We start from the raw sequence: 72,089 nt of genomic DNA, 5'->3' as shown, positions 1-72,089 counted from the left end.
ATAGACACTGCCTTGGGACTGTTAAACTATGGTGGTTAGTTCCTTTTTTAAAAAGGAATGTGATATTGTGTTCCAATCACAGTCCTCAATCTCCCTGAAAAAGTATATTTAAGGGGAACTGACATGGAGAATTTATCGAATAAATGATTCCAGAACAGTAATATAGTTTCCTCCTAGCTGGCTGTGAAATTGAGGGAACAGATATTTGCCCTTGCTCAGATATTTGATGCGTTTATTAATTATGTCTTCATACATTACTGTATGTTATCTATGTTATAGGACTGCAAAAGCTTATAACAATGAATCCTGCACTGGAAGACGGTAAAAGATTGTGGGGTTCTGTGTCTGCTGCTATGAGTCATTTCTGAATACCATATACTTTTCAGTTTGAGTATAAAATTCTACCAAGGGTACATTTCATCTTCTCTCTTTATTTAGAATTTTATGGTTAGGATGTCAAGGTACAGGCAAGGCTTGGAGAATATCCAAGCCTTAGGTTACTTTGGTAACCAAAGTGTTACACATCATGTTTCATTCTTGGCCCCTTCAGAATGGATTAGTATATGTTTATGCATGGTGCAGTTGACATTAAAATTACAAGTGCACAATCTGTCATCCATATTTGCAATATTCAAAAAGTTCCAAAGACTTTTTTTTTTGATGTTCGCAATGTGACATTTTACCAATGATGCCAAATGATGTGAAAATTTTCTTAGTGTCAATCCCAGGTAAGTCAATCACAGCAATGGGTCACATGTAGGCTGTGTGCATTTTCATACTTATACCTGCAGGGTCTACCCCACCAGTCCAAAACTCTTGAGTCATGCCATTCTGATATCAGAAACCTTCAAATTTCAAAACACATCCTGCTCATGGACTACAGAAACGAAATCTAGAACATATAACACCTGCAAATCTGAGATTATGGCCATCTCCCAGAATAGAGTGACTTGGCCCCTTATCATCAGATCTCCCAGGTTAAGAAATTTATGTACCTTAGGGTGTAGGTACATTTATTCTTCAGACTGATGAATGAACTGGTGCATTTTACTGATATTACAGCAGACTATGATGTTGAGGAGACAAAGTTGTCATTATAATAGTCAATCCATATCTAAATCCTCATCTATGGTCTCAACCTCTGGTTATTGTTACATGAATACGAATACAAGTAGAAATGACAAATTGGAAGTTCTTGCTCAGGTTTACTGGGCTCATTCCCTTCTAACAGGTTGTGGAACTCACCATTACCTGTAAAACCTCAAAATACAATCCCAATTTCTCTTAATCAGAAACAGCTGAGGTGGTTTTGGTATGAATTCACAATGTCTTCCAGGCACCTGCCACAGTGGGGTTCCAGCTCACCATCTTGCCATGGACACTCCTACCAGAAAAAGTGGATACAAAATGTAGTGTCTGAATTTTTTAGCTTATGTGTTAAAGTAGGTTGCCTTCTGTCCTGCACCTAGCTTTTGCGGTATATCCTTAGGCCCACAGCCAAACTGAATTGATTGAGCGTGGCAATGATATTATATGCTATATAAGTATAACAAACTTCTTTAATAGCTTATTAGGAGTTTCAGCAAAGTGAGCACCCTAGTCTGACTCAAACCAGGACCAAGCTATGTCAGGAGGCAAAAATATTAATGCCACCATGGTATAATCTCTTCAAAGGTAAGTTATTATTAATATCTAAGTTAGTTCTTTATTTATAATAGAAAAAAATGCTTGAAGTAAAAAAGAATAATGACTTTTTGCAGCTCCACTTTAGATAACATAAAGAGATCCAGCAAAGGCGTTCATTACTGCTACTTTGTGTCTGCAAGTCATTGGTGTCACCTTTTCAACTACTGGGCTTTCTATTGGAAAACTGCTAAAAGTCACAACTTCACTAAAGCTAGATATTCCTCACTTTCTATTTAATTTGCATCTCTTTGGTGTTTATTGGAATCAGCATACTTTGCAATCTATAGTCTTGTTGAATGTTTAATATGCTGAAAGTAGTACATACAAACAATAATAACACTGGACACAACTTGGAGAGTAGGGGTTTAAGAGCTGTGTGACAAAGCCTGTTTCAATCAATATTTTTTGTCATTTCCCCTTGTTCTTTTGAGTAGGGCTCTATTGCCATTCTTAATGGTCTTAGGGTAGATTTTGTCTGGTGTACCAGTCAAATAAATGCAGTCTCCTTTGACATCATGGCTATTAAAAGCAAACTCTTCCTCATGCCCACAGTGTATTAGATGTCTTTGAAAGTATGAGAACTTGTTAATCAGCTGAGTGCACTGTGCCCAGACAAATAGATTTGTCAACAGAGAAGAGCATGGCTATAAAAGTCAAGGAAAATAGGAGATCCTATAGGGGCCTGATTATCTGTATACTAATTCAGTGGGGGCCATAGGGAACTGCAAGCTAATTAATTACACATTGGCTTCAGGGATTTTTTTTTTCTAAATGCCAGTCAGGTCCCTGTGAGATGACACAGTCGACACTTTTCTGTCTCTCTTTGCCACTGAGTCTCTCTCTCTCTCTCTGCAGGTGATTTTAAAGGCAGCCTCTTCTGTGGGAGTGCATTAGCACAGGTGGCAGGGCAGCAGCTCGTGGGTTGTGATGGCTGTGAGCTTGTGGATGGCTGACTCACTTGAACTCTGACTCATGTTATTTACACACCTCGTTATGTGGAGCCAGAATCATTCATGACTTTCCTGAAATCCCTTTGAATTCTCTATAAATTTCTCTGTCTGAATTTATTTCATTAGTGCCTGTTTCAACTTCCTCCTTCTGAAGTTTGTACTTAGTGCAGTCCCACAGGCGGCCAAATACCCTTCCACAACAGAGAAGATGGTCTGTGGGAAACCGCAGCTTTTTAGTTTCCAATTATACAGTAAATGCAGCACTGAAGGAACTGGGTCAAAATCACTAGGTAGACTTCAGGTCAATAAAAGAGAGATGCTTTTGCAGAACATTTGTGCAGTTAAACCAAATTAAGTGTAGGCTCTGAGGTAATGCAAGAATATGAATATATGAAATTTGTTTTGTTCTTTATAACGTGTGGGGAGAAATTGCACAGTTTATGATAAATCTGATGTAACTGGTTGATCTTCCTTAATTTTTCTTCTGCTGAAATAATTGCAATACATGCTTATAGCATGTGTGTGCTTTTTTTCTCTTTCTGCCTGTAATAGGCACCTGCTTCCTGTCTTGTGGTAAAGTCATGGTTTCTTGTTGGGAGACTGGCACAGCCACATGCTCTCCACAGAATTAATTTTGCTCCTTGATGACACTAGATGCATTACAGTCAGTAGTGGGAAATGCTTAAAATCATGAGTATTTAAGGCCTCTGGACTACCTCCTGGACAACAAATCAAATGAGAAAGAAAATAAACCAAAAGTGACAACTATAAAGTTCTCTTTTCAAATACCATGTTAGCATGGCTGACCAAACAAACAGCAGCATCTGTCATCACCCTCACCTTTCATAATTCAATTGTATACTTCTTTGATTAAACTTAGGTGATCAAAGAATTTAAGTTCATATTACTTTTTAAATATTTTTAAATATTGCAGAAATGTTTAAATTTGACATGATTGAAGATACAGTATGTATGAACTAAAGGTGTTTTTAAATGGGATAGTCGAGATTCTACCACAACATTTATTTGTAAAACATACTTTAATGGAAAAAATGTATCTCAAAGAGCTCTACAAAAAGTAAAATAAAAAATTACAATTACAGATAAACAAAATAAACCACAAATATATATGAATAGAAAGTTCAAATGAGCAAACAATAATAATAATAATAATAATAATAATAATAATAATAATGCAATTACATGCACTTTCTCCAGTAAGTGCACCATGTTTCTAACACTCATCTCCCACGATTTTGCTAAATCTGTAGACCTTCTTATCTAAGTTGGCAACTCATCACACTCCTTTGCCATTTCTTTATTTCCATGGTGTTAATGTGCAACAGGCCGATGACTTTGTTCATTGCAACTCTTAGTCCCTCTCATAGCACGTCGCGAATCAGACATGGGGCCTGCAAGCAAGTGCTTCTGTGCCGCTGTGAAGCCCCCTCCACTTCAAAGATACAACACACCTCCTTTTCTGTCAAGGTAAGTGTGCCACTTCCCTAAATGCTATTTAAACATTAAATGGGCAATACACAGCTTTAACTTTGAGAGGCTTCTGATTCTTAGTACATGGGCACACCTCACCACACATCCCATCCCACAAAATTACAGGTCATGCTGTCGAGAAAAAGTATTCAGCCACCTGACTTTTATCCCCACAACATGTGACCTGGAAAATACAGTAAGAACAGGGAGGCCTAACATACGCCCCCTTCGTTAACTCCCTGTCCTGTATCCAGATCATTCTCTATTACAGTTTCAAACAAGGCTGTGCCGATAAAAAATTACAGGCTGCTCTCCAAATGTCCTTCCATCAAACAAAAGGCAGCAAGGACTCTGTAAGGACAAAAAAGAACAGGAAAACAGGAGAAAAGGAAAACACAAACACATAATACAGTATATACAAATATATAGTATACAGTATACCCGTCTATATATATCTACTCTCTATATATAAAGTCCTAAGCCTAAAAGTGCAACGATTTTATGTGATGTTTTTATGTCATGTTTTTTGTCATGCTTTAAATCAGGCTTATTTTAAAACCTAAGTATATATATGTTTGGTATCATTCTTTTCAGAATTTATTAAACTGTAATAATATGTTGTTAGATTTTCAGATTCTTATTCCATTTTTAAATTATAAACTAAAAAATATCAAGAACTCACGTCCCGCGAGATGAGACTTTGTGCCAAGAGATTTAACCATGCCCATAGTTGGAAATAAAAGACAAAGAGTAGGACAGCTGCTGTACAGGCTTTTAAATGTTCAAAGCACTTCCAGCAGCTGATCGAGCAAAGAGGAGGTTAAAAAATGTATTTGTTTTCCATTGTATCAGCGTTTAAGAGGGGGTTTCGGAGGTGCGACCGCGTATCCTTGGGGTGCGTTCAGCCCCCCTCTTCACAATGTGAGCAGCAGAAACGCAAAATGGCTGGCTCATAGCACAGGCCCTGGGGGGTTGGTGAGTGAAACCAGCAGGGGAAAAACCCCCTATTGTATATAATATATATATATATATATATATGCATGTCGCGCTGTGTGATGTTCATTTAAAAGCCTATACAGCAGCTGCTGCTACCGAGCTGCGTGTTCTGCTGTGCTTTTGTCTCACTTCCTTGTCTCCCAGGACATTAAAGTGTCTCCGAGAAACTGTTTGTAAGTAGGGCGTGACGTGCAAGTAGTCTTGCGGGACTTCAAAGTGTCTCCTCAAGATGATCACGTCACGATGTATATATAGAGAAAAGCCAAGCAAAATGACACCTTTTATTGACTAACTAAAAAGATTAATAGCTAACATGGTGTAACACCCTAGTACTATGTACAGTGGAACCTTGGGTCATGAATGTCTCGGACCACCTACAAATTGGGTTACGACCAAAAAGTTTGCCAAACTTTGTATCTGTTCACGACCACACACTCGGGTGCCGAACAAGCCGATGATTTCCTCACATGTTCAGTCTCTCCCTGTGCATTCCCTGTGCAGCAAGCGAGAGAGACAGAGAGCAAGTGAGTGAGAGAGAGAGCGAGAGAGAGAGAGAGCATGAGTGAGCGAGAGAGAGAGCGAGCGAGAGTGAGAGCGCAAGAAGGCAGTTAAAGAATGCACCAAGCTTGTTTTTAAAGAGACTGCAAGGTTAATTTTCTCTTTTCAAAGTTTTCTCAGTGTTATTCAATGTTTTTACATTTAGTTTACTATTACACTGTGCATTCTATGGTATAATTAACTATTTTTGTGCTTAAAGATCTTAAAAAATATATATATTTACATACAGCTCGTATGGTCCAGAATGGAGTAATTGTATTTACATACAATCCTATGGGGGAAATTACTTCAGGTCATGACCAAATCGGGTTGCAAAAAGAGTTTTGGAAGAATTACGGTCATGACCCGAGGTTCTACTGTATATATTTGTAAATGTCAATTTATTTATATAGCACATTTAAAACAACATAGTAATGCTGCAGCCAAAGTGCTTTACAATAATAGAATAAAAGAAAAAACAAAAACAATAAACAATAAAACATAAATAGTAATAAAATATATGAACATAAAATAAGATAGATAATAAATAGAAATAATGTTATATGATCACAAAGAGGAAATCATCAGTATTACTGAAGGTCACTGAATGCAAGTGAAATGAATTGAGTTTTTAATCTCGTTTTGAACAGTTCAATTGTAAACGACTCCTTTATATAATGAGGTAAAGAGTTCCATAGGCGAGGGGCAGCAGCTGCAAAGGCCCTGTCCCCCTTGGTTTTATATTTAGTACGAGGGACAACAAGAGACAACTGACCAGAAGATCTAAGCACTCTGGATGGCTGGTGTAAAACACACAGTTCAGATAAATAGGCAGGAGCAAGTCCATGTAAAGATTTAAAAACTAGCAGCAAGATTTTAAAATCAATTCAAAAAGTGACAGGCAGCCAGTGTAAAGAAGCTAAAATAGGAGAAACAGAGTCATACTTCCTTGCCCGAACCAGAAAGCAAGCAGCAGCATTTTGGACCATCTGTAATCTGTGTATCAGAGATTTGTTAATCCCAGAATACAGCGAATTGCAATAATGGAGGTGAGAAAAAATAAAAGCATGAGTAGCTTTCTCAAGATCTTTAGAAGATAAAAAAGGCTTGATCTTACCTAATAGACGAAGTTGGAAAAAACAGCTCTTGACTACAGAATTTACTTGTTTCTCAAAAGAGAGGTTACTGTCAAAGAAAACACCTAGATTACGGACTTGAGGTTTGGAAAAGACAGAGAAAGAGCCGTGAAGTCCAAGACCAATTTGGGCTTTAGCTGATGGACCCACTATAAGCACCTCTGTTTTATTTTGATTCAGCATCTTCCTCCTCTGGGACTTAAGAAACGTGCCTTGGCCCTCTCCCTTCTGGTTTAGGGATGCATCTTCACACCCTCTGAACTGATTAACGGCTGTAGCTAGGGTCTCTGTTCATAGCCTGGCACGTATCTGTTTTCTTCACACAGAACACCCAGCCCTAATAGTGCTGCCATTGGCTTTCTACTGACTATACCCACAGGTAGTCCTCTACTCTGTCCTCCAATTTCCAAGCTCACTCTGGCCCAAGGATAGGTGACCTCATTAACCTGAGTGCCCAGCACCTCCCCACTTGGCCCTGCCTCATCCTCCCAAGAACCCTGGTCAACCTCTTTACCACCAGATGTTTTGTTCTTGGTGATGCAATGTACTCTATACTGTCTCCTTTCCACTGTTAGTACCCCAGCTGCTTAAGCACTCCTGTGTTCAGTTGTCTCCATTCCAGGTAATAGGTCAGACTCAGAGCATGTCCTTGCCTCTTTTTGCCTAGTGGGACAAAACCTCTTTTTGTGGCCTTCCTAGTAACATACCCATCAATTATTTGATTCACTCACTTTCCCATAATCAGGGGACCTATCTACTTGGTTAAATCCACAATCCACCAACACCTGAGATGTACCCTTGAGGCATACCCGTCAATCCGGGCTTCTCACTGACTTTAATTATTTGTCTTTGCAGCGTCCTCCTCCACTGATCCCTCACAAACCTCTCTATCAGGTCCACTGCTTCCTAGGCTGATGCTGGTCGATACACCTCCAACCACTGCCAGAGCTTGCTGTTAAAACTCTGAAAAAACTATAAAATGAGAATTCTGATTTACTTCTTTGTTTTTTTCCATTTTTCACCCAGGTCTTGTAACTTTGTCAAAAACTGCTTGGGAAACTGTCCCTTGCTCCTCCTGGCTGCTAGGAACTCCAGCCTGCTGTCTTTGGTGCCATCCTCTACCTGCATTTGAACCATCTCCAGGGCCACTCCTGAACCTCCAGGCCTGCTTGTAGGTTCAACAGGGATTGGAGTCTCTGTCTGTTTCACCCTGTTTACTTCTCCTTCCAGCTGGTCAAACTATCGCTGCAGACCCTTCATATGTTGCTCTAGCTGCAGTTGCTTTGTGTCTTGTCTAGCAATGCACTGCTTCATCAGCTCCTCCAGTGCACACACACCCCCCTTGTGCTGATTTTTTCTTATGAGTGTTTGTCTCCCGGGTACACTCTATCAGACGACATGGATGCCTCTGTCCCAGGCTGTTTGTTGTAAGCCATTTTGCATACAAACACAAAAAATGTCTTAAACTATGCTTCCCTTGTCAAACAAAGTCTGTCTCTCACCATCAATGGAGCCCACTGCTGCTGACGTGTGAAGAGAGGCCCATGATGCAGTGCAGTTTTTAATGAATAATTCCATTAAAAATGAGGTTATAAATCACAGTCAGGAAACAATTCTTTAAAAACATACAAGCCCTGGTGCATCCCGCTTAAAACCAACATCTCCTTTGATAACCCCAATGGGATCCTACAGCCAGAGGAGATGGCAGGCACAACCAACCATTTGAGAGGCTCAGGCCTCTGATGCCTTCACAAGCTCCCGGTAGGGCACCGCACCTAGCCTCACTCTTCTGACTCCTGTTGCCATTCTTTCGCCTTGTGAGGGAGCCCTCCTGAAGCAGTTAGTCACTTCTGCTTCCCAAATTACTCAGCAGGAATGCCCTTCAGACACCTCCTGAGTGGCAGCCATATGTTCCTCTGCTGAAAGTTTTCCTGGTTGCCTGCCACTGGTTCTATCTTCCTGACCCTGCCTTCTTTCTCACCTCTTTAATCTCCACATCTTTCTTTTCTATCCTATTTTTGTATGGCCTGATTTTGTGATATGATGCTGCCTGTGAAATGTGTGAATAAGGCACCTGACTGATCCGCTCACCTTTGCACGTGAATGTGTGATCAGCCAAGCAGCCCAATCATTCTCAGAGTAAGCACACCTGCACTCCCTGAGGCACGATTTTTATTTAAAAGCTCCACTGCCCCACTAACTCATCATTGTTAATATGGCCCTTGTGTAATTTTTAATAACAACTCTCTTTCCCTCCTGTTTTCTCTACCGTTTCGTCCTCCTTTAGAGCACTTGTATTCAACTACCTCCCAAGTCCAAGCTACCTGGGGCTTTTAAGACCTGGCTCATTACAGCTACCAGATGAAAAAAATGACTAGTCCTGGGACTAAATCAATTAGAAAGATAATAGCCTTAAGAACAGTTTTGTTTAGAATTTTGGGCTTTTGTTTGATAATATGTTGGTTTCCTGGTAATAAATGTCTTCCTGATTTTCTATCAGTTTTGCCTAGCCAAAGAATAATTAAATCTCTTATTTCCAGGTTATAACATCTCCTAGTAGGAGGGCTAGCAATTTCCATCTTGGTAACGACAGGGTGCGCCAATCAAGTTGGTGTTTAGTGGTCTTTATTTTTTTTTATATATATTACATTAAAACACAATTAGAATATTACCAATATGCCTGTAAAAACACTGATTGAACCTGTAATCATTTATATTATTGTCTGCATTCTAATTTGAAGCCTATTGCTCTTGGCAGCAATTTAAAATAGGATTTTTTATTACATATCCACAGCAAAATTGTGAGCTCTACTGTAAGATTCAACAATGTCCAGCAAGACACTGATCAGAATCTATGGTTTCTAACAGAATGCCAAGGAGTAATTAAAAGATATAATGAACAGCTTTTCTCCTGTCTGATTACTGATTTGTCCTGTTAGCTGTTGATTTCTACCACAGTGTGTGTGCTCACTCTGTGATGGACTGGCATCCTGTCCAGTTATTGGCCATGCCTTGTGCCCAGCCCGTTCTGGGATAAGGTTCGGCTTCCCTGTGAGCCTACTCAGGATAAAGGAGGTTTAGTTGAATAGAAACAGTATATATATGAAAGCACATAATTTGAAAGAGCTGAGAAAAACGTGTATAACATGCAAAACATGTATACATGTGTGCTGACAAACATACCTGAAACTTTTTTTTTATCTTATTGAATTAATTAAAAACAAGTAACAATCCTTTGTCAAGTTAATCTTGAAAAAACAAAATTCAATTCAACCCCCACCCATGAGAAAGAGAGGAAGGCCAACAGCCAGAGTAAAACTCTTAAAGAGTAGAAAAAAGGGGTGAGAATCCTTTTTCCCAATATAAATGCTTATTCTAAAATGTTATTGATTAGATCCTGCAAGGTTTAAAAAAAACTGTTGAACAGATCCTCTAAGTGAGAATTTGATTTTGTCCAGTTTCAAATACTATACAATATCAGTCACGCACTGACTTAAAAGAGGTGGGTTACGATTCTTTGAGCACGATAAGTCTACGTGATAATACTGAAGTAAAGTCAATTACAGTGTGTTTGTCCTTTTCCACTATAAGCCCATCTGGAAGTACCCTAAATACAGCTGTTAGTGGATTAGAAGGGATTGTGACACCAAGGCTGCCTGAAAGGCATTTAAAGATTTTGGTCAAGAATGATGTTAATTTGGTGCAAGCCCAAAACATGTGGCCCAGTGAGGCTGGAGCTCGACTGCAATATTCGCAGGTTATATTTCGCCCTGGAAACATTTTGGACAATTTTAAACGCTATGGATGGGCTCAATAAAACGCGCCTGTATCACCATGTGTTTTAATTTTAGGTATTTTTTTCATGAAGGCCTTTTTAACTGTATGTTTTTACTGGCTTTACTTTAAGCTTTTGGTATGCATTTGTCCTATATGCATTTGAAAATAGTAAAAGTGTACAGTGAAACCTCAGGAGATTTGTTTGCAAGCATGACTACAACTCCAAGCATAAAGCCAAAGCAATACTGGAATGGCTTTAAAACATCAAATTTAAAGTCCAGATCTCAATCCAACATAGAATTTGTGGCTGGACTTGAGAAAAGCTGTTCATTCATGATACCCATGATCCCATTCTATCCTCCTTAGACTTGGCTGCATCTGCTCAAAATTTGCTATACCAAAGTTAAATCTAACATTTTTAGGTCTTTGCATCTGTAATTTTCCAAAACACTGCAAATTATATTATAGTCACTGGACCCTAATGGTTCAGTCACCTTTTCACACTCAATTAGATCCTGAGTATTAAAAAATACTAAATGTAGGCAGGCTTCACCCTGTTGGTGCTTTCACATACTGTGTTAAAAAAGTCACTTATTACTTCTAAAAACTGCTCTGCTATTTGCAAGGTTATCCCAACTAATATTCTGGTAGTTAAAGTCCACCATGACTATAATATCCCTCTGTATATTTGTCTTTTTAACATTACTGAAAAGATGTGCATGGAATTTATTGCCTGCATTGGGCAGTCTATAACACACTCCTAAAATAAGGCTTATTTTCATAATCCTCACTAAGAGGGGTTTGTCGTCCAACTGAAGAGGACCTGCATTTAAATTCTGTTTGACATAAACAGCAACCCCACCTACATTCCTTTTCTTTCTATTATTCTTAAAATGTCAATCCCTCTACATTATACTCATCCTCATTATTTAGCCAGGTTCCTTTTATTGTTATAATTATCATAATTATGCTCTGCTACATATAAAACTCCAACTCACTTATTTTTGATATTTCTAGCACTGAGGTAAGCTATTTTTAATGTGTTAACAAAATACTGTTAAACCTACCCCATTGCTCCATAACAGTCTCCATACTTGTGTTGCCTAATTTATTTGACATTACATTTTCCCTTTTTAGGCTAATAATTTTCAAATTACCTTTCAATTTGTTTGATATTACTGGCTTATGCTATCTTCCAGGAAGCTTTTAACCTAACCTATCATAAACTCCCTGCTTCCTCTTTCCTTGTTTGACCAGTCCTCAGTATGTTATATGTCTTCCAAAATATTAGTGCCCTTCCAGTTTAAATGTAACCTATCCTGTAAATTCAGTTCTCACATCTTCTAAAAGGAGCTCCACTGTTCCATACACATTTATCCAAAACTAAAATCTATATATATAATTCACTAAGGCAAGACACCCATGGAAAGCACGCCGGAAGGGGTGTGGATTCACTAAGCCGCTGACAAGTAAGACACCTATGGCGCACGTAGGAAGGAGCCACGGCCACCAACTCCAAGACCATTGAATACGATGACAACTCGCAGAGCCACGCCCACCAACTCGGACGCGATGACACAGAAAAAACAGCATCATTTATATTCGTCTGTCGTAGAGGCCACATGCACCTCCGAGCCACGTTGACTGTTCATAGAGGCATTTTTCTCGCGGAGGTGAATCGTCATATGCAGCGTGTAAAACGGTTTGCGAGGGCTATCCCATGGGATCATTAAAACAATCCTTTACAACTGAAGTTAAAACACAATGAAGTAAGCAGTCTTTTAAAAACAAGTTTTATAGTAAACCAGCCAAAACCGCATAGAGCAATGAAAAGTCTACATGAGTCACAGGTGCATCTGGACTGTGCAAAGACGACAACGACTCAAGTGACGAGTTGGAGGTGGGCACATGAGCAGGCAGTGCATACTGAATGAGAAATCAGCAGACTAGCATGAAGGAGGGAGCTGTCGTAGGCGGCTGGGGGTGGAGCCCAGCCGGGACACCCGAGGGGACCGGAGGAGGGCTGGCGCCTCCTCCCAACCACGAGGGGGCAACCGCACTGGTTTTGTTGGTGGCCTCGGGTAGGGGGCTTGGAAGCCCAACCCTGTAGGGGCCTGTGGCCACCTCCAGGCGGCGCCCCGGTGCCTGAAGAACGTGGGACCTCAGCACTTCCGCCACACCAGGAACTGCTGGAGGGAAGAAGAATGGAGACACCTGGAGGGCTTTCGGGTGCACAGCCGACACTTCCGCCACACGGGGGCATGTCCAAGGAGGAGTGCTGGGAAGCAGCTGGAGCCCATCCTGGGTGGTATAAAAGGGGGTGCCTCCCTGCATTCGAGAGCGGAAGTCGGATGGAAGAGGACGGAGCTGGAGAGAGGACTGGAGGCAGCCAGAAGAAGGGCAAGAAAGACTGTGAGAGGCCCGGACTTTGGGGGAATTGGTGCTGGAGGCCCTGGGACATGCACTGAACTTTTTGTAAATATTGTATATAGTTGGGTGAATAAATGGGTGTGCTGGGTGATAAACCGTTGTCCATCTGTCTGTGTCCGGGTCCCGTTCCGGGAATGGATGTCCTTCTCCTCTCCTCCCGGTCCACCCTCCGCGCCTGAGCGCCGTCCACCCCATCCCTCCGTCTGGGAGGAGAAGGCGCGATGGTGGTCCGCCAGTTTTCAGTCACGGACGATTGTGTGTTGGTTCTTTCTGTACATTGTTACAATGTTGCTTTTCTTGCTGATTTATTACATTTCCGATTTTTCAAATGTTAATTTTCTCCCTGTGCTTAAAAATCATTAAAAAACCGGCCTGATTATGCGGCGTTTGGTACCCTGCGGGTTGGCTAGTACAAAATATTGTGCATGTGTTAAACCATCTGACCTCCACAATCTTATTTTGACAATTGTGTGGCATTATAGAACTTTAAAGCTCACTTTGCCAGATTTCTTGTTCTTCAGCTTAGTACTCAGCTCTCTGAATCGTCTTCCATAAATAGTAGCCTACCATTCTCACTAGTGTATAATAATAATTTTATTAATCTCAGCTCTTTTATAAGATGAGAGTTGGAAAAAGGAAAAACTTATGCTATCAATTACAGAAACATAATTTAAATAAATTACTTTAAATGCCCTGTTTGGGGAATTCACCAGAATCCCAATACACTTTAAAGGAAAACAAAAACTAATACATGGAGAGGTTGTAATAAAACTTTGTCATAACTTCATTTGAAAATGACATATTCAGAGAAGGTAGGAGAAAAAGGCAACAAAAGAGACCTTGGTTCTTTAGCAATTAGACTGGGACTTAAGGAGGCCTTAAATATGAACCTACACAGGAACACACATGCATGATTAGGGAGCCCTGAACCCACTAGGCTCTAGTTATAAAACAGATGGTATATAAACACAATACAGAACATTTAGACAAAAGATAAAAAACATTAACAGTTATATACAAATGCAATAGTTACAAAAAATATTATATTATTAACATTTAATGCAATCAAAATGAAACACCCTAAAATAATCAATACAAAACAGGCACAATAACAATCAATATAAATTTAACCAAATGGAAAGGACAAAGTTCCATTAAAGTCTTGACAATTTCTGACTAAGGGTCTATCCACATGCCCACCTCTACCTTAGGAAGGCAACAAACAAACTGTACAAGACTCCCTGCTACTGAACTACTTCTTCTAAGAACATTAATAAATTAGTCCCTTAAATTATTGCTAGTTTCCTTTTGGTTCAGGTTTATTTACAGGTACCCTATTGAGGCTTTTTCCAGAGGTGGTATTAATGGTAAATTAACCATTGAAGAACTTTGCTCACATGTTGTTATGCGAGTTTCCATTTCTTTCGAGAAAAAAAAGAATGTCAACTATAAATATAATTGCCTAATATGCCTCAAAAGATGTAATTTACTAATGACTGAAAGACAACTGGCATGTTTGCCAGTCCAGAAGGCATTACTCTATGTTCATAATTTCCATTAGCAGTATCAAAAGCAGTTTTCTACTTATTTTCCTTTATAATGCAAATGAAATTGTATGCATGGCACAAGTCTAATTTAGAAAACACCATTGATCCTGTTACTTGATTCAATAATGAAGAGATTAGTAATTATTCTTTATCGTAATTTTATTTAACTCTCTGTAGCCTATACAAAGACTTCATCCTCTGTCATTTGTGAGAAAATTAATTAGAGGTAACAATAGTTAAATGTTTTGTTATGCAGTGTACATTAAAATATGTAAGAATTGGTTTTGGAAAACTACTGAGGTGGTCAAGTGAACCAGAGATATACCAGAAGAAAGTTGATATAACACACAAAATGTACCAAGAAATAAGTAAGAGATCAGCAGATGTCCAGTAAATAAGAAGAATGGACAGTTGTTATTTACGCAAAAATGTCAATGGTGATGGCTAAATCCAAACGATAGGAGAAGAATAAAAATATAATACAATAGACTTTTATTTTTAATAAGTTATTTGGGTGTAAACCAATGAACCAACCAGAGTAAAAATATACACTAATTGCCACTGTATGTAAATTCAATTGTTTATAAGATGGACTTCTACCCTTTGTGTCTTTGATCGTTATGCAACAGACTGCTTTGTTCTCTGTTCAGTTTTTACTGAAGAATAAATGACGCCATGGACAAGCTTTTCTCCAGCCTGATTATTGACTGAAAAAGGTTTCATCAGACTTGTCCTAGTAGTGAATAGGCTTCTTTCTTTAATTAATATGATTGATTTCTACCACAATAGAAACTGCTAGAAGGCCTAATAAAACCATTACCACTATTATAGGAGAGGTAATGTGTGTGAGAGAAGCACCTATTTGCTTTCCATCAACTTAAAGTACTTTGGATTTAAATTTTAATGGTATCTTAGGTAAGCTTAAACTTCTCTGCAGCTCCTGAATCAACTATTGTTGACAATACAATGTCATTAGTTAGTGTGGGAACTAGCAGTACGTTTTTAAAAAGATTTTGAGTACTAAGACCCATCCCACCAATTCTAACATAAAATTAATTCTGCAGTTTTCAAACTTTTTAGAGCAATTCAGCACAATATGCTCAGTGTCACAATAACAGACATAAAATTCTTCACATCTTCAATGATGTTTTTTGTTTAAAACTAGCAAAGTATTTTATTTCTTCTTATTATCCAGAATAATTTGATTCTCCCTTATAATAAAGGTTTTTATTTTAACTACATACTCTAATTCTCTCCTTTACTACTTTATTATCATAAAGGACTGAAACAAGTTCAACCATTTGTTTACAGAGACTGAATATCTCACCCTTCAACTTGCAAATGTCATCTCTGGATTAATCACTTTTGAAAATTTGAGTTTCTGTTCTGACATTGAGAAATGGATGTATAATTTTTAAACACAGGACCAGAAGAAGTAAACCAAAGAAACAAGCAGAGATTCATAATCAGGGGGCCAATAAAACACTATCATCAAGCCAAAATCACCTTAGTCAAAAATAACCATAAAAAAATCAATAACCATAGTCAAAAATACATAGAACAGAGGCTGTGTAGCAGGAGCATTAACTAAATAAACACGCACAATACATTTTTTAAAATTTGTTTTTTACAAATTTGAATAGATAGGAAGTGCTTTTTGTGACCTTTAACCCACAAGCATGTGATGAATCCCTAACAATATTGCAACAATCATTCCACAAAATGTTGGCGCTTGTGATAAACAAAATAGTGTCAGTATTACACTAACACTTTCTAGAAGAAAACTAAAATCAGATCCAGGATCCTTCTGTTTATAAACCCCTAAGTGTAAATATTTTAGAAAACACTTTGCAGTTGCAAACAATGTAAAAGAAAAATGGTAATTGAGACAAACGTAAATAGGAATCTCATTTAAAATTGTCTAAAATGTACAGAGGAGAAGATACAAGCTGCAAGTGTTGCCATCCAGCTCCAGCATCACTAGGTCATATGTTCCAGGAATGCACTAAATTAACATTATTTTGCACATAAATCTTTACACACTTGCTCAGGTAGTTTTGGCATTCCAGTCATTCCTAATCCATGAACAGTGGTATTTGTTGTAGTCCCAGATGGCTTTAAACTGTGTAAGGATTAACTAAGTGTAATAGCCTATACTACACTACTATCATGCAGATCTATCTTGCTTAAATCCCAGCTCATTTTATGCAACTTATTGGGTAGGGGACAATCTATATTATCTCAAATTAGAAAAAAAATTTAATGCTATCTTAGACGATATGCACAAATCATTTTAAAAACATGGCAAGAATGAATTAATATTATTTTAGAATAAGGATGCTGGACCTGTGATTGATTATCTAATAATATTAATTGCTCTGTTATAATTGAAATGTTAGATTTTTTTTTGCTCATGTCTCTCTTCTTTTAATCTTTTGCTTGTGTTGGGGTTGAATCTTGTTTTATTTATTTATTTGTTTGTTTTGAAGCAAATTACTGTATCTGTTATACTATTATTATTTGTTTGATCAAGTACTGTAGCATTCCATTGTAATGTTCTGGGTTTTAAAAATAAAGCAAACATACTAAAAAAATGTAAATTATTATGCATAGTATTTGTTTTTCTGATTTTCATTTTGTTTTTGGTAATTGGTTTTTAGAGTTTGTTTAAGTATATGATTTTGGAATTGTGGACTGGTTTTCTCTGGCTTTTAGGCATAACTTCTTCTTTTTGATATTATTTAGATTTTTTTCTTGTCTATTGACTTTTTTAATGAAAAATAAACCTGTCAATTATTAAATAACTTTGTTTTGTAATGTGTACAAGAGGTTTTTAGCACAGTTACCTATTTGAATAAGTTTGGTTCCAGGTTGTAGGCAGGCCAGAATGCCTGCTTTTAAAATTTTGAAGGTGAAGCCTTCTTTGAGTTTTGTGAGAGCTAGAAAGATAATGTAACACTTCTCTGGATAGACAATAACATTTTATAAGTGGGGTGAGCATGTGGGGAGAATGAGTCCTCACTGAATGCCTTCTGCAGGAAATATTCAAGGCACTGAACACTCTGAAGACAGCCTAGGATTTGATCTAAAACATGCTGAAGTGATTGTAGGTCTTGGATGCACTTGCAGTGTCGGAGATTTTCCCAGAAGGAGTTCTGGTCTGCCATTCAGGACAAAGTGACCTTCTCCATCCAGATCAGCTTGCCCATACCAGAAAGAAAAACATTAAACAAAGTGAAGTTAATCAGTCATGCACAGCACAGTCAAATAAACAATTAACCTTTTCCTTCTCCTTCAACACCTCCAAGGCAATCCCTGAAAGAGATTTTTGTCAGGAAACTGCATGGACAAAGCACCTACAGGTCAGACAGAAGTTTTACAAAATTAGGGATTAGCCATGCCCTTCAGGTCCCTCTCTCATCACCCACAGAAGCCTACAGTTGGCCACAGATCCCATCATGCTTTGCAGGTGTGTGTAGGGGTACATTGGTCCTGGAATGCTGCCACCTAGTGTATCAGGGTAGCATAAAATCTTAGAAGGTTGTCTCCCCATGTCCAACCAATACTATGGCCTCCCTGTCAGGTGAAGGAATGGCGGTAAGATTTTTTTATGGACTTTTTAATATTGTTTGCTTTTCTCCTCATCATAGACTCCTGTTATATCAGAAATACTTTTATCTTTGTTCTCCATGAAAACAGGACATTAAAGATTTTCCTTGGCCATCACTACAAACTACATATGGTGAGTAACATTTTAAAAATGTAGAATTTTTGGGTGGAATAGTCCTTTAAACTTGTCAAATCAATTTATTTTGTTCATTTCAGATTCGTGTTCTAGGTCACCCCATTCTACAAAAGATCATGGCATGGCCAACAACAATAATTATCACAGAGTATTATCAATGTCTGACAATGAGTCCATCATATGTAATAACATATCCACTGAAAGGTACATTAAGTGCTACTACAGGATGCCAAGGGTTAAAAGAAAATAGGAAAAACTTAATAATTGCATAACAAAAACAAATGCAAAATTTTAAAAAAGCAATATGGGTTGTATTTTTGTTAGCTATTGTGTATTGTTTAACACTAGAATTACCAGAGCATACGAAAAAACTCAAAAATCCGTCCCACCTCTCGTCAGCGTCCTTTGTCCTGTAAATGTGTGGATAAGCACCAAACAGCAAGCAACATGCTATCACATCCCCCCACCCCACACAGTTTTCTCAACTCAAGTCTATTTACCTGCATGTCAGTTGCTTAGAGTTGTATAGAGTGAGAAGTCAAGCAAAATGACACCTTTTATAAATACTATATTGTTATTTGGAACACATGCATTTCGAGTGTGTTTCGTGTCTACAGCAATTTATGTAAACACATCTTTAAAACAGTTTTTCATGTTTAAGTAATAATTGACAAAATGTAGGCATAAAGTGTATAATGTGTGAAGGCTGAAGTCCAAATATCAAAGAAACTCTTTCACAAAAAGTATAAATATAACAGAACAAGTGCGCTTTTATTAAAAAATATAACTGCTGAAAAAAAAGCCGCGTTAGCATGTGACATTGACACGCATTTACTACAGCTGCCTCTGTGGTGCAATGTTATCAGCTGTTGACTGGTAATCAAAAGGTCATGAGTTTGATCCTGCACAACTCTGTTTTGAGAATAAAAACATAAATTTGATTTCAGTCTGTAACAGCCGGTGTAATTTATGATACTTGTAAAGGTTAGCTTTTTTTTTTTATTCAGTTTCATTCTCTGCTGTTTTCACATAAAGACGCGCTATAGCTCTGCAGTGTACTTGTGACTGCATTCTCGTACCAATGCTTGCGAACTAAAAGTGTCTGCATGCACTTTTCATGGCATTACACGTGTATTTTTTGAACATGCCCGTGTCAAACACAGGAAGCTCTGCAGTGTACTTGTGACTTGACGCTTTCTTTTTTCTTCGGTTGTAGTCCTGAATAAAAGTGCACTTGTTTTGTTATGTTTGGATTTAGTTACTTACTTCCTACAGCCTCCTTCCACAGTGTACTTGTGACTTGACGCTGTAGGAAGTAAGTAAATAATACCGATAATTCTCTTTCCAGTCAGCTGCTGTACAGCTGTGACTCCCCACTCAAATACAGTGATATAAATACTCTGAGTGGTGCAGTGAGAGTAATATGGAAAAAAGATGATCCACTGTGGCAACCCCTAACAGGAGCAGCTGAAAGAAGAAGAAGAAGGTGCAGTTAGAGTAACAACGCTAAAGCAGCTATTGTATTTAGCTGACCATTCTGTGGACCATTATATTGCTACAGGTTAATTACAATCAGATGCCTTAAACTAATAAACAATATGCTTTTAATTTCAGTGTATTTATAAAGCCGCGTAAGGGATGTGGATCTACAAAAGAAAGGGAAACCACACTTGAACAGTAGCACTGCTTTGACGCTGGGTGCCACCAGTCTGTAAAACCGAGTGCAGAACTTGCGTACGCCAGGGTATGAGCTACCATGTAAATGTGCGTGGCTTTTCGACAATTTTAGTTTTTATACATCGTGATTTGAGCGTGGAAACGGGCATATGCAACATTTTTGTGCGTACACACTGTTTATAAATGAGGCCCCTGGTGCTATACAGTCTGAAGTGAGTTTATAGCATCTAGTAATTCTGATAATGTCAGAGGTTTATCCAATTCCTCTGCACTGAGAATATCTAGCTGTAGTATCTGTAAGGTATCAAAAAACACATTAGATAGTGTCTTGTGTTCTTCAAACTGAGTAGAATATAAAGACTTATAGTAGTCTCTAAATGTGTGCATTATATTTTCATGGCCAATGATTCTATCTTAGTATGTGCTGGTGATTATTAATATTGTATTGCGAATTTCCGGCTTAGTAAGAGTAATATTAACTAAAACAATCGTGAGTGCAAATAAATCATTACTTTTAATAACACTGGTGTTTTGAAACTTACTCCAGATCAGACATGAGGTGCTTTATTTTATATTAAAATGTTTATATCTTTTCCAGGTTATTACCACTTTTATCTGTTTATGTTTTTTGCATAGTACTATCTTATTAATAAGATGGAGGAAAAGGAAACATTGAATTTGAGAATTGTTTGTCTTCAATAAGAGTCTCTCATAAGAAGAAGGTTTGGACTGGAACGAAAGAGTTGTATTGGGTAGAGCCCCAATACTGCATACCATCAGGAGAGTCTTTGGGTTTACCTCTTCACAATTTACTTCACATGTGACATCATATACAGTATAAGTCAATGTGACCACTGTAATAGAGAGAAAAGTTTTTTTTTTTTTTTAAGTAATGGCAAGTTTAATGTAAATGTGTATCTGATGGGGATATTGTTTAACATAATTTATTGTTTTAAAATATTTCAGGTGGCTATTGGAAATGACCTCAGGTTGTTTGAAAATTATATAATTATGGTGCCATGCACACAGGCATAGGGAGTGTCTTATGGGTATGGCCATACTTGAAAATACAGTTTTGGGTGTGACATCATTTATCTCATTTTTGTCTCCTTTAGAACGGAGGAGAACTCCTCAGAGGACTAACAATGTCACTTAAACTTCCACCTGCAAAATTTCCACCCTTTCCACTTATGCTTCTAAAAAAACTGCAGCTAGACATTGTTCACTCTAGAACATTCAATGAGGACACACCCCTTCTCAGAGAGACAAAATGTACTGTGATGACTTCAGAACTTATAGCTCCTTAACATTTCAGTTATTGCTACAAATTTATCCATTCACATTCTAGACAAAAATGGGGTTTCCCCTGGAGCCCCAAACCTTTTTCTTTTGTCCCTTTCTTCTGTTCGCAATGTTAGCAACCTGAGTAATTATAAAAAAATCTGTTTTGATTATTATAATGTGTAGAGTCTTTAACACTTAGTGAAATCCCACAGAGCAAGTCAGAGTTAAAAGCTTTTCTTGAACATGTTTAGTTCCATGCATTATAGAACATTTTGAGTTAAGCCAAATGTTTGCTTAGAATTTTTTAAAAGTCATTGCACTTAATCATTTTACTGGGAAATAAGCTTCAATTTTAAAAAATGCAATGAAATATAAACTCAAAAAAATAAATCCAGGTGAAAAAGAACATACTGTATCTGTAGAATTGGATGTTTTCTTTCTTAAAGATATCATTTACTGTACAGTATATTGAAACAACAACAGAAGCACTTATGTATATAGCACATTTTAATACAAAAGTGTAACTTAAAGTGCTTTACAAAACATATAAAAAAACTTACAATTACAAAAATAAATAAAAGGTAGAAACAGAAGATTCCCTAAAGGAAAATAACAATTAAATGTGTTCTATTGATTTCTAAATTATAATCAAATAAAATGTTAGCCTGTAACAAGCCACAAAGTGATTAGGATACTGGTTACATTAGGAAGAAAATATGACTATATCAACTCTACAAAATGGATGTATTAAAATAATGTTTAGTTTCTATTACCTCCTAGGTTTTGCATTATGTGTTTACCTTGCAAAATGTTTAATTCATACTTCCTCACTTTGGAAGAAGCAAATAAATTCTGCATTACTTTTTCTAGTTTAACAAAAAGCAATCTGATGCTGAGAGGTACTTTCAGCTTTTCCATACATTCCAACTGAATGAGATGGTAGAGCACTGTCACCTGTTAGAAATCTCACACATAAACAGACGCACAGTGGTGAAGGATCTGAAAACATGTAGCTGTTCTTCCATAATACATTTAAGCATTGCATTTTTAATACTTTAGGAAAAAGTGAGCATTAACACATTTTGCTAGGTATTCAGTGGCACACAAGCACTGTTGTAGAAGCAGACTTAGCAGGATGCAACTGCACCCACTTCCCCCAAAAAGGAATGGTTAAAATGCAGCTGTACCAATGTTTGGTCAGCATACTTTGAGTTGTGTCTGATATCTTAATCAAGAATGAGCTGACATATCTTCAAAGGCTTCAGCAGACAAAAAGGTATCCAAATGATACCCATTTGAAGCTAGTTACCAAAAATTGCCTGAAATGAACATAGTGTGCCTGTAAGCAAGCACTAGATTTGCAGCTGATACATACCTCGATCTAATCACCATAGGAACCACATTCCTTTAAGAATAGGTGCATGCATCACTTCTGTCTCTTTGGAGCAGGAAGCTCATTGATTGTGTTTCAGGAGCAGGCTGAACTTCTCTCTTTGGAACAGGAAGCTGAACCATTCTTTTTGCAGCTGTTGTGCAAGTCACAAGTATCCAAATAGGTCCCTTGGACTGCAGCATAGATAAAGCCCATCTGCTTTGTTCACTTCCAGAAAACCTCCCTGAATTGCCTGGTGGTAAAAAGGAACATGCGCAACCCTGAAATTAAAGTCCAGGTCTAAAACTCTGAAAGGGCATAGTCAAATACTGAGTGGCTTTTTTTCAACAACCAGAAGCCAGGCAGCTGAAAATTTAAGACCCAAAATGGTACTCTAACCCGAAGGCAAGTCGTCACAAAAAAACTGCACTAAGGGTTATAAAGCCGAGCATTCAGAAAGTGATGCATAGTGCCTTTTGCATACACTGCAGTGCATCCTAGTAAAAATTACAAAATGTGCTTAGTGTCCGGCATCAGTTACTAAAGTTAGGACTTAAACATACACCTGTATGTTATATTATGCATTCTACATCCTACATGTGCACAATGCAATACCGGTTCACCGACAAAACTGCGATGGACAAATGAGCGTGACAAACTCGTTAACTGGTTTTCGACAAATGCGCGCCGACAAAATCACCACGACAAAATCGCGAGAGAGGCCAAGAGAGTGGGACGTGTACGTGCACATCATGTACACATTATGTGCTAGGTTATAACTGTTATAACTGCTGATGGCATGCCGCGAACAAATAACTCAGTCGAGGGTTGGTATAACGCTTTGTATACAAAGCGGAATTACAAACAGTCAGGCAGCCAGCAAGTCTAAATACGCTCAACTATCAAGACGTTTTGCTGCAATTCTTTCTACATATGCAGGGCGTGATCTTAAGGACTATACTGTATGCATGCCATGTCGCATAATTTTTACTTCTAAAATAAACATTATTTTGTATGCTTTTAAACTAGTCATTCATATTTAATGAAACTTTCACGATTTTGTCGGCGTAATTTTGTCGCCGCTCTTATGTCTATCACGCAAATGTCGGGTCACTTGCAAGACCAAACTCTCTCCTTATATATTGTAGCGACCCGGCAGTCAGCGCTGCCGGAGTGATGCATTGTGGGAAGGTTGTACGTTCACTGCTTTTTATAATGTTTTTCCTGTTGTATTTATTAATGTCTTAACTTGTAAATAATTGTTGTGTTTGTGTTCAATTAGTTGGGTGGGTTTGGGTCATCGCCGTCCGGGGTTATTTATTTTGTAAAAAGTACCGGTTATGTGAAATGTGTCTTCGTGCATGACCTTGACCATGGCAGTGCCATAATGTCGAGATTTGTTTACTGGCTATCTGTGAATAAAGAGATACAACAGGACAGAGCTGTTATTCATTGCTAAGATTTTATCTAAGCAATTAATGCCGAGACACTCGGAGTCGTGCGGTGTATGGGACACGAGTGCTCGTTACTTGAGAAGCTGGGTACAGCTGCGTGCTGCCGAGACACTCGTAGTCGTGCGGTGTATGGGACACGAGTGCTCGTTACTTAAAGAGCTGGGTACAGCTGCGTGTTTAACGCTGGCAATCCGCTAGCCGACAGCTTGGGAAAGGTGCACGGCAGCGATCGGCTTTAAAAACTTCAAGACTCGACCCCAGGTCGCTACAATATAATTAAGATCACCACTAATATCCTGACATTGAAGGAATCATTTTGCAAAAGGACAATTAAAGGTTGGCATTTCTATTTTGTCAGCACAGCATCTCAAATCTCCTTCTTTTTTTCATTTTCTGGTTAATGACTTGTCTGTCCAGTTCACATAACAAAGCAGATCCAGCAGTATAATAATTTGTATTAACTATATTTCCTGACAAGGAAATTTAGAAATTGTCTGTGTTCAACACAGGTAAAAAATGCATCCAAGAAAGAAACACAGATTACAGTTCATTTACAATATTTGCTGAGTTGAAAAGCAAACCGTCATATTAAACACTGCAACCATCCTGCAAAGTTGCTTTTATCCATCTACCTTTCAGGAAAAGGAAATGGGACCTTTGGCACTCACACCAGTGGATTTAGGGATTGTTTCAATTCACAGATCGTAAGATTACCAAACAGCCAATCAAAACAGCAAATATTGTAAAATTAAAGTGAATGTAAACAAATTATTGCAAATATATATATATATTTACTAAGGGGTTTTGCCCCCTGCTCACTTCTCTTGCCAACCCCCCTGGCCTGCGCTATGCGCCAGCCACTTCATGTCACTGCCGTTTGCGTATGTGGATTTCACTTTCACCAGACAACAAATCTTTTAATTCTCGCGGATAAACCACTTCTTTGGGAAGAAACACTACTTTTCCCTGATGGCAACATGAATAAGACGATCTACAAGTCTCCAACTTAAAGTTGAAATCCGAACAATATATTCAATCTCTTTTCACTGTTCTGTTATTTCACCGAGTAATAATTTCCATTTGTTTGCACTAATGTGATCTTTACTATAATTTTTTTGAGACTTTCAAATTTTAGTACTTTTATTATCTCTAACCTGCTCTGCATGCGTATTGCGCCAACATTTCTGAATTCTTTACGACGTTGTACTTTGTCATCTACTCTTTGTCTTTAATTTCCAGCCCCGGGCTTGGTTAAATCTCTTGGCACAAAGTCTTGTCTCGCAGGATGTGAAAGTATCTCTCTGAAAAAGTCACATCTCGTCCCAGGCTAAAAAGGTTTGTCTCGTTCCAGGATTTTTTCATTATAATATATATATATTTGTTTATTGTAAATATTTATGTCCCATGCCATGTATACCTTTACAATACAATTTATTTTTATATAGCCCAAAATTAATAAAGTATCTATCTATCTATGTACAGTATCTATCTATCACACAAAAAGTGCCGCAATGGGCTTTAACAGGCCCTGCCATTTGACAGCCACCGAGCCTTGACTCTCTAAGAAGACAAGGAAAAAAAAAAACCCTTGTAGGGAAAAAAGGAAGAAACCTGGGAAAGGCAGTTCAAAGAGAGACCCCTTTCCAGGTAGGGTGGGTGTCAAAAAAGGGGGTAAATAGAATACAATACAGAGAACACATGTAATCCTCAATACAGTATAAAAATATTACAAGTATAGAGCAGAATTCAACAGTAGACATCACATAATACAATTCAGATTTATTCACAGTCCTGGAGACCTTGGCCATCAAGCTGTCTCCCCCTATTGGCCATTGGCCAGTGCTGGGTCAGCCAATCCAATGAAAGAAAGCCTCTACCCGATGATTCCTGTGATCCTCCATCAGAGATGACTTTACCTTAGTATCTCTCGCGGGATGTCAAAGTGTCTTCAGAGAAGATCATGTCTCGTCTCCCTTGCCTCCTGCCTAAGATTTTTTTTTTATAATAGAGAGATGACTTTATTTATTCAAACTCTTATCTTATACTTTCAGAAATGATATTATATAATCAGATGGAGACTTTATATATTCAGAAATGGCTTTATATATGCTGAGTGGAATATATGTCCACTGAAGTTTTCTTTTCCTCTCCTCCACTGTCAACTGGCCATTGTTCAGTTATTTAGCAATTATGTAATGGACAAATATTTTTGTTTCCATTTAAGTGAACCAGTTTCTAACTACTTTGTTTTCCTGTATTTAAAGAAATGTGTGCCATTATGTGTATTATTTCAGTATACAGTAATTTTAAAATATATACTTGCATTTTACCTGAGAACTTAATGTATAAAGAATAACTTTACTTTTAAACTACACCTTGCTGTTTTGTGGAACTTTCCCATTGAGAACAAAGACAGCAAGACATGCAGGACGCTGTCTTGCATGGGTTAGTGAGAAGTTTGTTTTGCCGAAGACAGTTATAATAAGCACTTAAAACATTGAAGAAGCTCTCAAAAATCATTATTTTAACTTCATTAAAATAAAAAGCAAAATCACTTATATGGTTGTAATCATTAAAGGTCATTGATAAGTGATGAAACCAGCTGTGGTTTATTTGCACTGAAATATAATTAAGTTTTGCAGTAAGCTGTAAGCAAGCTATACCAAGCTTTATCAGTTGTGTGCTACTGTAAAAGCATAAACTAAGTTGACATTTACAATTAACACAAAAATAACAGGTAACTTTAACATAAAATAAAAGATAAATGCATGGATTTGTCAGGGATGCCAGGGGCGACAACCCGAGGACCGGAAGAGGGTCTATGTCCGCCCTGGCTCACGTGGGGGCCGCCACTCTGGTTGCTTTGGGGGCCACGGGTAGAGGGCTTGGAAGCCCAACCCTGTTGGGGCCTGTGGTCACTGCCAGGAGGCGCCCCAATGCCTTGGGAACCCTGGGCCTCAGCACTTCCGCCACACCAGGAAGTGTTGGGGGGAAGAGAAGCAGGGACACCCAGAGAGCTTCCGGGAGAACAGCCGGCACTTCCGCCACACTGGGGCGTGTCAGTGGGAGATTGATGGGGAGCACCTGGAACACATCCGGGTGCGGAAAAAAGGGGCCACCTCCCTTCATTCGAGGCTGGAGTCGGGTGGAGGCAGGACAAGGCAGAAGAAGAGAGAGTAGAGGCGGCCCAAAGAAAAGTGTTGTTTGGCCAGGACTTTGGGGGGTTTTGTGTGTGCACAGAAGACTTGTAAATATTTTGTAAACAAACGTGTTTGTGGGTGAAACAACATGTCCGCCTGTCTGTGTCCGGGCCACGTTCACAGATTTTATTTGTCAGTATATTTAACCACATAACTGTTTCTGACAAAGCATTTTACTAACTGTACATAGCACTTGATTGATGTTTAGATGCAAGTATCCTGGCTAAACTCTCAGGGGTGCTGCAGCTGCCTTAATACTTCATGTATTGAGTTACATTTTGGTTTTGCAGACTGGATGAAAGCTTTACAACACAAGCAAAAGTGAGCTGAAAAGAAATCTGGCCCATGCAGTCCTTCTAACTGTAGATTTACCAAAGCATTACCAAAAAATGGTGCACCATGCAATTAGCATTATTATGGAATTTAAAACATTGTATAGAGTAATTATCATTTTTAATTTATTACTCAACTCTAATATGCATTAAATGTTTAAGATGTACAGTCAAAATCTGAATATGTGGAGTGGAGTTTGAAATATATAGAGTGAAAAGACTCAGGCACATTTCTAATAGGTCTTAAAACAGTATAGTGAATTGAGTTTACCAAAATATTACTCAGAATAATAAGACAGTTGTTCAGGTAATGTGTTGTCATGGATGTACGGCAGATAATCTCCTCATGGGCTCAATCGAGGTATGTGATAACCCCAGGAATAATCGAGTCTTATATGACAGTCTTGAATTAAAAAGCCCTGACCTATGGAAAGTTATTCACATCAATCAAATAAGTTTGTTTGTATGTAATAATGATTTTGTTATTTGTAAAAATATTATGTAATGGGCGGCACGGTGGCACAGTGGGTAACGCTGCTGCCTCGCATTTAGGAGAGTCCTCCCTGAACGGAGTTTGCATGTTCTCCCCCTGTCTGCATGGGTTTCCTCCGGGTGCTCCGGTTTCCTCCCACAGTCCAAAGACATGCAGGTTAGGTGCATTGGCGATTCTAAATTGTCCCTAGTGTGTGCTTGGTGTGTGTGTGTGTGTGCGTGTCCTGCGGTGCAGTACATCTGCCCGGGGTTTGTTTCCGGCCTTGTGCCCAGTGTTGGCTGGGATTGGGCCCAGCAGACCCCTGTGACCCTGTAGTTAGGATATAAAGGGTTGGATAATGGATGGATGATAAGAAAGGGTGATTTGTGTAAACAAACAGTCAATCTAGTTGTCACTTTGCCTCATTGCTACCAAGTTCCTTCAAAGTATGTATTTTTTCAACCAAACAATAAAATCTATAATATACAGGTGAAAATATCTGTACATGTTGTATAAAAGTGGTCTGCACAATGTCTGAGTGTAGAAGAGAAAATACTGTAATGGTTTTTGAATAAGCTGCAGGTGTCGTTTGCAGTGATGACAGGTGGGGAAGATGACAAGAACAGGAGTGTAGAGTAGTGTCTTCCAATGCAACGGTAAAACTGGATTAGCAGAACTGTTTGATGTTTGTTTGTTGTAGCTAGTGAATTGTTTAATGCCTCTCCAGACTGATAATATTGTTCCTGCAACTTATCTGAGTACTTTCTTTTCACACCTTGATACCTTTCTCCAAGATTTACTTGGCTTTCCTGTATTTCTCACAATTGCCAGATCTGAAAGCACACTTTTTGTTCTGGCACAGTAGTCTGAACTCTGAGGTGAACTGAGGCTTATCACTGCTAAACTTCACAATTGTTTTTGTTGGAATGCTAACATCTTCACAAAAACTAATACATGAAGTTACAGCATCAGTGTATTTTTGTGTGTTGGAGGTAGCAGTTGGATGGCAAGATATGAATCCTCAATAGCCACATAGCAGTGATCCAGAGTATTTCCATCTCTAGTAGGGCATTTTATTTGCTTTTGATATTTAGAAGGAACCGGTTTAAACTGACATGGTTAATATCACCCAAAGTAATGATCTGTGAGTCCAGGTTGTCTTTTTTAATCTCAGTGGTTACATCAGCATGTCGCCATTGAACTTTGTGAGGGCAAATGTAAACAGCAGCTAGAATTACTGAGGAAAACATGTGAGGTAAATAAAATGGCTTACATTTTATAATAAGCAATTCTAGGTAGGGGGGACAAGATTTAAAAAGAACTGTCACATCGTTACACCACCTTGATTAATGTAGAAGCACACTCCTCTGCCTTTTATTTTATTGCAAAATTTAGAGATGCGTACCACTCGGTACAGGGTAAACTCAGGTAAGTCCAGTGCAGAGTCAGAAATAGTCATTCAGCCTGGTTTCAGTAAAGTACAGAGCAGATAAAAAAGAAAAATCTGTTTTAGTATGTATTAACAGTTCATCAAATTTGTTTGCCAATGAGCGCATATTAGAACATATTCAAAGCAGTATTTGTCATATTTCTCCCTTCCTGAATTGAAACAGGACACCAGCTCTTTTGGTCTTCTGTCATTGGGCTGCCTTTTTAGCTACATTTGCACTAGTGATCAACTAAGATGTAAGATTCATGGATATAGTTTTAATATCTGGTGTCATATCAGCACACTATGAATTTCTTCCTGTGTATACCTGTATGTTTTACAGTTTTGCATGTTGACAATGAATTTAACACAAAAGACAGACAAACAAAAAATGCATAAGCACAGCAGAACACAGATAACTTACCAACTCCAGAGCACAAGCACCATGAACCAACAGGAACTGTGGAAGACCCTTTGGATTTATAGAGCAGATGGCAGTTACTAGCAGTGATTGGCAGGTGACCCTACCTCTTGGGAGACAACCCACAAAATACATGGAACATTATAATGGCAGTTTATATACATAGTCAAAACCAAAAAATAAAGATACGCATAATCAGCATAAAAAGACCAAAAGAGAAATAACACATAAATAAGAACCCCAACAAGGGGAGAAATGCTGGCTGAGACTCATAAATGTGGAAACTGATACTTTTAGCAAATGTGTTACTCATCCATTGCATGCAGTAGGATTTTGCCACAATGTCAATGGCCAGACTAATTGTCATAATCATACATTTGATCCAATTATTACTTACAATGTGGAGATTCAGAACTTAAATATTACTTTTCTATACTAAGTTCTCTAATCACTACTTAATTAAGTCTGATTTGTTTTTGTTCTTACCAATACAATTAGATTCAATCAAGGGTAGTGTGACATCCAGATTATAACTCTGCATCAAAATTAATATATATTCTAAAAAACCCAAACATCATTTTGGAAAACAATTTAGATCCATTGATATCTAATTGTCTATATAACTTTCAAAGAGGCCTTGGATACAGTAGCTCCCAATAAACAAAAGTAAAATAAAATACATAAAAATGCACCTGTCATGAATGTGGGACAACCTAACATAAAGTTCCAAAATCTATAGCAAAAACCTCTACAAGAGGAAGAGATCATCAAACATTTGGCTTATGTAACACAGAGGAAATAATCTTTGTAAATGAAAATATTTATTTTAACAAATAATGCTGTTCTTAACATAATGCTCTAAGGAAAGAAAAAAGCACAACAGGAGTTTCATGAAATAGGTAAAGGCAATGAAAGGCAAATAAGTCCCAAAAACACAAATCCAAGTCAAAAACAGAGCATGAATGTCAGAAATTTTTGTTAATCCATAGAAGCCCAAATAATTACAAGAACTCATCAAAAACATCAAGTGTGTTCAACTTACCTGTTTGAAGACATTGATTTTTTTTCTTAACCTTCATGGGGCTGAGGGCAACCCCTTAACGATGAGGGACAGGTGACTTCACCACTTGGGGAACAACCCACAGAACACAAGAAACATAGCAGAAAATAGACAGATGCTTAGAAACCTGACAATCAACGACAGAGAGCAACAAAGCTACCAGTCATTAGAACTGCATGTAGAGACAGTATTAAAAAGTATTAAACACTCTCTGGGTACCAGACTAGATTAACTGATAATAACAGACATACTCCTTGTATACTGTTTAGAACATAACTATCAAATGGAAATCCTGAACTTTTGTAAGTTGCTTTGGATAAAGCTTCAATTCAAAATACCTAAAAATATTACCAGTGCAGATTTTATTAACCACCTTAATGCTAAAATGCACTATTTGCAGTGTACTGGTGTACTTTTTTTTTCAAACCAATTTCAGTATGTACAAAAATATGCTGACAGTTTTATTAAGAAATTAGCGACATGGGATCGCAAAGAATTCAGTACTCTCACCTTTTAGCCAATGACATTGGAGATGATGTTCTTGGCTTAACAATCTCCAAGTCATTGCACAAAATATACTTTTGTGGAACAGTGACAAGGATGAAGCCTTGACTAAAAAAACAAACAAACATGCTCATAAAGACTTAGAAAAATTTTACTTGAAAGAAATTGTAATGGTGTGACAGAAAGTTTTGTAGTCTGATAAGACTAAAGTGGAACTTTTTAGCTTAAACACTAAGCAGGCTTTTTGGTATACATTTGACATTACCCATCAGTCAGGTAACATCATTCCCTTTTAAAATGTGCTGATGGCAGCATCATGTTGTTGGGATGGTTTTCACGAGCAGCAATAGGCAGTCTAGGATTGATGGCAAGATGAATGTCACACAACACAAATAGGTCCTGGAGGAAAACCTGTTACACTGTGTCAGAAATCCTAAAGGAATACTCCACCCAAAAATTATTATTTTAATTATGCCATGTGGTTTGTAGTAATAGCTGTGAAGAACTAACTTAATCGTGTGTGAACAGACTTCCTGTTTGTGGACTACTTCCATTTTCTGAAAGTATTTGTTTATCAATATTTCAGCAAAAAATGGTAAATTTTGCATTGCTGGCAGCTAAAGATGTTGAATAATTCTTACAGGTGTGATGTCTTCAGACATACGAGTATTTGTACCTGATTTTTCATGTGCATTGTTTGTATTGCTTGCTGTTGTCCAGTGTTGGTTACCATAAAGTCCTATTCCATTAGATATGTTATCTCTGTCCTCTATCAAAATGTAAAATTAAAAAAAATCAGCCATCAGTGTAAACCACAAGTAACATATATCTACTCTACATAAAATACTAAGCCTAAAAGTGCAACAATTTTATGTGACCTTTTTATGTCACATTTTTTGTCATGCTTTAAATCATGCTTATTTTAAAACCTACAAATATATGTTTGGTATCATTCTTTTCAAAATTTATCAAACTTTAATGTGATGTTGTTAGATTTTCAGATTTTTATTCCATTTTTAAATTATAAACTAAAAAATATCAAGAACTCACACTCCACGAGACGAGACTTTGTGCCAAGAGATTTACCCATGCCCAGGGCTGGAAATAAAAGACAAAGAGCAGGACAGTTGCTGTACAGGCTTTTAAATCTTTGAAGCGCTGCGCAAGATGCAGATCATGCGGCACAGCAGCAGCAACAAGCCAGCAGCTTATCGAGCAAACAGGAGGCTTGTTTCCCATTATATCACCATTTAAGAGGGAGTTTCAGAGGAGCGACCGTGTCTCTTTGAGGTGCATTCAGCCCCCTTCTTCACAACGCAACTGGCCACAACTGGGGGTTGGGCGCTGAAGGTGCCAGGGGGGCTTGCCCCCCTAGTAAAAAATATAATTTTTGGATGAAGTAATGGAGTATTGCTTTAAACCATGGAGGATGTTTAAACAGGGCAATAAGCCAAACATACTACCAGAGCAATAGCAGAGCTGCTTTAAATGAGGAAAATGTCCTTGAGTCCTGAACTCAACCTTATATATTATGTTTGGTGAAACCTAACAATATGCATAAAAATGTATTTTTAAACATACACTGAAAGAGCTAAATTGTAACTAAGATACCTTAGTCCTGAAAAATACAGGACATCTGGTAACTCAATATAAAAGGGATTTGCATTATTTGACATTTTATATAAGGGATATGCATTATAATTAATTTTATTATCTTACAGTTTCTCCTTATATAGGCATTGTATACAAATGGTAAGTAAAGCACTGGTTTTAGACAAAGAAAAAAAAAGTGCTATGAAAAATGAGCAACCCCACGTAAGCGTTCTGGTAATAATATGAGAAGGAGATGTGAATTTTGTTCAACCTGCTTTCTGCAGTCAGTCCTTAACCTTATAGATGTGGACAAATGTGTTGGTACCCCTCTATGAAAAAAGAGGAACTCACAATTGTCTCTGAAATAACTTGAAACTGACAAAAGTAATTGACACCCCTCATTGTTTTATCCACATTTACTATAATTTAGACTTTGCTTTATAGATTTGATTCAACAGAATGCTTCAAATAAAAACACAAATAAAAATGGCATGGACAAAAATTATGCGATTTTGTTGCATGACCTTTAGAGGCAATCAGTGCAAACAAGTGGTTGCTGTAGCTCTCAATAAGACTTCTATATCTGTCAACAGGTAGTTTGCCCCACTATTCTTGAGCAAACTGGCCCAGCTGTGTCAGGTTTGAAGGGTTTCTTCTCCAGACTGCATGTTTCAGTTCTTTCCAATAGGATTCAAATCAAGGCTCATAGAAGGGCACTTCAGAATAGTCTAATGTTTTATTTTTAACCATTATTGGGTGCATTTAGCTGTGTGTTTAGGTCAGTATCCTGTTGGAATATCCATGACCTGCAAATAAGACAGAGCTTTCTGACACTGGCCTGTACATTTTGCTCCAGAACATCTTGATAGTCCTGAGATTTCATTGCTTTTTGTTCAGACTCAAGGCACCCCATGCCAGATGTAGCAAAGCAGCCCCAAAACATAACCAAGCCTCATTCATGTTTCACAATAGGTATGGTGTTTTCTTTTAAATCTTCATTTTTTCATCTTTAGACATAGAGCTAATGTGACTTTCTAAAAAAGCTCCCGTTTTGTCTCATTTGTCCAAAACTCATTCTCCTAAAAGCATTGTAGTATGTTAATATGTGTTTTAGCACATTACAGTCTGGCTTTTTTATGTTTTTCTTTCAACAGTGGAGTCCTCTTGGGTTTTCTTTCATTGAGCCCACTGTCACTCAAAACGCAACAGATGGTGTGATAAGACATCAATGAACTTTGACCTTAGAGTTTAGCTTGTATCTCTTTGGAAGCTGCTTGAAGATGGTATTATAGTCTTTGATTCTAACATACTTAGCTATAGTTTTCCTTCTGATCTGATCAGTCAACTCCTTTGCTTTCTCTGGCCCATGTTCAGTGTGGGACACACAATGATACCAAACAGCAAAGTGGCTGTTTTCTCCATTTAAATAGGCCGATTGACTGACTGCACGATTGGAGACATGTGTAATACTAATTCAAGAAAACAGCTAATTTGAAAAATCACTCTAATCCAATTATTTATGGTTTTTCTAGGGATACCAACAAATGGGTCCAGGTCATTTTATAATATCTTTGTAGAATAATCAACACTTTTATTTCTTTTCACACTTGCGTTGCTTTACTCGATTGCATATCAAAGTCATGAAAGTGTACATGGCACAATTACTTTTCAATTAATCACTTTTCAGGATGCATAAAACACTTTTTCATTCAGCTGTAAAGGTATTAACAAATTTGGCCACATTTGTAACTAACCACTGGGGAACTGTATTAGTGTAAACAAAAACAATACTCAGTCAGTTAAAATTAAAATTGAACATCCAGGCTAGTCTTATCAGTTTTCAAACAATTGATCCATCCATCCATCCATCCTCTTCCGCTTATCCGGGGTCGGGTTGCGGGGGCAGCAGCTTAAGCAGAGAGGCCCAGACTTCTCTCTCCCCGGCCACTTCTTCCAGCTCTTCCGGGAGAATCCCAAGGCGTTCCCAGGCCAGCCGGGAGACATAGTCCCTCCAGCATGTCCTGGGTCTTCCCCAGGGCCTCCTCCCGGTTGGATGTGCCCGGAACACCTCACCAGGGAACAAGACCAGGAGATACTTGAACTCCTCCACTTGGGATAGGATCTCTCCCCCAACCCTGAGAGGGCACTCCACCCTTTTCCAGCTGAGGACCATGGTCTCAGATTTGGAGGTACTGATTCTCATCCCAGCCGCTTCACACTCAGCTGTGAACCGTTCCAGAGAGAGCTGAAGATCATGGCCTGATGAAGCAAACAGGACAACATCATCTGCAAAAAGCAGTGACCCAATCCTGAGTCAACCAAACTGGACCCCTTCAACACCCTGGCTGCGCCTAGAAATTCTGTCCATAAAAGTTATGAACAGAATCGATGACAAAGGGCAGCCCTGGCGGAGTCCAACTCTCACTGGAAATGGGCTCGACTTACTGCCGGCAATGAGGACCAAGCTCTGACACCGGTTGTACAGGGATTCCTGAGGGACACGGTCGAACGCCTTTTCCAAGTCCACAAAACACATGTAGACTGGTTGGGCAAACTCCCATGCACCCTCCAGGACCCTGCTAAGGGTGTAGAGCTGGTCCACGACCAGGACGAAAACCACACTGTTCCTCCAGAATCCGAGGTTCAACTATCCGAGAGGCCCTCCTCTCCAGAACCCCATAATAGACTTTTCCAGGGAGGCTGAGGAGTGTGATCCCTCTGTAGTTGGAACACACCCTCCGGTCCCCCTTTTTAAAGAGGGGACCACCACCCCGGTTTGCCAATTCAGAGGCACTGTCCCCGATGTCCATGCAATGTTGCAGAGACGTGTCAACCAAGACAGTCCTACAACATCCAGAGCCTTGAGGAACTCCGGGCGTATCTCATCTACCCCTGGGGCCCTGCCACCAAGGAAACAAACAATTAAATCAGTACCTAAATATAACTGGGCAATGAAACCAGTGGTATGTACTGAAACTAGTGAAGTGACTTATGGTCCAGTTCCTAACTGTGAGCAGACAGAGAGAAAGCAGCTATTTATTCAAACCAAGGTTCCGTCTGAAAGCATGACTAAAATACTAATGAGTATGATGTTCCCATACTTTGTCCTTGTCTGTCTCTGATTAAAACATAGACACATTTTGAAATTGACTCTTGAACTTTTGATTCTTTGGAAACCACCTCGTAATCACATTTCCTGTATTTGCAGGCCAGTGAGCTTGTGGTTTGTGAAAAGTGTATCTTGTAGCTCTGAATTAGGAAGCACTCACTCCCTCTGGGGCCCGACTCTAAAAACAAGCTGTTCTCTTGGTTCTTTCCCCTTCAGTGAAATGTTAATAAGCTGATAAACAGTTTCTGTATGAGACACTGCTCAAAGAGGAAATACATCAAGCACTGTAACTATACTACTCTGACTTGATTTAGAACTGGAAAATCCAACGTGAACCTCATAATTTCAAGAACCACTTGAAAAAGTTTTGTCTCTGAAGTGGAGGGACAAGTGAAATTAAAAAACTCATTCAGAGCTCTGGGGTTTTCTTTATTTAGAATTGCAAGTCTCTGCAGATTTAAAATTGATTTAAAAAAAGTCTAAAATAACAATGAAGCACAAAGTAAATTTGAAGCAGTATATGCCCAGGGTCAACAAGTAATGGAGAGTGCCAAGAAAAAAAAATCTGCCTATCTAATCAAAATTATCTGGAGATATGTGGGAATCCTTAAAAACAGAAGTTAAGATGTTTGGGCTCAAGTATCTTGACGTATATCTGAATTCTTAACACTCAGTCATCTGTGCCCCAGTGGCTGCACATTTTTGTTCTGACCAGTTTCTTAATCAGTCAGCCATTGTTACCTTAAATTGATCTCATTATTTAATTAGCTGACCTGTATTTTTATTTTATATTTAGAAAAGTGTAGTAATATTTATATTTTTGCATATCTTTAAATGCTTACGTTTTTAAATTCACCTTTTCTGTGGAGTTTGCTTTCTTAATTGCATCTGATTACAGAAAATTAATGTTCAGCAGAGCAGACACCAGCACAAATGACTCTGAAGGGAGTCAGCTACTTCAGTGTTACTAACTTATGTGCTTATTAGTAAATAATTGTCGAAATAACCACAATATTAAAAAAATGTAAAAAATTAAAAAATAGCAGTTTGTAGTTTCTGGATTGGTGTTAAAAACCATACAAACTGGAAAATAACAGGTTGCTTAATTAAAGTAGGAGTCCAGTTAAGAGAAACAGTAGGTAGAAACAAAATGTAGGAGCCTTAAAGGACGCCACTTTTTAGGTGAGGCTAAAAGAAATCCTTTGTTCTATAATAGCAATCTATATATATGCATATATATCTGAATACAATTATATATACTGTATGCATAGGGACATCTAGGGTACACTTTTAGTGCTTCAATAAGGTAAGCAGTACCACTCCACATGGAGAGGGGGTGCACAAGCTAATGCCTTCCCTATTTTCCTCCACATTCCTAAAAACACTCAGAAACAGAGTGAGGACATTTCCCTTCATTGCCCCAGAACTTCTATCTTTTCTGGGCCCCACTATATAAAGTATAAACCCACCTGTTTATCTTCTTCTTTACTAGGGGGCCTTGCCCCCTACTTGCTTTGCTTGCCCACCCCCCAACCAAACCCCCACCCCCAGGGGACGCGCTTCACGCTCACCACTTCACGTCTCTGCTGCTCACGTTGTGAAGGGGTGGGGCTGAACGCACGCTAAGGAGGAGCTTGCAGCTGCTGCTACCGAGCTATGCGTTCTGCATATCATGTTGCGTGTTGATCATTTAAAAGCCTGTACAGCAGCTGTCATTTAAGCCTGATGCTGCTTGTGACTTGCTGCGTGATCCGCATGTTGCGCTGCACAACGATCATTTAAAAGCCTGTACAGCAGCTGCTGCTGCCGTGCTGCATGATCTGTATATATATATACGCTTACCATCCATGAAGTGAAGAATGAATGTCAGGTAGGGCATACAAGAGCATACTATATCTTGGCAAAGTAAACTGGACCTTGGGATGTGGAACATAACTTCCTTGCTGGAGACTAAAAAATAACTGCTGCAGAACTCACCTCTATGCACAGTATTGACTTTTTATTTCAAGCAGTTTCACACCTACTCTAGAGATACCCCTGGGGAAAAGGACAGATCGGTTTGGCTCAATGGTCCCACTTCAGTTTTGGAAGGCTCTTGAACCTGACACTATCGATAGACATGAACGGATGAGCCAGCAGTTGACGGCAAAAACATACAGTACATAGTAAGGGGTAGGTGCAAAATGTGCTTTAGTACTTTTATTGAAAAGAAAAGTCAAAACTCAAATTTTTGTCCAAAAGTGTAGTGCTTGCAAATGTCAATAAAATGAGACTAAACCCAGCACCACAGTCAGTGGGTCATTGTTCCTTCCAGACTTCCAGACTTAGCCAAGCCCAACACAACTCCCTCTTAGTCTCCCCAGCTCACCCACAGCTCACTCAGCAGGCGGAGACACTAGCAGCTAGATGTAAACCCATTATGCTCCCACAGTTGTCCCTCGGATCCCACCTCGATTGCACCTACTCCTTCAGGACAGTTGGCGGGCACGATTCACCTCTAGAGCACTAAACCGTTGCTCCTACACAGGGCAAATGACCATGCTGCTTTTCCCCACACTGGCTGGCTTGGGTGGGTGGTTGGCTTGACGTGTTCTCTGTGGTGTCTCACACCAATTACTCCACCAACTGATTGAGCGAGCCAATTAATTATTAATTTCTTAAATTGCTATATCACAAGAAAGGACCCAGGTAGGTGTGAGACTACTCAAAACCTCCGAGCTGGGTACCATAGAGTAGATGTTTCTTTCAGTGGACAAGAGTGCTAACTCCACTGCATCTTGCACTGTTGTTTGTGTCTATGCACCAAGCAGCTTTTCAGAGTAGTTTCTCATTTTCGAAACATTTTGTACTCAAAATTGTCCCATCAACTGACTCTAGTCTTGTTGGAAGAATTCAACTGCCTTGTGGTGACAAACACACAGTAACTGAAGGAGTGCGATTAAGAGCAATCATCAAACTCATTAAATTCTGAAAAGTCACATATTGTCTATAAAGCACAACATGTCTGAACACAAGATTATTCAAAAGTATACCTGGTACCAGAATACCTAGAGTTATAGGTCAGTGATGGATGCTTCTGTTCAAAATAAGTTCAACTTTCACCTCCAGAAGAATTTTTCCAGGTCTTTGTCCAACTGGATGCTGTTCAGGAGTTTATTACTGAAGAAAGCTGCAATGAATTTTGGTCAAAAGTTTATTTGCATCAACCCTGTTAGTAGACACCAGCTGTCGGGGAGGATGTCAAATTAATTAAGAAGCTTTGCATACAATGTTAGCATGCGTGTCTATAGATATGACAAACAGGTAACAGCTGCAGCTGCAGCAGCTGGAAGCTGGAGCAGGGTCCAACATGAAGTCCTTTGTGTGGGTGGAGTCTGCTTAGGACCTGGAGATTGACTTACAGACAGCTTTGAAAATATGATAACCATTAGACAACTCTGAAAGGAGAGGTGGGATATCACCCAAGCTGTTCTCAGCAAGAACCTTACAACAGTGAACTCAAATGAGGATTTTGTTGAGAGGTGCAAGGGCCACTTTCAGAACTTGCCCTCCTCATTTCCATTTTTGTGTTTGAGGAGATTAAATGGCTCCATTGTAGCAAGGCTTCAGGGATGAATGAGATCCTCCCAGAAAACCTAGAATCAATTGTTGAAGTAGTACACTGTAGTGTAGAAGTAGGAATAGTGCTCTGGAACTGGCAGATTGGAGTGGTATTTTCCTTTTCTTTGTCCTTGTGAAGGTAATTAGGAGACAATAAAAGATTTCCAGTCTAGTCTAAGTATGCTTTGTGGACTTACAGTAGAAAAAACTAATAACCATATGCAAAGAGTATAGGGTTACTGGAGCACTGTTGTATGCCATTTGGTTTCTGCATATGTGTTGCTTGTATAGTTCCCATTAAGTTTGAGTCCATTAATTGTAGTAATTAGACTGTCAAAGGTGTATCTTGTCTCCGTTGCAGTTCATGGTTTTCATTGAAAGGATATCAAGACACTGTTGAGGTATGACAGTTTCTGTTGTATGCAGAAGATGTTGTCCACTAGGCTCTTCAGAAACATGCACTCTGGATGTGTCACAACTGAGTGTGATGTGGCTAGGATGAAAACGAGCAAAGAATTCTCCCAAGTATTCTTATAATTACATGCTATCAAATTGGGCTAAAATTCTTTAATGTTTTATTTGATGTTGTACCTAACACCATCTAAAGTGACCGATCTGTGATGTGTTCTCTTGTTCTCCTAATCTTGTTGATGCAACAAAGCAATAGTTAATAAGTCATGATTTTAAAGTCATGTAATGGGGAAGTAATGACAACTCAACTAGCAACTCTTTGACTCCATTTACTGCTTTTGCTACTATGCCATGCTCCTCAAACTCCATACTCCTTTTAATCTCTGCATTCTGGCTTCAAGAGGGTTTCAAGTGTTCCCTGCTGCTGAAACAATGTACATTTCATTTCACAATCAGGAAAAAATGAAGAGAGCTATTTATCCTCCAATCTTACAGAATTAAAAGAAAAATCTGCTTTGCTTTGAAGGGCTTGGACTGCTCGTTTGTGCTGAGGGCAGCATTATCGGTGCTAGGGAAAAAGCTGTTAGCAATGGGTCTCACAAGACAACTTATAAATATTCTACTAATAAGCAAATCCCTTCCCCCAGAGCAAACTGGGAACTTGGCAGAATCAAACCATGTATGTAATATTGAAAGTGTAGAAATAGATTTTTTTTTTATTACAGAAAAATGGCAGTAGATGATTGGAAACCGACTTTGTAAATACAAGGGTTTTTTGTTTTTGGATAACAAATACAAGGTAACACTACTCAACCCTATTTTAAAGGTTGCCTGAAGGCATTGCAGGGACAAAGACATGATGGCCTCTGTCATTTCCATACTGGCATATGAAGGACTGCTTCAGGCCTGCTATGGGGTGCTAAGTAGGCTCCTGGTCTTCTCTTTAATCTGTACTTCCATCTGCTATCTAAATCTGAAAAACAAAACTAAGTTTCCTAGTGGCATGCACAATACTTAATGGGATGCTGTAAAGGAAAGTCATTCTGTCCCATATGGCTCCTCACCACAAACTGAGAAGATTACATGATGCTTGTGAAAACAATTTGTTCCAGTAAACTAAAAAATAGTTTGACAGTGTATACACTCTGAGCTTCAAGGCCACAATAACAGATGGATCTTAACAATGTGTTCTAATAATCCAATGTACGGTGATTTGCTCTTTACTAACACAAAAGAGAAGGTGGATAATCTGGTTCCTTTGCCATCTTAACTTGTATTTTGACATTAGGGAAAAGAAAAAAATAATAAGTATTAAGAAATGGTTAGTTAGCAAAAGGTTGCTGTGGCAATGACACTACAAAGGTAGCAAAGCAATCTGGAAAGTCCCATAGAAGACCACCAAGTATGAGAGATTGCCATACAGGCCAGTTTAGGAGGATAGTAGATTGTATTCTATGCTTTGAAACAGCAGTAAGCATAAGCACAAATGCAGAGAGAGTTATTACATGGATAAACGTATAGTGTCTCCTCAGGATGCTGGAGGACATGGGGCCTAGCAAAAGTCAGGAATAACTCTCCCAAGTATCCACTTAAAAGTAAAACACATAACAAGTGGTGGAAGGGACCAAAGTGCTTCGGGGGCTACCATTTCAGTTCCAACCAATTTTTTCAACAGAAGTCAATTCTTATCATCAATGAAACAGGTAATTTGATTGCATGTCTTTTTTAGTGCTTGAATTCTGCCATGCTACATATTTCTAAATCTGTGTATTTTCATTTTCTGAGATAAACATCAGAATGTTTTATGCACTATTTATCAAATATTTCAGAATTTTTCCTAAAAGTGCACTATAGGTCTGACTAGTATAAGAATATAAGAATTTGTCCTGTCTCAGAGTAGGACATGAGAAAAAGTTACAAAACACCCCAGTCACAGCAAGGAGTAGGAAGCCACTTCAAAGAATGAATGACGTCACGATTTGCCGCAAATGAACACTTTCAATGGGATTTTGTAGTGTTCTGACAGCAATTCTGAGGCTTCACCACAAAGATAATAACAATAATGTTCAAATTAGAAGAAGGAGGAGGAAAACATAATAAGGTAGGATATTGCCCTCAGCTGCACATAATTGTTGCCACTTTGCAATATCAAGAATAACATTGCCACAAACTCCAAGATGAATAGTCTAAGACACACATACTAAATGAGATTTAAGCCCAATAAAAGGCATATTTATTTAACAATGAATCATGTACATTCAGAAAAATCATCTTTCTGATGTTATGGACATTGGAAATGCCTCATAAATAACAGCTACTGAAACCAACCATGCCTATTCATGCACTGTTACTGAAGCTGACTCTTACATTTTTCCCGATTGTTTTCCAGAATTGTGTACCATGTCTCTCTCCATGATCCTCCACTTATCTTCGGCAAGGTTCTCTTTATATTATGCTCCAGTAGTCTCCACCTACCTTTTTGAACCTTCCTGTCTTTTAAGGTATAAAGTGAATGTTCCATGAGTTTTTGGAATGTAGAGCTTGGCATACCTATGTGACATTTAGCTATCAATCACTCATCCAACCTGCTTACCTTCAAGGCAATGTGCTGGCTACTACACTACAGTTTCCATCCATGACCACCTATGTGCTGACCAGTGATTGTTTATCCACACTTGGGGAAATGATCCTTATGTGCATGTTGATTTGCATGAATGCGGCTTGCTTTAACATTACCTTATGGGAACTGGGAGGAAATTTATACACCTACGTATTACCTTGTGTTGTAAAAGTGTTAAGATTTTGGTGCAAAATTCAAGAAATGTATGGTTGTGAAATACTTAAATCATTCTTTTGTATCGTGCCTTTTAACCTATGCTCAAAATGCTTAACGTTACCAACTTTTTAATTTTGGCTGACAATGTATGACCTCTCTGCATCGATGGATCAATCACGTACGAGTAAAATACAAAAATATCATAATTCTATGAATATTATTCCATATTCCATCTCTGTCAAATCAATTATTATTTTTTTAGTTTATTGTTATCTGTCCAGTGTTTCCAAAACATTCAGCCTTTCCTGGATGAAGGTCATCTTTTGGCATCTCCTAGCAAGAGTAGACAGTTCACCAGTTCACCAGCTCTCCTAAATCCTGGTGAAGTTAGGGATAACATTCTAACTTAGGAAAATTGATAAAATACATTTACTGCTGCTACTAAGAATAGGATCAAATTTACATCAATGTCAGATTTTTGAGCAAGTTACAACCGTTTTCATACTCTGAGACACTTGCTAAATACGGGCACAGAAGTGATCATTTCTTATACCTTAATTTTTTCTTTGTAAATATTATATATATTTATATATTTTATGGTTTGTATATACCAAACACCATGGTCGAACACAAGAGCACCTTAGGCCAAAGATCTAAGAATAATTTCATAATTGCACCATCAAATTTGTAGCTGCGTGTTCTGGACACTTGAGTGAAGAGAGGGGTAGAGATGTCTGCTGATCACCACATGATAGTGAGTTGGGTCAGATAGTGAGGAAGGAGCCTGGACAGAATACTTTCAACTTCAACCTCTCAAAGAGCTTTTTCTTTGTTGTACAAAGCCTCCACTGTGGAAGTGGCCTGCGGCCTGAAGGCCATAGATGCCTCTCACAATGGCAATCCTAGGACTCAATGGTAGGAACCAGAGGTGAAGGATGTCATCAGGCTGAGAAAGGAGGCTTTTCATGTATGATTAGCATGGGAGACTCCCGAAGCAGAGAGAGGTACCAACAGGCAAAGATGGCTGTAGCCTTGGCAGTCAGGGAAGCAAAAACCTGGGTGCGGGAGGAGTTTGAAGAGACCATGGAAAGCAAATATTGATGTGGCTCAAAGAGGTTCTGGCAGCCATCAGGCCACTCAGAAAAGGAAGGCAGGGATTCACACAACCTGTCCTTAGCAAGGGTACAGAAGTGCTGACTTAGACTGAGGATGTTATCTGGCAGTGGAAGGAAGGCTTTGAAGAGCTCCTGAACCAGACGGACAAGCCCTCTGTGGAGGAGGCAGAGCCAGAAGCTGATGGGGAATCAGTGCCAATTTCCCTGCAGGAGGACACTAAGGTAGTTAAGAAACTCTGCAGTGGTAAGAACAAGGGGGTGGACAAGATCTGTCCAGAAACTCTAACTAACACTTTTGAATTGTCATGGCTGACACCCCTTTTCAATGTTGTGTGGTCATCGGGAGTTGTGCCTCCGGAGTGGCAGACCGAGGTGGTGGTTACCATTTTTAAAAGGACAGACAGAAGGGTGGATCCTCAGATCTAGAAGGAGCCATGTGGATTCCATCCAGGCTATGGAACAGTGGACTAGCACTTTACCCCCATGAGGATTTTGGTGGGGGCATCGAAGTACGCCATCTTGGTCAACGTGTGTTTTGTGGACTTAGAGAAGGCATATAACAGTGTTTCTCGAGGGATTCTGTGGTGGGTGCTGAGATAGTATGGGGTTCTGGGGCCCCTAGTAAGGGCTATTAGGTCCCTGTATAATCACAGTGAGAGCTGTGTACACATATTCTGAAAAACACTGGCTCCTACCCTGTTTGTGATTTTCATGGATAGGATATCAAGGCGCCTTAGAATTATATCACTGCTTTTTGCAGATGACGAGGTCCTGTTGACTTGATTTGCTGTGAAATCCTGTATGCATTACACAGACTGCGACCGAGTGTGAAGTGACAGAAATGAGGATCAGCACCTGCAAATCTGAGGCCATGGTCTTCAGTAGGAAAAGTATGGACTGTCATCTTTGAGTGTGAGGTGAGTTACTGCCTCAAGTGGAGGAGTTTAAGTACCTTGGGGTCTTTTTTAGGAGTGAGGGGAAATGGGATTGTGAGATCGAAAGACAGATCAGCAGCAGATCAGGGGCAGCGAGCGTAGTTATGCTGTTGCTATACTGTTGAAGAAGGAGCTGAGTTAGAAGGCGAAGCTTTTGATTTACCATTCGACCTTTGTCCCTACCCTCACCTATGGTCATGAGCTTATGAGTGAAAGAATGAGATCATGGGTAAAAGTTATCAAAATGAGCTTCCTCTGCAGGGTGGCTGGGCTCTCCTTTAGAGATAGAGTGAGAAGCACAGACAATCAGGGAGAGGCTCAGAATAGAGCCGCCGGTTCTCCTCATTAAGAGGAGCCAATTGAAGTGGTTGGAACATCTGACAAGGATGTCTCCTTGAAGCCTCCCTTTGGAAGTTTTATGGGCATGACAAGCTGGGAAGAAACTCTGGGAAAGACCCATGGTTTGCTAGGATGATTATATCTCCTATATGCCTTGGGATCTCAAAGTATTAGTTTGCAAATGTGGCTGAGAAAAGGAACGTATGGGCTTCACTGCTAAGACTGCTGCCCCCATGACCCAGGTTCAGATAAGTGGTGGAAAATGAATGACTGCATTTTGGATGCTACTTGCCTCGCTGCAGATAAAAGCTGAAAGAGTTTTTAGATCAATGATTGTTTGAGACACAGAAGTGGTAACAGATCTGAGATAAAGGTTTTAGTATCTGAGAGTGCTGCTAGAAGACAATGACAAAGCAAATCCCAGGTGTGTGAGCAGTGTTGTGCTTTTCATTACCTGACAACTCAAGTCACAGCAGCTGTGTTGGGAAGTCATGTGGTTAACAAGCTGAACAGGACAACCTCAGACTGAAAAGAAACATGTGGAGCCACAAGAGACACGGAGACTGTTAGTGGAAAACATATTGCTCACATTTGTGTTTTCATCAGGTCTGAGCCACAGACACAGTGTATATAACCAGAATGTATATAATAAAGGTAGGTGCAGTAGCAATGCTATGTCATAGCTGCAAGCGACCGGGTTCAAAAATATGTAGACATTAGTTTGATCATTGATTCTATATAGACTCTATATGAGTGATTCTACTCCCATATAGATTGGTATGCTGCCTGGGGTTGGTTTCCGATTTTGCTCTTAGCTACCTGACTTTTCATAATGTTGTAAGGGACTGAATATATTCAAAAAATAAATGAAAGATTGAAGCTGGAGACATTTTTAAATTAGGTTAGCAGGGATTAGTTTTAGGGTTATAAATAAATCCTGCTATAAAGTTTATTAGGATAAGATTAAAGTCAAGTTAGTGAATGGCAGTGTCAAAGCATGCCTAAACGTTAGGAAAAATTATTAAAATACATAAAAGGTTATTTACATTAAAAAAGACTAAATAGCTGGAACATTGTATCTCTACAGCATTTTTTTAGAGTTAGAATAACCTTTCACATATTTTTCCTAAGTCAAAACATAGTAAAACAAGCAAGAAAACTAAGAGTGTGCAGAAAAGAAAATATCAGAGATTGATTGTCACTAGGAAAAGCATTTAAACTTTACAGGACCAAAGCTAACTGGGCATCCACCCCCAAATGTATATATATTTTCTTTTGTCCAGCAATCCTCAAATGTATATACACTAAAACCCTGGATTGCGAGTAACTTGGTCTGCGAGTGTTTTGCAAGACAAGCTAAAATTTTTAATACATTTTAACTTGATAAATGAGCGCGGTCTTGCAATACGTGTAGTACATATATACTTTGTCCGCCGAGTGTCACGTGGGGATTGTGGGTAATCGTCTCCCATGCTCGTTCTCAGTCGGCATGTCTCACTCATATAGTCAACATCCGTATAAGCGTATACTGTTTACTATAGCATTGTGACCATGTGTGTGTGCTGTAACATGTGAGTCCCTGTTATGCACCCTAAAACACGAGGCTGAGTCTCAGTACTTTAGTAAAACCAGCCTTATTCAGCGTGAAACAGGAGCATCATGGTTATTTATTGTAGCGGGATCTACCACTCTCCTTTACAAAGACACAGCAATCAGGCAGGGTTGTGACCAGGTTAGTGGCTAAGTAATACTGTGCTCTTGCATTTATAATGTTCCTTGTATCACCCATCGACGGCAGGCACTTATAGCTTGACCGCAATCTTTTCTGATTCACTTTTACGGTGAACTGTTACAGTGCTGGGAGCCTGCGGTTGCTTTGGGATGCTCTTCCGTGTGTTGTCCCGCTAGGGGGAATCCCAAAAGAGTTAAGAAACCTTACAGTGCGTAAAGTATTTTTAAAATTTTGTGTCCAAGTGTAGTGACTCTTCAGGCAAAAGCAACTGTCATTGGAAAGGTTTCCTTGTTAAAGTCACAAAAAAAAAAAAAGATTCCAATGAGCCAACAGATAGCAGTGACTCCGATAGTTAGAGTGAAAGTCGTCCTATACAATAACTCTCCTCCTCCTCCTCCTCTCCTCTCTCTCATCTATCTCACACCAACCAAGATTCTTTTCAAAGGTAAAGTGCAGGTTAATTTGTTTTATGTATTTTTACTTTATATTTTGTATTAATGATTTTATAAAATTATTTGTGGGTTGTGAAACAAATTTTCTGAGTTTCCATTATTTCTACTGGGTGAAATACGTTTTCATATACGATTGCTTTGGATTACAAGCAAGTTTCCAGAACGAATTATGCTCACAAACCGAGGTTCCCCTGTAATTTCTTATACTGTATATGCAGTAAGAATACTTATACAATTGTTTGAACTTTGTTCAAAGGAATCCTACAAGGTAGGATTGTATGTAAATAACAATAATAAGAATAAGAATAACAATTATTATTATTATTATTATTATTATTATTATTATTGGGTGGCGCAGTGGTAGCGCTGCTGCCTCGCAGTTAGGAGACCTGGGTTCGCTTCCCGGGTCCTCCCTGCGTGGAGTTTGCATGTTCTCCCGTGTCTGCGTGGGTTTCCTCCGGGCGCTCCGGTTTCCTCCCACAATCCAAAGACATGCAGGTTAGGTGGATTGGCGAGTCTAAATTGGCCCTAGTGTGTGCTTGGTGTGTGGGTGTGTTTGTGTGTGTCCTGTGGTGGGTTGGCACCCTGCCCAGGATTGGTTCCTGCCTTGTGCCCTGTGTTGGCTGGGATTGGCTCCAGCAGACCCCCGTGACCCTGTATTCGGATTCAGCGGGTTAGAAAATGGATGGATGGATTATTATTATTGGATTGTCTTGTATGTAAATAACAATAATAATAATAAGAAGATGAATAACAATTATTATTATTATTATATGCAACCTTCTCCTCTGCTGCTCCTTTCTACCCTTCATGTCAGGAAACAAAGGACAATACACCAGTTGCCTCGAATTTCAGCCATTTTATACACTTGATGGCTAAGAAAGTGTACAAAGAAATGCAACTCAGACAAGGTTCCTACACTTTCTCTTGGGGTGCTCCTATTTTCAACCTTTATCTAAAAGTTTCTCTAATAATTGCTTGTTAATTTTTATAATAATTAATTTTAAAACAAAACATTAACAGAACTCTGCAAAGTCCATCCTACCTCCAGCAAGCAAATGCATGTCTGCAGAAGACAGGAAAAGTAATCATGCAGTTTCACCTTGGGCAGGAGTCTACAAAACATGCTCTCCAAGTCATAGTTCTTTTCTATTTTAAGCATACACTAAACAGAAAGGGACAAACCAATTTTGAGAAAATATAAAAAAAATATACAGTATATAAAGTAAAAAATATAACATTTAACAAGAATTAACCCTATTACATATACAAACTGCAGATTTCTACAGGAGATCAGCAGTTATTAAGGAAACAATCAAAAAAATTAGGAACAATATACATTTTAGACACAGTCATTTTTAAATTTTGGGTATATTTTAGATATAACTTATTTTATCAATGAATAATATACAATTAAAACATTAGCATTGATGGAAAAATTGTAAAACCTTTCCTTTCTTCCTTCCTTCCTACAGCTCAGCTCCTCTCAAGAGACCGTCATTTATAAAACTTTGTGCTGTTTCAAGTGCGAAAATATACAATACCAAAATGTGTACACCAAAAAAAAAAATCACATTTATAAAACCTGGCACATGCACATTTCTACACAATTTACCATTTATAAATCACAATCGCCTTGTAAGTATGTGTACATGAGCATGCCTTGAACAGTGCCCTGAAACATTCATATATGGATCATGCTAATCATACATATGCAATCGTGATGCTGCAGAACGTCAATGGCTGGTAGAACAGCCTCTCACTCCTGATGTGCCATCTGCATTCAAACCCTGCCACCTGCATCAAGAGTATCTGGTTGTATACTGCAACTGATTACAGCACCTCTCCTCTTCACTCTGGGAGTCTGGAAAAGATGTAACGCACAATCATCTGAGAAGGTAGCCTACCTGGCACATGTAGTGGTGTGTTTGATTGTTGTTAGCACAGGCCATATGAGACATAGAGGGTTTAGTCAGTTACCTTATCAACAAGCCAGCCATCACGTACAGCATCATCATAACTGCCAAAACTACTTTGCCTTAGAATAAACAAATGATGGGTTAGCCCATGCCATCAAGACGTGATTTTTGCCGGTCACATCTTAGATGATTTGTACATTAATGGAATGTAACTGCTTATTGTTAACAAAAACATTATCACTAGGTACTCGTATTGTAATATGAGTGCAGTAAAGTGCTCTGATTACTTTAGGAAAACAGGACACTGTTGTTACAAATTGCCTTTTTATGTTGTGCTTTATGTACATTTTGTATGTATGTACACTCACACTATACAAAAACTGGATGTGGTGCCTGTCTGTTCAGTTAATGTCATCCAGCACAACATGCATTTTGGAGTTGAGCTTGACGGAGATATTCCAGACCTGTCAGCCAGTTCCCTAAGAAGTGACAAGAGGTGGATGATATAAACTGTTGAAAAGCGGAAAAAAAAGTGCAAATACATAGCATTGACCCTTTTGGGTGGAAAATAAAATAGTATGTATATTATATTCATCACTTTTGAGGTGTAATATATTTCCTATGTCAACACAAATTATAATAACGGCTTAGTGATAGAAATTAATATGTGCGCATGTTGTCATTTAACTAATCTGAGTGCATTTCCATACTTGATTAAGAGCATCGTTATTTCCCAGTTTCTGCTTCAAATACACACAAGCTTTTGAATCAAGTTCTCTTTTATAAATCTTGACGTGTGAATATGTGCAACGTCCCATGCAAATTTTGAGCCTCTTTTTGTGTATATGCAAGCTTTATAAATGAAGACCCTGATGAGCTTTGTCTATTTCTACTCCTGACTCTGACTCCTTCAGTTGAAGCAGAGGGGGTCATTTTAAGCTGTACCATAGAGTACTTCTAGTTGTAATGACATGTCCTCTGGTTCAAACAGAACGTCTAGGCAACAAGAAAGACTGCACCCAGCAGGTCCCTCTAGCTGCACACAAGGACCCCAACAGGGACACATACCAGAAATCCAATTACCATGTAGCCTTTTGGGTATCTAGATGGAAGCCATGCCAGAGGGATAATAATAATTTGTTGCATTTATATAGCGCTTTTCTCACTACTCAAAGCACTCAGCAATTGCAGGTTAAGGGCCTTGCTCAAGGGCCCAACAGAGCAACGTTCTGATTGCCAGTGCAGATCCCTAGCCTCAGAACCACCACTCAGATGCTGCTATCCTTTTTAGTTGGCCAATAAAAGGTGTCATTTTGCTTGACTTTTCACTACATTCATAATGGCTAACATGGTAAAACACCCTAGTACTACAGACAAGACCTTAATGTAACCTAAATTCAGAGGTTGTGGCTTCATGATTTAATTACAGTGAAATGCTGCTGCATTACTGTGTGAATCACATCAGGAAAGTGTTTCGACGCTGAATGTTTAAAGGGCTCTGTACAAATGTCACATTTGTGTTTCATGATCTTATTATGAATGGCATGTCCACTCTTGCCAAAATCAGCTGATTGTTTGGGGGAACATTTGGAAAAGTTACTTTTTACTTATACTTTTAGTTATTTGTATTCAAACTAACATCAGCAAGGCAGGGCAGTAAACAGCAGTAGCCAACATCATAATAAGTAGCAGAAACAACAATTCCTTAGTGCAGTAAGAAAGGTGCAGTGGCTGACTTGAAAATGGTAAGAGAAGGGCTCAGCAGTATGTAAGCAGGAAACTAGTGTTAATGCATCAAGCACAAGCAGCTGTAGTGAGCAGGCAAGACAATAGGAAATTAAATAGCAGCAGATATTCAATAAGCAAGTTTTTCTAGATTAAACAGTTCTTAGCATTTAGGAAATCAAAGCAGTTAAGAGGGCGACAGTGTAAGTGTTTATTAATACGAAGGAATACAAACAACTCGAGTGTAAGCCTAGAAGTAAGGAATAAGAGGAGCACAAAGCAGATCAAACAGAGAAAAGTAAACTTCATAAAAAGGCCAACAGTAGGCAGTCAAGGGGGAGAATATTACAGGAGCTTTAGGGGCCAAAACATGTAAAATAATTGTAGCAGTTCTTTAAACTAATTTTTTGGCTTAATTTTTTTATTTATACCATTTAAGTTAAATCATCTAATTTTAATTTAAAACATTTTTGAGCAGTTTTAATAATCTGAACTGAAATTATAATAATGAGTCCAGTGCAGTGCAAGATGTGTTAGATGTTGGACTTTCTAGAAGATGGCTTGAAGGAGCCAGACTTTTATGAGGACTACATCTGCAGGAGATTCCAATTGATCCAGCACCTCAAGTTCAGGGTCGCTGAACTGGATGACTTGGCTGGCCTACATTGTAAAAAACAAGAAGTGGCTTGGTTGGCTGGAGGAAATTCCAGACAGACAGGTAGAGAGAGCTGGGTCAAAAGTTTCAAGGTAAGGGGTGCACACTGTCCTGTGGAATCAACCCCTGAATTGGAAGTGTCAAACTGTTTTCAGGTACTTGCAGAGTGGAGCAGTGTCTCTGAAGATTCTGAGGTGGTAAGAACCAGAACTCAAAAAGAGAGAAGTAATGATATTTGGGGACTTGATGATTAGAGGGACTGAAGTGCACGTTTGCTGCAGCAATAGAGTGTCTCGCACTTTGTGTTGCCTTCTGGGTGCACAGGTGGGAGACCAACCTAGGAGGATCGATAGGCTATTGCCCAGAGCGGAGCGGATCCAGCAGTCATTGTTCATGTTGGAAAAAATGACATACATAAAGTTAGTCTGTCAGTTCTTCAATCCAGGAAGACTGGCTGAGGAGCAGAACTGACAAGGTAGTATTCTCTGAAGTTCTGCCTGTGCCCTGCGCCAGTCCAGGTCAGATTGAGGAGATTAGAAGGATCCTTTTGGAACAGATAGTACCTGTTTCACTGTGACGGGTTACATCTGAACCAGAGGGGAACCAGTGTGTTGGGGAGGGGTATGCGTAGGTTAGTCAAGGATTGTTTAAATCAAGAGTTCCCAAACGTTTTTCAGCCACAGACCCCTTTTCCAAAACCTTTTAAAACCATCGACCCCCTAGTCATTTACTTTACTTACTCAAATTAATAAATTTGTATAGTACTCGATATTAAATATTTCACTAGATATCAAACTTTTCATTTTAATCACTTGTAATTAATGATTGAAAAAGATAAAAGGACTACAGAAAATGGCATTATCTTGTGCAACATTTAATATCGAAACCTGCACTAATGAAAATTAAAGCAAAAAAATACGATCAGAGTTTTTTTTACATTAATGACATTTAAGAAATAAATATGTAAATTCAAAATAAGTGCAAATAGTCCAAGCTGTACTGTCTGCATTTCATTTTTGGTCCAGTCATATTATTATCTGAAGAAATAAAAACTTTTATTAACAAACAATTTTGACAACCCCTGTGATTAAAAAAAACAAAAAAACAATGATGTATGTACTTACTTGAAACAGAAGATTTTTATTCAAACTCGAATAAATAAACTGTGTCCTCTGATTTTCTTTTTCGTAGTACTGCTCCTCAATAAATAATTATATTCAAAGTTCAAATCGCAAATAAGAACATGTCACATCAAATGAACCAATTTATAGTGTTTTTTGAAAGCATGATCGTACAAGACTGATAGATTCTGCTAATATCGAATATCCGTCGTCTTGTCCCACAGTGAGCAAGTGCGGACATACAGCGGTTTTTCATGTCTGCACCTGCTTTGATACGTTCGATAAGACAATGCACAGACATGTTTGTGCTGCAGGTATTTTCATGCATTCTTACATGTGACTCTTTTAATGACACATTTTACCTTTTCATTCGCAAGTTTGGTATGTAATGTGTTTTTATCAAAAAAGTGTTTTTTTGAATTATTTTACTTTTTAATTAGGTACCTATTGGAATCATAGATATTTTGAAGTAACAAACAAATAGCAGTAGTCAGGGGGTCTATTTTTGCTGTTGTCGACCCCCAAATATTTTTATTGAAACTATCGACCCCTAGAAAGTTCAAATCGACCCCAGGGTGTCGATATCGACCACTTTGGGAACTCTTGGTTTAAATTATGATATGGGGGAAGGGTGTTTAGCACAGACCAAGTTTAGAACTGTATATGAAGGAAGAAACAATAAAGTAAAATTAAAAATGCATTAATGCAAATTCCAACCCAACGTTTAAATACAATAGTAAAATGAGTAACACATTAAAAATAGCTTGCCTAAATGCTACAAGTATCAAAAAAGTTGTGTGTAGTGGAGCATAATTATGATATTAGAGCAAAAATGGAAACCTGGTTAAACAACAAAGATAGGGATGGGTATAATATAGAGAGATAAGCATTTTTAGTAAGGTCAGACAGAACAGAAACGGAGGAATAGTTGCTGTTTTTGTCAAACAGAATTTAAATGCAGTCCTCTTCACCTGGACGATAAGCCCCATCTTAGTGAGGACATGTGGCTTTATCTGAAAAGCATTAGGGAAAGAGGCCTTATTTTATGAGTGTGTTTTAGACCACCCAATGCAGACAGCAATTTCAATGCAAATCTTTTTAGTAATATTAAAAAGGCAAGCTTACATGGAGATATTATAGTCATGGGGAACTTTACCTAAATATTAACTGAGAAAACCTTGCAAATAGCAGAGCACAACAGCAGCAGTCTTTAAACGTGATCCGTGACTGTTTTTTAACACAGAATGTTGAAACACCAACATGGGGTGAAGCCTGTGTAGATTTAGTATAATAGTTCTAATAATCAGGACAGAACTTAGAGTGTAAAGGTGATTGAACCATTATGGTCAAGTGACAATAATATAATACAATTCCCAGTGTTTTGGATGAGTGCAGCTGCAAATGTTAAAACCGTTTAGTTTAACTTTTGTACGACAAATTTTGAGCAGATATGGCAGAGGATAGACTGGAATAATCTTTTAAGTGCAGACAAATTCAAGGAGCAGTGGAACATATTTAAAAACATTTTACATGTAATTTAGGACAGGTAAATACCTAAATTTGGAATTAGGAGGAAACTTAAAACTCTGCATAGGTTTAAAAAAGAGTTGAAAAGGAGGCTGCAAAGAAAAAAAAAACAGCTGTACAAGGTGTACAAGACTAAAAGATCTAATATGAATCATAGGGATATGAGAACATGAGGGCAACCATTAGAAATTATATTACGGGTGCTAGAAGGCAATTAGAGAGATATATAGCAGATAAGGTGAAAGATGAACCAAAGAGATTCATTCAGTATTTTAGAAGTAATAGAACAGTCATGGAAGAAACGAAGTACATCAGGAATAGTAAAGGGGAAATACAAAATACAGACAGTGAAATAGCAGATGCTCTAAACTCACATTTTTCTGAGGTCTTCAGATGTTAGGAAGTGGGTTAAAGGGACTGCTCTGAATGTTTTGGAAATTGTAGAGGGAGAAGTACTGCTTAGATTAAATAGGCTAAAATTTAAAAAATCTCCAGTGCCAGATAATAGTTACCCTCAGGTTCTTAGGGAGGTTAGTGAATACAACTGTAAACCCTTGAAACATATTTTTACGAAGTCATTGCACACTGGAGGACTCACTGCACTACAATTCCCATCATGTCCTTCAGTGTTCCACATGGTTACTGAAGTCCTGAGATGCTGCCATCTAGCAGATGAAGGATAACAATAGTAAAAATTAGGTGTCTTCCCCAACTTCTTTTTTATCTTGTCATCCCTTCTTGGTATGGGTCCCATACTCATGCCAAATAATCCTGCCTGGCAATTACGGATGGTTAGACCTTACCTGAAGTACTGTGTACAGTACTGGGGCCTCATGTATAAACGGTTCATACACACAAAAATGTTGCCTAAACCTGTTTCCATGTTCAAATCGCGATGTATAAAACCTAAACTTGGCGTAAAGCCATGCACACTTCCACGGTAGCTCACACCATGGCGTACGCAAGTTCTGAGCTTGGTTTTGCAGACTGGCAGCACCCAGTGTCAAAGCAGTGCTACTGTTCCAGTGTGGTTTTCCTTTTTTTTTTAGATCCACATCCCGGACGTGGCTTTATAAATACACTGAAATTAACCACATATTGTTTATTAGTTTAAGGCATCTAATTGTAATTAACCTGTAACAATATAATGGTCAACGGAATGGCCAAACTACTCCAAAAACCATAGCTGCTTTAGCATTGTTACTCTCACTGCACCTTCTTTTTCTTCTTTCAGCTGCTCCCGTTAGGGGTTGCCACAGCGGATTATCTTTTTCCGTATTACTCTCACTGGAGCAGCGGATCGGAAAGAGAATTATCGGTATACAGCATCAAGCACAAACTACCTCAGCCATGCTGCCAATTTGAACTGCTCTCACATGGCAAATGCTTCAAAACCTTTCCTGTACGGACCTCACGGTTCAGAAACCGTTTCATCCCAAGAACTATAAACGCACTCAATCAGTCCATCAAGTGCTCCTTGTAGAACTGTTTGTACTTATTAGTACAATCACCTCACTGTAAACTTGCACTACAGTTATAACATTGCACAATCTGAGCCACTTTATAAAGCACGTATTTACATACGATGACAATATAATTTTTAAGATGAAATGCAGCAAAATATGTTTATTATATTATACAGATAAAACTTTAACTTCATTTAAATAATCTATATTGTTAATAATTAAACATGTGAGGACACTGTGTCACCACGCTAGCAAGGATCTGGTGCTCCGTTCACGGATTGTTCCTGCCTCGTGCTGTATGCTTGCTGGGACTGGCGTGACATTGGGAGGACAGAATAATTAAACATGTACTACGAGATATTTCAATGTTCCTTACAAGTTTTGAAGAATTGGCGTTCTAAGCTTACAGATGGCTTAACGTGTATTACAGAGCTGATTGTGTGGCAATTGGGTATCTGGAGAAAGAAAAGTAAGGACAGGAATTGGGGGTTAGTATGTTTGAAAGAGACAGTACTGCTGCAATAAATTATTTCATTGAAGGTCGCGCACAATCACTGAGCCACCGTGCTCCTATGTTTAATAACATGCTCTAACTCCTATCATCATGAAAATGATATCAAGTATAAATCTCAGTATTTTAATTATTCAGAGAGCTGTAATATTACGAATGTAATGGATTCTGTGTCCTGTCGGAGGAAGAGAAAGCCCGGAAGCACATAGTGATTCACACACACAGAGCACATAGAAGATCAAATACAAAACAAAGCATTTAACGTGCTACTTTAATTACAATGGGATTTGAGAACCTAGTAAATTAAAAGATTTTACGATGAAGTTTATGATGTTCTACTTTAATGGCAAAGTAAACTACGTGATTAAAGTGAAAATTTTAAAGATTAAAGTTGACATTTCATGGTTTTTTCCCACTGTGTGCGTATTTTTTGTGTGTACCCTAATAAGGTTTCATATGACACACAGACAGTGGGCTATGACTCGCCTTTTCACGGTGACTTTGATATCTGACAACTTCTTCTTTATTTCGGGCACTGTGCGACTTTGTGAATTTGAGCTTTTGAGTTTCTCAAACACTCTCTGTCACTCAATCAACTTCCTTTGGTTGATTATACCACTGTTTAAACCAACAAATAGTAAGTTTTTCCTTGCTTCCACTTGGTATTCGCTAAACTTCTTCTATGTCCCCCCCATGCTTTTGCCATTGTTTTTTCACAGAACGCTGAGCTTAAGGGCTATTTATATTGATTTGCATATTCAAAGAGGCATAATTCTGGGAGGAGACGGGGCAGGACAGCAGGCGTGCACGTGCGTTACTTTTCATAATGACCGGGATTTATGTAGCGGAAGAACATGGAAGTTGGCATAGGCACAGATTTATGCATCTGGATTTTTTTTGTGCATAAAGCACATTTCCACTTTTGTACTTATGCCATGTTATAGTGTTAATTCTATGCATGGCGTTATGCATGAGGCCCCTGGTCTCCAGGCTACTTAACATACATAGTGGCACTGGAAAAAAGTGCAGTTCTTGTCTTGATTGTTCTGATGTTGTAAAAAATAATTTGATGAACTGGAATCTTCCACTATATCAAAGAATACCTCTTAACTAGTAGACATTAGCAAGGACCAAGCAAACAGAGCAAAAACACACATGAAAATACAATGGTCCAACTACAAAGGTATTTGTTATACAATAAATTGTCTATTTAAAAAAAGAAACATCATTAAATGTTTCCAAAAGATATCAGTGATGAAATAGTTTAAATAACATGATACAGACAGTGCAGTGCAGAATTTAAAAATCTTAAAAAAAAATTAGATAAAAACAAAAAAAATCAGACGGTGGCTAGTTTATTCTGTCTTCTCCAAAAGTCTTCAAAAAGTATAAGCAACTATATTCCTACAAATAACTTAAATTGTTTGTATTTATTCCCCTCTCCATCATCTCAAATCAGGAGCTTGTCACAGAGTTCTATTATCAGTCTCAATATGAATTATTAATTTTATTTTACCTGATCAGGCTACAAATAACTTTCCCAGATGGCTACCATCTGCTTCTCTTCTCAAGGCACACTCTTTTCATTGAAGCAGCGCTTATTCCCTTTTAAACCAAGCACTCATCACCTGACCCAGCAACTTACTTAAAGCAGTTGAGATACACATGCATGCACTTGGCAACACCTTCATCCCACTCTGTCCGAAGCTGCACCACAGACATGCCACCTTTCGACCCACACTCCTCGAGTTCCAGAACTGGCAAGCTCAAATTCAAGCAGAATCCAGGCAACCTCATTACAACATTATCACCCTCAGCAGATAGTCGCCCCAAACTCTTCACATTCCTCTGATCCTGTGAAAAAATGATGAACGATCCGCGCCGAACCACTGGGGTTCAAAAAGTTTTACTTTTTATTTTAAACTCTAACACTTGCAAACACTTTTATCAGAAAGCATGGTATGTGGTAAACAGATACATGCATAAATAAATGAATGAATGCTAGCACAATGCTTTCATTTTTTTTAATCCTGCCATCTATTATTTGCCCTGAGAATCATGATTTCTATTTAAGTCTGACCCAGTAGTTTGCAACATAAGATAATGTAGAGACCTTCTGAGTGGGTAGAGGAAGAAAGGTTGACACTGTGGATTGTTGAAATAATAAAAAAGAACAGTTCTTTCTTCTTAACTAAATTAAAAGAAAACAGTGTTTTGAACTTTTATAACAGTAAGAAAAAGAAATTAGAGATAACTATTTACATTTCTGCCTACTATTTTTCCATTGTTGGGGCCATGGAGCATGCTGTGGCTACTGGCTGTGGTGTTTTATTCATCCCAAAGCACTCGTCTAATTGCCGTCTAATCATCTTTTTAGTCCTGTTTATTTCTCAATCCCTCTCCAACTGCCTCCGACTGCTATCTACATAAAGGGCCATATGATGTCCACTCATGTGACCCTCTCTACTTCTGTTAAATCCAGTGAATTCTGCCCATAGTTTCTCTTAGCAACTTTAATTTACAGATTAATATTCCTTTTATGCTTATTTGCACCTATGAGTCACAATGCTATATAATAATTACAAATATAGTATGATGACACAAGGGTAACATCAACAAAAAACACATTGTTCAAGATTAAACAGAGAAACAAATTGGAGGTGTGATGATGAATGTTGTTAGTGCATATGGACCGCAAGTTGGGTGTGCAATGGGTGAGAAAGAAGATTTTTGGATTGAGTTGGATGAAGTGATGAACAGTGTACCCAAGGGACAGAATGTGGTGATTGGAGCGAATTTCAATGGGCATGTTGGTGAAGGGAACAGTGGAGATGAGGAGGTGATGGGTAGGTATGGTGTCAAGGAGAGGAATGAAGAAGGTCAGAGGACAGTGGATTTTGCAAAAAGGATGGACATGGCTGTGGTGAATACGTATTTTAAGAAGAGGGAGGAACATAGGGTTACGTACAAGCGGAAAATGCACACAGGTAGATTACATCCTATGCAGAAGAGTTGGTCTGAAGAAGATTGAAGACTGTAAAGTGGTGGCAGGGAAAGTGTAGTTAAGCAGCATAGGATGGCAGTCTGTAGGATGACGTTGAAGATCAAGAAAAGGAAGAGAGTGAGGGCAGAGCCAAGGATCAAATGGTGGAAGTTGAAAAAGGAAGACTGCAATGTTGAGTTTAGAGATAAGGTGAGACAGGCACTGGGTGGCAGTGAAGAGTTACCAGACAGCTGGGAAACTATAGCAGATGTAGTAAGTGTGACAGCAAGAAGGGTTCTTGGTGTGACATCTGGAAAGAGAAAGGAGGAAAAGGAAACCTGGTGGTGGAATGAGGAAATACAGGAGAGTATACAGAGGAAGAGGATGGCAAAGAAGAAGTGGGATAGTCAGAGAGATGCAGAAAGTAGACACGAGCAGAAGGAGGTAAGGCGCAAGGTGAAGAAAGAGGTGGCAAAGGGTGAAGAAAAGGCGTATGATGAGTTGTATGAGAGGTTGGACACAAAGGCGGGAGAAAAGGACCTGTAGCGATTGGCTAGACAGAGGACCCAAGCTGGAAAAGATGTGCAGCAGGTTAGGGTGATAAAGGATAAAGATGGAAACTGTCACAAACACGAGACAGAGTCATATAAAGGTTTGGGGCAGCCACCCATATAATCTGGTATCCTGGCTGCAAAAGTAATTTTCAGCAAATACAGCACTAATGTGCACAAAACAGAGTCCAAAACGGAACTGAGGGAATAGGGAAAAGGTAGAGGCTTTTAAAGGGGAAGACAGGAAGTGAAGTCAAGGGGTAGGTCTTCTGTCATTGGTACAAGCCCGGACATGATATCACAGGGGCCGGAGTCGGCAAGGTCTCCTTCCATTGGCTCGGTCCCGGAAGTGATGTCAAGAGGACCAGGTGGAATCTCCCCTGAATGGTCTGTAGGAAAGGCAGAAAAAGACTCAGTGCACTCTGCCACATCCCGGTTTGTCTCGGAACTGTCCATACTCAAGCACTTTAGCTGCCTCCCATGCGCATGTGTGTGACAAAACATACTCACAAACGAGGAGAGTGTGTTGAGCAGATGGAAAGAATACTTTGAGAGGCTGATGAATGAAGAGAATGAGAGAGAGAAGAGGTTGGATGATGTAGAGATAGTGAGTCAGGAAGTGCAACAGATTAGCAAGAAGGAAGTAAGGACAGCTTTGAAGAGCATGAAAAAATGGAAAGGCTATTGGTCCAGATGACATACCTATGGAAGCATGGAGGTGTCTAGGAGAGATGGCAATGGAGTTTTTAACCAGATTGTTTAATGGAATCTTGGAAAGTGAGAGGATGCATGAAGAGTGGAGAAGAAGTGTACTGGTGCCGATATTTAAGAATAAGGGGATGTCCCCCCTGGCCATTGAACCTTACTCTTATTCGATGTTAATGTTGATTTATTTTGTTTTATAATTGTGTCTTTCATTTTTCTATTCTTTAATATGTAAAGCACTTTGAGCTACTGTTTGTATGAAAATGTGCTATATAAATAAATGTTGTTGTTGTTGTTACAGTAACTATAAGGGAATAAAATTGATGAGCCACAGCATAAAGTTATGGGAAAGAGTAGTGGAAGCTAGGTTAAGAAGTGAGGTGATGATTAGTGAGAAGCAGTATGGTTTCATGCCAAGAAAGAGCACCACAGATACAATGAATGCTCTGATGATGTTGATGGAGAAGTTTAGAGAAGGCCAGAAGGAATTGCATTGCATCTTTGTGGACTTGGAGAAAGCATATGACAGGGTGTCTCGAGAGGAGCTGTGGTATTGTATGAGGAAGTCGGGAGTGGCAGAGAAGTACGTAAGAGTTGTACAGGACATGTACGAGGGAGGTATGACAGTGGTGAGGTCTGCGATAGGAGTGACGGATGCATTCAAGTTTTAGGTGGGATTACATCGGGGATCGGCTCTGAGCCCTTTCTTATTTGCATATGGTGATGGACAGGTTGACAGACGAGATTAGACAATGTTGACATTGTGATCTGTAGTGATAGTACAGAGCAGGTTGAGGAGAACCTGGAGAGGTGGAGATGTGCTCTAGAGAGCAGAGGATGAAGGTCAGTAGGAACAAGGCAGAATACATGTGTAGAAATGAGAAGGAAGTTAATGGAATGGCGAGGATGAAGGGAGTAGAGTTGGCGAAGGTGGATGGGTTTAAATACTTGGGATCAACAGTACAGAGTAATGGGGATTGTGGAAGAGAAGTGAAAAACAGAGTGCAGGCAGGGTGGAATGGGTGGAGAAGAGTGTCAGGAGTAATTTGTGACAGACGGGTATCAGTAAGAGTGAAAGGGAAGGTCTGCAGGACGGTAGTGAGACCAGCTATGTTATATGAGTTGGAGACGGTGGCACTGACCAGAAAGAAGGAGACAGAGCTGGAGGTGACAGAGTTAAAGATCCTAAGATTTTCACTGGGTGTGACAAGGATGGATAGGATTAGAAATGAGTACATTAAAGGGTCAGCAAAAGTTGGACGGTTGGGAGACAAAGTCAGAGAGGTGAGATTGCGTTGGTTTGGAGAGGAGAGATGCTGGGTATATTTGGAGAAGGATTCTAAGGATAGAGCTGCCAGGGAAGAGGTAAAGAAGAAGGCCTAAGCGAAGGTTTATGGATGTGGTGAGAGAGGATATGCAGATGATGGGTGTAACAGAACAAAATGCAGAGGACAGAAAGATATGGAAGAAGATGATCCCGCTGTGGCACCCCTAACAGGAGCAACTGAAAGAAATAGAAGAAGCTGAATATTTGGTAAAGTTCTGGTTTTGTTTGTACCTTTAAATGACCACTTTATATTATACTTTATTTTTTTTTTACTTTCACTCTCTCCTGGTAGTAAAGGAGAGGGGCATTTGAATACAGGTATTAGATCTGGTTTTATAATTGTAGTAGAGTTTGCCTTACTGATCTGTAGTATATTCATTGTCATAAAATCTTCAAAGCCTAAAATAAAAAAACATCACCTATAAATATTAGTTCACAAAAAAAATGTCTTTAACATGTAGTACTTTGCTTGCATTTTAATGGAAACACTACTACAAAAAAATCTTCCTCCAAAAAAAGTAATGTCAAAACTGTAACAACAACACCAAGATAAAACACACTTAATTTCATATTAAAGCTTAGAATGAAAAAACATGCAGAATCCTAGCTTCAAATTATTTGAAAGACAAGTAGGCACCAGTCTCAGCCATGTGCTTTATCTAAGCCCCAATTTGGTAGCTCCCTAAAACAGCATTTTACTCTCCTTTTAACTTAGGTTCTCTCCATGTTATTAATAGACCCATGTCCACTTAGAATTTTTATGCCAGATAGAGCTCAATGATCCAATGTTCAGTCTGTGCTAATGGCCTTGTGTCATAATGATTACATATCAACCAGTGTTGCTCAATTGCAATATGTTATTTCAGATTTGTTATATTATAAATGCTTTGCATTCCTAAACTATACAGTATATCTATATAGAGTCATGTACATGCGCATGGAAGACATTTTAAGGGCTTACACCATGGCAATACTCCATCAATCCAGGGGCTGTAGCTGTGTGATAACATTCTCTTTCACCCTCCTTCTTCAGTCCAGAAGATTGAGAACTCTCTTCCACCAATGTCACTTTTTGTATAGTCACAATAGGACTGTGGTTTGAGAAGACTTGGTTTTGCATTTTCACGAGCTTTATTTTGAATTGCAATCATTTTCAGTTATATGATGTTTTTCCCGCGCATGCCCCAACACCAACACTTTGACTGTCTCTGTCTCTATACTGTCTATATATATATATATATACACACTAGCAAAACACCCATGCTTCGCAGCGGAGGAGTAGTGTGTTAAAGAAGTAATGAAAAAGAAAAGGAATCATTTTGAAAATAACGTAACATGATTGTCAATGTAATTGTTTTGTCACTGTTATGAGTGTTGCTGTCTGTATATATATACACACACACACATACATATAAACATATACAGTGGAACCTCGGTTTGCGAGCATATCAAAGTGAATTTCCCCATAAGAAATAATGGAAACTCAGATGAATCGTTCCACAACCCAAAACTATTCATATAAAAATGATTAATACAAAATATAAAGTAAAAATACATAAAACAAGTTAACCTGCACTTTACCTTTAAAAAGAATCATGGCTGGTGTGAGTGAGTTTCTAAACTCTTGTGGGATTCCACCCAATGGGACAACACGCGGAAGAGTGTCCCAAAGCAATCGCAGTCTCCCACCGCTGTAGCAGTTCGCCATATAAGCGCATCCAAAAAGATCACAGACATGCTATAAGCGCCTGCCGTCGATGGGTGATACAAGGAACATTATAAAGATCACGCTACAATAAATAGTGCTGTTGCTGTTTCAAGCTGAATAAAGCTGGTGTTGTTAAAGTACTGAGACTCAGCTTCATGTTATGGGGCGCAAGATGGGCACTCGCACTTCACAACACACACGTGCGTGCGCACACACACACAGTCACAATGCTGTAGTAAACAGTATACGCTCGTACAGATGTTGACTATATGAGTGAGGCACACAGACTCAGACGGAGAATAGGAGACAATTGCCCTCAAGAGAAGAGAAAGAGGAAGAGAGAGAGAGAGAGAGCGAGAGTTTTGTGTAGAGTCCTGGAGACCTCAGCCATCAAGCCGCCTCCCCCTATTGGTCATTCCACAGCTGAGACAGCCAGCCAATTCAATGAAAGGATCCCTCTACCCGACAATCCTGCAATCCTCCATCAGAGATGACCTTAGGCAGGCAAAACAACTTGGCAGGTAGGCAGTGGCACCAAGTGCCACATTTGAGTACAAAGAAAAGAAACAGAATAGGTGAGGGTTAGTGCCAATTTATAAATCTCATATTACTTATGCTTTAGTGCTACTGACTAACAACAGAGATGCAGTTTGTACAGTTAATCAGCAGCTCTAGTCAGGATATGCTAAACTGAAGTAGTGAGCCTTCAGAAAGAATTTGAAAGCTGAGACCAAATGGGCATCTCTTATAGTTGCAGGCAGACCATTCCACAGTTTAGGGGTCCTGTAACTAAAAGCTTGACCTCCCACTGTTATTTTATTAATCCTTGGAGTCATAAGCAGACTGGCATCACGGGAACATAATGTGCACTCTGGTTTGTAAGTCATGATAAGCCCAAATAAGTAAGCCAAACCTTGGCCATTTAAGACTTTATATGTTACACAGAGGATTTTGAAATGTGCCCTAAACTTAGTAAGGATTTAAGAACTGGAGTTATGTGTTCATATTTTCTTTTTCTTGTAATAATTCTTGCAGAAACATTTTGGATTAACTTGAAGCTGTATAAAGAACAGTTTGAGCCTCCAGTGAACACCACATTGCAGTAGTCAATCCTACTAGAAATAAATGCTTGAAGTAATTTGTCAGAATCCTGCTTATTTAGAAAGCACCTTAATTTCCCAACATTTTTACGATGGAGGAAACACGATTTAGACAATTTTGTATTGTGTGCTTTAAACGACATGCTAGAGTCACAGTGTGCACTCATTTAAATTCCAGTCTGTTCACCTGTACGCATTTGACCAACATGCATCACATCGCAACTCTCTGGCAGCACAAATCTTAATCCAGAGGTTAGGTAAAATATAATACCGAGTCTGCATGGTGGTGCCGTGGAAGTACTGTTGTCTCACAACAAGGACTCATGTCCTGAGTGCAGTTTGCATGTTCTTCCTGTGTCTGCAGGGGTTTCCACTGGGTGCTGCAGTTTTCCGAAGACATGCAGGTCAGGTAAATTGGCATTGTTAAATTGGCCCTAGTGTTGTTTGTGTGTGTGTGTTCACCCTATGATTGACTAGTGCTCTGTCCATGTGTTGTTCCTACCTTGTGTCCTATGGATGCTGGGATAAACTTCAGCTTCCCTGTGCCCCTGGCTTTGATAAGAATGTTAGGAAGATAGATCAATAGAAGGGGATTTACTGGTGAAATGGACTATAATCATCCAATTGGGAGACCCTGAGCAGGTTTTGCTTGAAAAGCAATTATCACAGCAGAGGCTAAATTCCCTAATATCCTTATGCATATCCTGCCACCAGAAATAATATATTTAACTCAACAGTCAGAGTAATGCAAAAGTGAACAAATATTTGGAGTAATGAGCCCAATGTGAAACAATGCCTTACAAATTTTGAGGAACAAAAAATTGTAAGCTGAGGTAATTCAGTGGGGATGTTTTGTGCAGTAGGTTCTACCTGAATTATTGAGACTAAATTATTTGGTTACTAGGGTAGAAGTTAAAAATGTTTCTTTACGCAGGATGTTTTGTAGTTGCGACAAGGTCTTACCAGGTATGAATTGCCTTTAGAAGGATTCGACTTTCCCGTTTTTCTCACAAGCATGGAAAGAAATCACAAAATCAAATCTGCTAAGAACAAAGCTCATCTGGCTTGACTAAATACAGTCTCCAGTGTAGATCACAAATTATGTTTTGGCCCCTATTGCCACTGATGCCACTCCTCGAATGCATGTTCGATGATTGGCAATTCTGTTTAAAACATAGATAGATAGATAGATACTTTATTAATCCCAAGGGGAAATTCACAAATAATAATCTTTTAGAATAGAATGTGCAAGCATGTTGTTTTTTGTGTCTGGGAATGCCTAGGACAATGTAGCACCCACCAATACTGGGCACATCAATTTCCACTTAAATTTGAAGAAAAATGTCTGGTTAACAAAGTATAGGAGCTGTGGTGAATAATGTTTTTAAATTATCAAAGGCCTGTTGAGCTGAATGCTTTTAAGGTTTTCAGTTATTGTTAATCTTTACATTTTTGCTGCTATGTTCCAAAATATTAAAAATGATGGCATTTAATGGACTGTCTAGAACTTGTATCATCACAGTAATGTACAAATCTGTAAATTCAAAGCTGAAGGTATATTATTATAACAACAACAACAACATTTATTTATATAGCACATTTCATACAAGTAATGTAGCTCAAAGTGCTTTACATGATGAAGAAAGAGGAAAAAGACAAAATAAATAAGAAAAATAAGACAAAACTCATTAACATAGAATTAAAGTAAGGTCTGATGGCCAGGGAGGACAGAAAAAACAAAAAAAAAATTCCAGACGTCTGGAGAAAAAATAAAATCTGCAGGGGATCCAGACCATGAGACCACCCAGCCCCCTCTGGGCATTCTACCTAACATAAATGATCAGTCCTCATTGTATTTAGGGTTCTCATGAAAGGACTTGATGATGATGGTCATGTGGTCTTCTGGCCTTTAATACAGCAATGTAGGGACATCATGGTGCTTTGATTAGGTGGTGGTGGTGCAGGTCGCCACCACAGAAAAGAACAGAAGAGAGAGTAGGGGTTAGGATGGATTTTGGTGCCACCATGAATAGTAATGATAATTAATTGAATATACAGAGCATCAGGATTAAACTAATTTATAGTCCTTTCCCAACAGTATTAAACTCAAAAGACAACGCACATTTTGTATCTTACAGGAAACTGATTAATATTCAGATTTGAAAGCAAATTAGAAATTACATATTTCTTTCTCCTGTTCCTGAATCAATAGGGCTGAAAATTTAATTGGCTGGATTTTTACAGCAACAGTGTAAGAATTTAATGAAAGAGTCAGGCTACAAATGCCCACCCTGTCAGCCCTAAAATCAAATGAGTGTTTTAGTTTTGCTGACACTTTGAACAGTTTGATCCTAAAGAATAAATACTCTTTTCTCAAGAATCTGTGTTTGTTTTTCCTTAAAATTGATTGTAATTTTTAATAACTGTGGGAATAGTACATTTTTGACCACATATATATCTTAATTCATTCATCCATTATCCATCCTGCTATATCCTAACTACAGGGTCACAGGGGTCTGCTGGAGCCAATCCCAGCCAACATTGGGAGCAAGAAAGGAAACAAACCCCGGGCAGGGCGCCAGCCCACAGCAGATATATCTTAATTCACAACATCAATCCCAACGTCATCACTAGCAAGTTCAGGAGTAAAATCAGCTCTTCGCCATTTTTTTAACAAAAATGTCAGCCACCCTACATGTGCTGAAATTGTTTTAAATTTGATAATAGACCTGTTTCCTTAATTACTTTTAAATTCCAGTAGGCAATTTATGTCATTTCAGATTTAGCAGGTATGTCTAAAATTACCATAATTTATTTAACAAAGACCTTTGGAAAGAAACAATTGGGGAGTAGCATCTTATAGAGGGGATGTTCTTTCTAAAGGTTTGTCATTCAATAAGGATATTACAGAAGTAGTTATTTCTCGACCAGATGGGTCAGTCTGGGACTTTCTCTTGATCTACTGTACAAGTCACTCCTGACTTAAATCTCAGTGGGAGACCACCCCACTCAAATTGTTTTATTTTTATATATGATGTTCATAGAGTGTGAATGTATGGGGGTCTTATTCTGGCAATGCTATAACTCAATTTCTCAATTACACAGGTAATACAGAAGAGTTCAGACTTCTCATGCATTATGCACCCAGCTTTTGCTAATAACCAAATTAATAAAACTATACTAAAGTGCTTAAAATACCTAGTCAGAAACTGGACAATTTTCATTAAGAATGTGTCATCACAGTGCAAACTTCACATAACACACAAGCTCTGTATAATATATATTGTAAGAAATCTGGAGAAAACTCGCACTGATACCTTCATGACACTCTCAAGGAATGCAGTATAGAAAATTCTAGCAGCATCTCTTAACGTGCACTGTCCAAACCTGTGGCAAAGTAATTCATTAATTAGGCATACTGATTCAGCGTTTGTTTTACTGAAGATTAATGGTTAAATGTATGTTAAAAAACATTTTTATTTCCTATATTATGCAATATAAATAATTCTATGCATCACTTGTCTTTTTCTAACATTGAGTTAAATATATTCATTTCAGTATCAAGCTAGTCTTCTGTCTAAATATAACTATAAACTATGGTTTAGATATTTTTAATAATAATAATAATAATCAGATCAGGTTGGGGAGCATGCACTGGTGCAGTATGTTGCCGCACCCACCACACTACGAAAGAGCTCAGGATCTTGGCTGGCAACTCTCCAGGCAGACACATGGTCTTACATTGGCATCCACTGCCTGGTCTAGCTGCTCGGGTCCTCAACAATAAGGATCCTGTCCACAGTGCCGTAACTGACACTCCCTCACAATACAGATAATGTGCTTCATTTGGGACTCTGTGAGCAGTCAAACCAGTGGTACCCAAAGAATTCTTCAAGGAGACACAGTACTGAAGGAGTCCAGTCTTCATCTCACATCACTGGAAAGTTCCCAAGTCTCGCAACCATATAGCAAAACAGGAAGCAACAGCACTCTAAAGACTTGGACCTTCCTCATTTTGCAAAGATATTGGGAGCACCACACTCCCCTTTCCAGTGACCACATGACCCCCCATGCTCTCCCAATTCTTCTACTGACTTCATAGGAAGAGTCATCAGAGACATGAATGTCACTACTGAGCTAAGTAAACCCTCCGCAGACAGACACACTGCTGATGGATGGATCTTGGTTTTTATCCAGGACACTCGCAAACCCAGACACTCAGACTCCTTGCTCAGTCTCCCAAGAGCCCGAATCAGAGGCTCCATTGTCTCCATGAAGATCACAGCATCATCGGCAAAGCCAAGATCAGAGAATCTATCTTCACCAACAGATGCCCCACAGCTGCTGGTCCCCACAATCCTGCCCAACATCCAGTTCATGCAAGCATTGAACAGAGTAGGGGCAAGAACACAACCCTGATGAACCCCAGTATCAACTGGGAAAAACGCAGAGGTTCTGACTCTACTCTGCACAGCACTCACAGCAGCAGTGTGCAGGCTGGTCATGATATCCAGTAACTTCAGGGGGATCTCGTGAAGTTGCTGGATGTCCCACAGGACAGCTCAATCAACTAAGTCAAATGCTTTACAAAAATCAACAAAGGCGGCAAAGAAACTGCCGATATTTGCATTTGCACTTGATGAGAATCTTCAGTGCCAGGATGCGATCAATGTTAAATCTCTTAGGTATAAAACCAGACTGATCCATTTGTGAGCCAGGATACCACAGATCCCTGCAGCCTTCCCTACCCTCTCCTGGTTCACCACTTGTTGAATCTCAGTGAGATTGGGTGGTTCACAGCTATTTGGAGGATCAGCCTCAAGAACCATGAACCTAGAGATGTCCAACATCCTAGCCAGAGGATCAGCTTTAAACACCTGCTCAAAGTAGCCAGCCCAAATTCCTCTAACAAACGCCTCCTTATCTGCCCTCAGAGCCCTCACAGCCATTTTTCTCAGTTCCTGGTACAGACTAGAGTTGCCATTAAGCCATACACTGAAAGATGAAATACTTCCTTCTAGGAACACTGGCAGCACCAACACAGCCCTCAACAACCTTCAGGGTCTTGTCACAGAAGAATTGTCCACTTCACATTAGGATAATAATAATAATAATAATAATTACATTTATATAGTGCTTTTCTTGCTACTCAAAGTGGAAAGTGCAGCGGGGGACCACTTCAACCACCACCAATGTGTAGCAACCACCTGGATGATGCGACAGCAGCCATTATTGTGCAAGTGTGCTCATCACACAGTAGCTATTGAGTAGTGAAGGGGTGAGAGAGATAGCCAGTTAGAGATGGATGATGATTTGGGGACCAGAATGGACAATGCCATGATTGGCAATTTTGCCAGGACTTAAGGAGAAACCCTACTCTTTTCAAAAGATGTTCAAGGATCTGACCACAGAGAGTCAGGACCTCAGTTTTATATCTCATCTGAATGTCGGCACCATATTTACAGCAGTGTTGCCGTCACTGCACTGGGGCATTGGAGTCCATACACAGACCATAGGGTAAGTGCCCCCTGCTGTCCTAACTAATACCTGTTCCAGCAGCAACCCAAGCTTTTTGCAAGATGGTCTCTTATCCAAGTATTGTCCAGACCTTAACATAACCCTTCAGGTGGATGGCCTGATCAGAAGCCAAAGTGGGATAGCTGCTGAAATTGGCATATTTATACTTTTCTTGTCCATAAAAGTCTGGTTGGTACATGCGGAATTCATTTTGTAATATTACTTACAAACTAAGTCCAGTAAACCTGCTCACAAGGTGGTCTAAGTTAGTATGCAATGTTGTTCCCTATCTTCAAGTCCAAGACGTACACTGCAACTGAAATTAGTCTTGGTCTTGACACACTTAATCCCCCATAAATGTGTACTAAGATCCGGCCAGTACAATGGGCCCATGTAACAAACTGGGCATTTTTGAGTATATTTTTGGAACTCTGTGCCTAGAAACTCTCTAATTCATAACAGTAACAGTTCATTATTTGTAATTTATTTATTTTAATCCATAACATAAATCAAATTTTTTTTTTTTAAATCTATAGTTAGATAAATCAACCTATTAATTACTTAAAGTATATTAATGGTGGCATTTCCTACATTAGTGGATTTACAATATCATTTACCTCATAAACAAAGGACATGTCTGTTCCATTCCTACTACAAAATGCAGACAAATTAATAAAGATTGTGTTCTTTAAAGTAATATTGAAAATGCTATGTTACACCTTGCCTGATAAAGGGGCCTTAGCTGCCTCGAAAGCTTGTATTTATAATCTATTTAGTTAGCCAATAAAATGTGTAATTTCACCCTTCTTTCTCCTGTACTAATATTATGTGGAATTGAAACAGACAGTTCTTACACTTGTTTATTGTTAGTGTTAATACTCCCATCTATTAATCTGGAGTAGTACTCAGACATAGCAATGTAAAAAAAAAAAAAAGACATTTTTTTATACCATTTTACTCACTCAGTCATTTTACAGCGATAAACTTGCAAAGTAGTTATTCTCTATTTATGCTCTACTTTTTGCCAACTTTTAGAGAGCGTTTGGTGTCATGAAACCATGGTTACTATCTTTTAGCTTTAATTACCATTGTTGAGAGAATCTGTTTCATCAATAGGCTTCATCACATAATAACTAGATTATTTATAAATTGATAAATGTTAGTCTCAAATTGTGGGCTTGAGGTCAATAGATTTTGGAATACTCTTATTATTTGTGTTAAAAGTGTGTTAGACCTTCCAAAATTTGTAAACACTCTGCAGAATCAAATAATTATTTTACATTTTTAGTGTTTGAACTTTCTTTTATTTTGTGAATATTAAAGACACCTTTTGCTTTGTTCATAGTGCTTAAATAAATATAAATACAATAACAAGACCTGAGGTGGGCTGGCGCCCTGCCTGGGGTTTGTTTCCTGCCTTGTGCCCTGTGTTGGCTGGGATTGGTTCCAGCAGACCCCTGTGACCCTGTAGTTAGGATATAGCGGGTTGGATAATGGATGGATGGATGGACAATAACAAGACAAAAAAGGCATGCATGCATCAGTTAAAATTAAGAAGACAGTTATAATTTTTTTATATATATAAAATTTGATTTGAAAGGTTCTGTTATGTAGTCTTAATGATAACCATAAAATTCATATAACATTTTCTCAGCTTTAATTAGCTAATGGCTTTTCAAAATATCAATTATTAGCTCTAAAATGGAAGTCCA

The sequence above is a fragment of the Polypterus senegalus genome, chromosome 6 (genome assembly GCF_016835505.1).
Source record: "Polypterus senegalus isolate Bchr_013 chromosome 6, ASM1683550v1, whole genome shotgun sequence".
NCBI lineage: Eukaryota > Metazoa > Chordata > Cladistia > Polypteriformes > Polypteridae > Polypterus > Polypterus senegalus.
Note: the sequence above shows the minus strand (reverse complement) of the source record.